This window comes from Limanda limanda, chromosome 18 (genome assembly GCF_963576545.1).
Source record: "Limanda limanda chromosome 18, fLimLim1.1, whole genome shotgun sequence".
Lineage (NCBI taxonomy): Eukaryota > Metazoa > Chordata > Actinopteri > Pleuronectiformes > Pleuronectidae > Limanda > Limanda limanda.
In genome coordinates, this window is record NC_083653.1 from 13,890,410 (window position 1) to 13,962,498 (window position 72,089).

A 72,089-nucleotide genomic window follows, 5' to 3' on the forward strand; every position below is an offset into this window, starting at 1 on the left:
TTCATTTCTGCAGAAGTCTGTCAGTTCCCATAACATGCCCCCTATGGTTCCTTCGAAATGCCAAGTAATTGCAAAGGTACACTGCAATTACAACGCCTCCTTTGTCTTAATCACACACTTGTCAGACGGAGGAAATTAAAATTAAACTTTAAAGGCTCTCTCGGTTATCGTGTGTCCAGCTGGACTGCACAGGACATAACAAGAAAATCAGTTATACCTGATGACGTTTGTGCACAGGAATCTATAATGATCTCCTGCGGACGACTGATTTCCTGAATCATATTCATAAGCATCTGTTTAAGAGAACAATAAAAGCTGTATTAAAATGAATGGTGCTGCCTATGAGGTGGCAGATAATATGCACCCAGAATCAATTTTGCTGTCTATTGGCAGCTGTAAAGTATCTGCAGTTTTATTTCCTGCAATTACCCTTGATTTATCGCTTAAATTACAATACATGAATACCTCCCCTGATTATTTTTTGCATTCATCTGTGAGCACTAGTTTCATGCCGACAAACATGTAACGTTCAATATTGAATACATGCTATTAGCGTTGTAATGTGCTGAACTGTGCTCGAGCACAAACAAGCGAAGGCGTCAATCACTCTAAAGCTATTTCAAGTTATCGATTCCATTATTCATTAACTTGCCCTGCGTAACATCACAATGGGAATTCAGAGAATGAACAGGAGGATGCAGATTATTGTGAGGAACAAAGGGAGAGGGAGACATGTGACACCTCTGTCAGGTGAGTGACTCGCGTCAGGAGCAGCTCCTGTGAGAAATGTGTGTTTGTAATGAAAAGGCATGTCTTAAAGGCAGCGAAGACACAAAGACGACCCAGACAAGAAAACAAAACACATCAAACCCCTGACGACACAAACGCTCCCCCTCATATAACAACTTATTCTAAACAGATTCTAATAGACACTGTCAATCTCCCCATCTGTCACTCAGAGACTCCAGCATGAAATGTGTCTTCCACTGGAGGGAGGCTGCATTAGAGACAAAGGCAGAGGTGTGCTGACGTTCCCATGCGCCTTTGCGGTCTTTATAAACGCTGCTAAGGAGACAACAAGCTGATTCAAACAGTCAATTTGGTTGACAATGTTGTTCTATTTTAAAACTGACTCACATGTAAAGCCATATAAATGGATCGGCCTGTTCCGGGCTTGTTCATTTAGCCTGCTCGGCTTTGCACAGCATAATGGAGCCAAAATTGCCTCTGCCTGCTCAGGGATGAGGATTTTTTTTTTTTTTTTGGAAGGCAGCAGGAGAGTGGGATGGTGTTAACGAAAACAAACAAATAGACAAACATTGTGTTATTTTTGGCCCTGGGGTTTTTCAATACCAATATTGTGCTGATTTGGGAGAATAACTGAAAAATATAATGCAGACCCATAAATAGCCTCAGCCCAAAGTGTTTTCCGCAAGCATGGCACAAGAACCGCAGAGTGGTAGAAAAGGTTTATCCAAAAACGTTTATTCAAAAAGAAGAATGTAAGAGTCTATGACCTATACAGCAGACAACCACCAGGGCTCCATCAAGGCACCTTGGCTTCACTACACTGAATAGAGACTATGCGTAATGCTAACGTCAACATGCTAACCTCCTCACAGTGACAATGCTAACGAGTTGATGCTTAGCTGTGTAAAGGTTAACATGTTCAGATCTCAGTTAAACGTGTCAGCTATTCGATCCTCATGGCGACAGTAGATAAAGAGTCAGGAGATCATTAGGACTTATTGTCCGAACACAAACATCTTAAGAGACACATACATGCTGAAACTCTTCCTAGTTGCCTTAGTTTCAGCCATTGGATGAGGAATAACTACCTGAATTATAATTTTATCTCAGTGCAATTCCACAGAAGGCTGTTTGTCTGTTGTACAACACTGCTGCTGGCTATATTAGCATGAGATGTGTTAGTAATAGTAAGAAAAGGATGACTCTTAATGTTTTCAGTTAACCCCATGACCTATAGTGTCTAGAGAAAATACTATTTCCACTGATGACTGATGATTCCACTAATGTATTTCTATAGCTACTGGTTAGATTGCCATGAAACCTTATAATTACCTAGAATATAAATTCTCATGTTCTTATATCCTGACTGAGGCTCTTTTAAACGCAGAAGAAAAAAATGTCCAGTTATACACAAGAAAATCTGAAAATCTATTGGAAACTTACAGCATTTTTTCTTGCTTCCTAGAGGATATACCATTTTTGTTTTGGATTCCCCTATTATTACATTTGTATATGTGTGCATCAGATTCGTACAGGACACCAAAGTCCCAAGAGGCAGCAATGGATGGAACTTTAATTATTTTTTGTGCGTACAGTGGAAACTACTTTGGACACATTTGGAAAAGTGGTCTCAAACCTTCTACGTCAATCCAGCTCCCGTACACCAAATTAGTCGGGGGGTGTGAAGTTGCAGCACTCAACTTCATTTCAGTGATTATCTTTGACATACCTGCAGTGGAGTGGTGAAGGAATACTGATAACCTCTGACTGTTATTGCACAAGAAAAAAAAACAACACGCATGAATAAATCTCCGGTGACAGGACTAATGGTACAGCTGTATTAATCAATCTCCATCTGTTAAAACAGAAACGGCAGATTTATAATTTTCACACAGAGCGGCGGCCTGTCTCTGTCTGTCTGCTGAGGCAAAGGTGATATGAAAATAACTGCAATTGATGTGGTTTCGTACACAATGTGCAGACTTTCTAATTACCCTGTGCTCAGTCTGATGTGTTTTCTATTAAACAATTAAACAAAGTGTTCAGTATTGTCTTTTTGTCTCTCTGCCCATTTCTCTTTTTGTACAGCAGAGGAACACAACTGCATTTCAAATGGAATAACCTGCAACACTGATTCGATCCAAATACCTGTGTTGTGCAATAGGAGTAGACTTGACGTTGGCTAATTATTAATAATCATGAAATAGGATTATTAAAGTAATAAAAATTATCTATCAAAAATAATTAAATTATTAATTGAAGATGATCAGTAATCAAATAACAATAAAACCACTAATGAGAAAATAGGAATTATCAATTAGAAAGTACAAGCTGTCAATTAACAATGATAAGGTTATCAACCAAGAATAATGAAAATAATTAGTCTAAAACAATAAAATTATCAATTTAAGAATAATACTATCTATATTAATAATTGAGAAAGGGGGGCACCACCCTGGTTACCAGGGACCAACGATGTCAAGCTATAATTATCAGTCTCATAATGATAAATGTCAAATTAATAATGTCAATATTTTAATATTAACGATTACTTAATAAACAGTGAAGGCTTCTAAGTTCGAGCACAGGCGATCATAATCCAGCTGCAATCACATACATATGCACAAATAATCACAGACTACAGATACTTTAATTACAAAAGTATTTATTAAAAAGGGGAAATAAAGTTATAATGTTATTCAATGATTTATCATTTTAACAAGCTCCAATATTTCAAAGGTAAACACAGCAGCAGCACTTATCACAATTCAGAAAATACATGGACAACCTGCGGTCTACCTATGTATGTCTGTCTCTATGTGTGTGTGTGTCTGTGTCAAAGTGTCTCTCTGTGTGTGTGTGTCTATGTGTGTGTGTGTGAAATAAAGTTAGTGTTATTTAATGATTCATCATCTTAACAAACTCCCATATTTCAAAGATAACAACAGCAGCTTATCACAATTTAGAACACGCATGTAACCTCTGGTCCATCTATGTGTCTCTGTGTGTGTGTGTGTCTGTCTGTGTCTATCAATGTGTGTGTGTGTGTGTGTGTGTGTGTGTGTGTGTGTGTGTGTGTGTGTGTGTGTGTGTGTGTGTGTGTGTGTGTGTGTGTGTGTGTGCGAGAGAGAGAAAAAGAAGGGGGGTGGCGATGACGCGTAGTGACATCACATCTAAGATGGAGGCCGATCATGATTCGTGGAATCAAGGCCTAAAAACTCTCAAAATGGCGGATTGACTACAAAACAAGATGGCGGAGCCGTTATGAATTTAGAGCCAGGATGGGAGGAGAGAGAGAGCGGAGGCGTGGCAATAATAGACTCAAAATGGTGGGTTTAACTTAACGTTATCCAAAATGGAGAATATGTTAATGACACCATGTGGCCGGAGCGCACACTGGTGGTCGTCACATGAATTACACAAAGGAAATTTTAGACAAAGAGAATTCTTATCTCTGCTTGGCTTTGGGGCCGAATGGTTTCCAGATGTGTTCAGCCTCTCTAAGCATAGATTTAACTATGTGACATGACCTGTATTATAAATACAGGTCAGGAGTGTGTATAGGTCGGTTTAGAAGGAGAGAGAGAGAGAGAGAGAGAGAGAGAGAGAGAGAGAGAGAGAGAACATGAGAAAACATGTAAGGAGAGTCCAAAGAAGCTCTTAAAAATACGTCTGAGATGAGTTAACAGTGATTCACCCCTCAGCCCTCAAGCGAGCGTTGTGGGCCGAGGTTCTGATCGGTGAAATCACTGCAGACTCACACAGACGTTAACAGTGCGGGCGGAGGCGCTTCTCGCGGCCCTATTTACTGCAACACAAAACATTGCGATCCAACCGGAAACCGGAAGTAGCGGCTCGGAGTAGTGGCCGGCTAAAACAATGGAACACGGAAGTTCCATCAACAAAATACACTCAAGTATTAAATCAACACGCTACATATTAAAACTAACATCTGCCCAGACAACATAAGCCTCTTACTGTGACCGTGATTTTGTGGGTTGCATGCGACTTGGCGCGAATCCCCGGAGGTTCAGTGAATCGCTTGAAGTTTCTCAGACGGGCTCTCGTGAGCACCGCAGCTGGGCCGGAGCCGATCCGTTGTGCTCCGTGGCGAGATGAGGTTTCGTCTTCTTCTGCAGCAGCGGAGATCGTGCTGCCTCACAGGGACGTTCGGCTGCTTGTAGCCGTTGTAGATCGTGTGGAGAAAGAATAAAGTAAAGTCCGTGTGGATAAGGAAGCAGTCTGAGATCGTCCAGCGAGCAATTTCCTGTTTTGGTCTTTTCAAAATAAAAACGTCAACTAAGGTAAAAGAAGAAATGAATGAAATGAATTGAAATGAACAAAACAAATGTCTTATCGCCTCCATTAGTTACTGAGTCGTGTGGTTAGACCTCTTGAGGTCAGAAAACAACTTGAGCAGCGTGGAAGAGAGGAGGACAAAGGGAGTCTCTTAAAAATACCGAGTTAACTAGTAGAACCCCGGAGGGGTTCTGTTGTCGCTTGGGCATCTGAGTGAAGAGAGGAAGAAGTCTGTGAGTTCAGCCCTTTTAAGTCATGTCTCAGGTGACTCCCCCCTGGGAGGAGGGGTCAGGGGTCAGTGTGGCCCTCCAGCCAATTGAGTTGTCAGGATTTGGCCCCCAGGGGCGGGCTTACCGTGGGGGACCAGGACGTGATCTTTTGCCACATGGAGATAAGGGCCCATTCTGGATTTTTAAATGTAAGGGGTTACCCGAGCCTGGCCTAAGGTTTTACGACCCTTTGTTCTAAGTCGGATCACTGGGCCTTGCCCAACAGTCCCCCTTTGACCTGGGAAGTGGGTCGTTACCCAGTTTCCAGGGCACGCTAGGGTCGAGAGTCCAGTGATAATCCATGAGAGGTAATCCTTGAGTGGAGTTGAAGCATTGAAAGTTAGTTCATCATGAGGCATAAATGTCTTTGAGGCATGAGTCTAAACAGAGAGAGGTAATTGTCTGGGCAGACAAAGCTAAACAACATATATTCTAAAACACGGCGCACATTTCAATTTCACATAATGCTTATCGGCAGTTATTGTTAACATACTGATGAATTTCGGTGAAGAGTGAAATGAAAGAAAAGTGGAAAAAGGAACAGAAGAAAATGTTTGAGTAGGTGCTGGTGTTTTGAGGTAATCATGTGTGTTATTCTGTCAAACCAAAACATTTAGAACGGCGAGTCACGTTCTGTTGTTCGCTAACCTGTGAATATATGGTAAATCCTATTTCTAGGTTTGCAAATCTACAGATATTGAAATTTTTCTGCCAAGACTGAATTGCCAACTGTACCCGTGAGGGCTGCACAACCGTAGTGGTAACGACTTCAAAATCCTCAACGAGGTCTAAGGAGTTCACTACCTGAACATACGTTATACAATTTACTGACAGAGGGTCTAAAGCATGCAGCTATTGATGGAGTGAGTGGTTTGAGCGGTCTTTGTTTTAAAATTGGGATTTCTTCCCCCCCCCTTTCAGGTGTGGAGGTGAGAGGGGTTTCTGGCAGCGCCTCGGTCCTTCCCAGTCATTGAAGTCATCTTTAGGAGTGGAGAAGGAGGGCAACTGCTTCTAGTTTCGCCAACGGGGTTCAGTGTCTGGTCTCTTAGGGGAGCCTGGAGGAACACGTGGCACAATGTCTCTCATTGCTTCATCCACACATCTCCGTATTAATTCCTCTGTGCCAGGATGCATCCCATGTGTTGGATTTCGGTCACCATCACTATACTCCTGGTATTGATGAGGTTTCCTTTGGTTACAGCCCCTACTTCTCTGTGGAGAGGGATTCAGGTGCTGAGGTCGAAACTGTTTGTGGGGCTGGTTGAAATCCTCACCCCCTTGGTTTTGAGGGGCACCCTGTTGGAAGGGTCGTTGTTTCTGGTTCTCTTTGCTGGGGTTCATCTGGGCGTGGGGAAAGTTGTCATCTTCCAGCGCCGGGTCCACATGTGTTTGGACTTGAACTGCCAGAACCACGGTGTCGTCTTCGTTACACCCTCGGTTGTCTGGGTCGAAGCGATAAATGTCTTTTTCAAGGGGCTCTTGCCGCCGGTTGCGGATTTCCTCTCTTTGAGGGGGTGCTGAGTCATCAGTGTCTTTTGACTCGAATGTGCCACGGTACTCATCTTCGTGGCCACCATCTCTTGCACCGGGGTTGGAGGACCATCCAGGACGCGACCGTGAGTCATGGTGCGCCTCTGCCTGAGTGGCAGACTGGGAATCTCCTTCAGCCCTCCAGGACGGAGTCCTTCCGTCGTTGTGATGTGGATCAGCATGGCTCCGTGCAGGATGTGTTCCTTCTGGCTGGAGTGGATGCTGTGTGTCCGCTGGACAGGCATTTGATGTTGCCTCATAGCGGTCCCAGGTCACTGCACGTCTAGGGGTTGAGTCCTGCTCCCCCTTTGGTGTTGAGTGGGTCGGAGCGGTTGACTGCTGGGTGTGTCTGGCCCGCCAGATCAAAGCTTCCTCTGCATGAGGGTTGCGTAGCTGTGCTCGCAGCTTTTCTCCCAGTGTCTCTGTTCCGCTGGCTCCACCGGGAATGACGTCAGCTCCTGGCCCTGTCATCAGGGATCTCAGCTTGAGGGGGGGGGGCAGCTCTGTTTGACTGTGCCCCCCTTTCTGCTGACCTTTGACCTGCGCATGCTCCTGCCCCGCCTGGTCCTGTTCTTTGCGGGTCTCGATGATATGCCGCAGGTGGGAGTTTTTCTCCTGCTCCGCTCGACATGCTGCTTTGCATGGCTCTGAGCGCCTTCGCATGTTCTTGGGTCTGCAGCTCGGCTCTCTGCTGGTAGAGGAGTGTCAGTTGACCCAGAGCATGGGGTAGTTTCGGATGCGGGCCAGTGGGGTTGATGAGTGCATGGACAGTTCTTGATCTTACGATCGCAGGTACTTATTTCATACTCACTCAACTCACTCACCGCATCATTAGAAAAAAAATTAATCAGACTGGCTACAGTCTCTAATAGGACCTCTGGTCCTGTGGGAGCACTTGCCCCACGGTGTTACATGCTACTCATCTTCTGAGTGCGAAAAGGCACCTGGTGGACTGCTCAAGCTTGCTTGGATAAAGTGGGTAAAACACTTAATTAAAAACTACACAACAAGATACACAGGTGAGCTTCACCCTGTGTCTATAAAGTAGCAATGAAGGATAGCTCGGTGGCTCAATCCTTAAGACCTAGTTGGTCAACAACTAGTCTTCTCAAAACTAGTCTCTCAAATCTAGTTTGTCTCCTTAAGATCAAAAGCATGCAGAAAATCTCCTATAAAAATTACCAACTACTGAAACGCAGTCAGCAACCAACCATAGTTACACAAAAGTCTGCTTAGCAAAGGGAATTAAGAATAAAGAAAATTCAAAGAGAAATTAGTTTCGAACCTATGTCTCTCTTCAAAAATTAATCATAATTATTGTGCATTGAAATACACAACCACTGACATGCTATAAGCAACCAACCACGGATACACAAGGCACTAGTATACCTGCTTGGGACAGGTACAAAGGGATAAAAATAAAAATTTTCAAAGAGAAATAAATTCCTAGAATTATTTTTCTCTTTTCTTAAATTATTTATGATTCTTGTGCTTCGAGAACACAACCACCGATTGCACTCTGCAGCCAATTACGGATACACCAGGCACTGGTATACCGGTTTGGTAAAAGTTCAAATGAATTAAAAATAAAACTTTGCAAAGAAGAATACATTTCCAAAATAATTTTCTTCTTCAACAACGAATCATGATCAATACCAAATGAGAGAAAGGAAAAGTTTTGAAAAAAAATTAAAAAATTTCAAAAAATTTAAATTTTTCAAAAAAAATCAAATTTCTGGAAAAAAAAGAATCTGGATTATTGTACACAGTATTATGATACAGCTGGAGTTAGATCGCCTCACAGGGGGCACCATTTATGTTGTGCAATAGGAGTAGACTTGACGTTGGCTAATTATTAATAATCATGAAATAGGATTATTAAAGTAATAAAAATTATCTATCAAAAATAATTAAATTATTAATTGAAGATGATCAGTAATCAAATAACAATAAAACCACTAATGAGAAAATAGGAATTATCAATTAGAAAGTACAAGCTGTCAATTAACAATGATAAGGTTATCAACCAAGAATAATGAAAATAATTAGTCTAAAACAATAAAATTATCAATTTAAGAATAATACTATCTATATTAATAATTGAGAAAGGGGGGCACCACCCTGGTTACCAGGGACCAACGATGTCAAGCTATAATTATCAGTCTCATAATGATAAATGTCAAATTAATAATGTCAATATTTTAATATTAACGATTACTTAATAAACAGTGAAGGCTTCTAAGTTCGAGCACAGGCGATCATAATCCAGCTGCAATCACATACATATGCACAAATAATCACAGACTACAGATACTTTAATTACAAAAGTATTTATTAAAAAGGGGAAATAAAGTTATAATGTTATTCAATGATTTATCATTTTAACAAGCTCCAATATTTCAAAGGTAAACACAGCAGCAGCACTTATCACAATTCAGAAAATACATGGACAACCTGCGGTCTACCTATGTATGTCTGTCTCTATGTGTGTGTGTGTCTGTGTCAAAGTGTCTCTCTGTGTGTGTGTGTCTATGTGTGTGTGTGTGAAATAAAGTTAGTGTTATTTAATGATTCATCATCTTAACAAACTCCCATATTTCAAAGATAACAACAGCAGCTTATCACAATTTAGAACACGCATGTAACCTCTGGTCCATCTATGTGTCTCTGTGTGTGTGTGTGTCTGTCTGTGTCTATCAATGTGTGTGTGTGTGTGTGTGTGTGTGTGTGTGTGTGTGTGTGTGTGTGTGTGTGTGTGTGTGTGTGTGTGTGTGTGTGTGTGTGTGCGAGAGAGAGAAAAAGAAGGGGGGTGGCGATGACGCGTAGTGACATCACATCTAAGATGGAGGCCGATCATGATTCGTGGAATCAAGGCCTAAAAACTCTCAAAATGGCGGATTGACTACAAAACAAGATGGCGGAGCCGTTATGAATTTAGAGCCAGGATGGGAGGAGAGAGAGAGCGGAGGCGTGGCAATAATAGACTCAAAATGGTGGGTTTAACTTAACGTTATCCAAAATGGAGAATATGTTAATGACACCATGTGGCCGGAGCGCACACTGGTGGTCGTCACATGAATTACACAAAGGAAATTTTAGACAAAGAGAATTCTTATCTCTGCTTGGCTTTGGGGCCGAATGGTTTCCAGATGTGTTCAGCCTCTCTAAGCATAGATTTAACTATGTGACATGACCTGTATTATAAATACAGGTCAGGAGTGTGTATAGGTCGGTTTAGAAGGAGAGAGAGAGAGAGAGAGAGAGAGAGAGAGAGAGAGAGAACATGAGAAAACATGTAAGGAGAGTCCAAAGAAGCTCTTAAAAATACGTCTGAGATGAGTTAACAGTGATTCACCCCTCAGCCCTCAAGCGAGCGTTGTGGGCCGAGGTTCTGATCGGTGAAATCACTGCAGACTCACACAGACGTTAACAGTGCGGGCGGAGGCGCTTCTCGCGGCCCTATTTACTGCAACACAAAACATTGCGATCCAACCGGAAACCGGAAGTAGCGGCTCGGAGTAGTGGCCGGCTAAAACAATGGAACACGGAAGTTCCATCAACAAAATACACTCAAGTATTAAATCAACACGCTACATATTAAAACTAACATCTGCCCAGACAACATAAGCCTCTTACTGTGACCGTGATTTTGTGGGTTGCATGCGACTTGGCGCGAATCCCCGGAGGTTCAGTGAATCGCTTGAAGTTTCTCAGACGGGCTCTCGTGAGCACCGCAGCTGGGCCGGAGCCGATCCGTTGTGCTCCGTGGCGAGATGAGGTTTCGTCTTCTTCTGCAGCAGCGGAGATCGTGCTGCCTCACAGGGACGTTCGGCTGCTTGTAGCCGTTGTAGATCGTGTGGAGAAAGAATAAAGTAAAGTCCGTGTGGATAAGGAAGCAGTCTGAGATCGTCCAGCGAGCAATTTCCTGTTTTGGTCTTTTCAAAATAAAAACGTCAACTAAGGTAAAAGAAGAAATGAATGAAATGAATTGAAATGAACAAAACAAATGTCTTATCGCCTCCATTAGTTACTGAGTCGTGTGGTTAGACCTCTTGAGGTCAGAAAACAACTTGAGCAGCGTGGAAGAGAGGAGGACAAAGGGAGTCTCTTAAAAATACCGAGTTAACTAGTAGAACCCCGGAGGGGTTCTGTTGTCGCTTGGGCATCTGAGTGAAGAGAGGAAGAAGTCTGTGAGTTCAGCCCTTTTAAGTCATGTCTCAGGTGACTCCCCCCTGGGAGGAGGGGTCAGGGGTCAGTGTGGCCCTCCAGCCAATTGAGTTGTCAGGATTTGGCCCCCAGGGGCGGGCTTACCGTGGGGGACCAGGACGTGATCTTTTGCCACATGGAGATAAGGGCCCATTCTGGATTTTTAAATGTAAGGGGTTACCCGAGCCTGGCCTAAGGTTTTACGACCCTTTGTTCTAAGTCGGATCACTGGGCCTTGCCCAACACCTGTAAGGGCAGATGCACACTAGGGGATTTTCAAGTTTTGAACACACACACTGGACGATTTGGCCAGAACGTCAGAACACACACTTTGTAGGAAACAATTTCACATTGTCAATTCCAGGGACTTAAAATCTCATGGAGACTGGCAATATCTTTTTCTTCTACTTCAGGTTTTTATTGCAGTTATCATAACTGAGCGTTACCGCCAACTTCAGAGCTGGAGCGCGGCTCACTCGCATGATTAAAAGTGACTTCGGAAGATAATAACAAACATGGAGGAGGACAGACGCCGTGTGTTCTGTTTTTCAAATTATGGATGTTGTCATGGCTGAGAATGCGTATACATTTTGCAGCATGAGCTTGAGGGGAGCTGGAAATGTACAGTATTGTTGTTTTTAGTCACAGCTGTACAAGGTCAGCTCGCTCTCTCGCTCTGTCTCACTATTCTGTCTCACTCTGACAGAGCCCATTATCTATATAAATATATAAATACATATATGGAATGCAGTTACTGACACTGAAAAGAAAGAAATGTTCCATGGTAAATTATTATGAGCTCTTTTTATATATAAAAAGATTTTCCTGCAGAGCAACCACATGACTCTTCAACCTTCCACCCGCTTGTGCTTCCCCCGCCTTAACAGAAAACGTATAATACATTCTGGCGCTATGCATGGACAAACACCAAGTCTGACATTTTAATTGAATTTATATAGGAAAGGCCCTGACAGCCAGATTCTCTGATCATGGAATAGCAGATCCAAGTTAATGATTTTTTCCAATATCCACTACCAGCTGAGTCAGGCATTGACCGTCTCTGTGGCGAAAGGGTGTCATCATCCTGCAAAATGGGAGGAAATTCATTCCTCCGTATAACCACCTGTACTCGTCCATATCTTTTACAAAAACGATTGGGTTATGTGAGACGTGCTAAATGAGATTTAAATTGAATAGGGAAATTAACAAGAAGCATATGTCCTCAAACCTATTTGTTCCTATCAACCCCATATTTGATTTCATTCAGCTGTTAAGTACGTGCTGTGATAACTGTGAAGACTCTGTGGAGCAGAAAATCACAGTGCAGTGAGGAGATGTAAATGTGGCATAGTAGTGTAGTGTAGGTCGCCACATTTGGATGAAGTTCATAGTGATAACTCTGCACGACCTATTGAAAAGGTTTCCACTGGAACAACCTGAAGAAACCAACTCAGGCAAGGAACAAGTCATTCCTCAGTTCTATCACCTACTTTTACTTTTTATTGTTGACATGCTGGATGTTGTGTGCAGAGCGTCTCTGGTGCAGAGTGAAGGCAGAAAACTTTGTGTTCATCCTACCTGGTTTATCTGCAATGAATTATTTTATATTCAAAGTTTTCATTAAACTGAAACTGAATTTGCTTTATTATCAATTGTAGTTTTCAATGATTTTATGAACTGGTCCTATTTATTATGTCGGCTATGTCAGACGTTTGTTAAGTTCAAAACCTTTTTAAATAAAAGCTCTACTATTGAATGTATCGTGGTTCTAAATCTCACCAAATTTGAAACTGCACTTCCTCAGACCATTAAGAAAACACACACCAGTGTGAAGCTGATAAGATGAAGGGTTTCGCAAGATAGCCTTTTCACATAGAGACAGACAGAGACGTTTGTGGAGTTAGTCAGTAGATTTATACAGAGAAAGACAGTGTGTGACATTGTCGTTGCTATCTCAGCTGACACATCTGCAAATTTTTTGCTGAGATAAGTGAAATGTTAAAGTTAAAGAGAAAACTCCCTGCAAGTAAAACTCACATGAATTTTTTATTAATGTCAAAATGACTTCCGAGCTAGAAACCGCCAGAGATAGAAACCGGTGAAGCATGGTCCTCATTCTCTGCCTTGTTTTGTAGTATTTCTGGTCGATCCAGGAGTGTGCGTCAGTTTGTGTGTTTCGGGCCTCGGTCTTGGCTGCTGATTAGACTCCCTTGCCTCCTTCAGCACTGAGCTGTGAATAATTCTCCTGCAGCTCCTCATTGTGCATTCTGAATCATTTCTTCAGATGTCTGTCCACGCTGAAGGTGATTCCACCTTTACTGCTCTGTTCACAATGCCTGTTAGAAAGCTTCTTCTTCTGCTTTTCATTTACCGAGGCTGATGAGTCGGACAAGTTTTAAACCTCTGGAATTTCTCTTTTTTAATAGTCATGTTGTTTCTATTCTGGAAACAAAGCATATGCAGTAATATAAAGGGAAGAGCACAATGGGGAACGATATGCAAACTAGTCAATAATTATGCACTGGACTCTTTTAATACCAGGCAAATAATGAAAAGCATTTAACACCAGTATCAACAACTACTAAAACAACAGAAACAATCCTGATTCTCTTCCCTACGGCAACTGGTCATCACCCAGCTCAGACGACTGTAACATATAACTCCTGCTATAGGAATTATTTGTGCCAGAGCTGCTCTTAATTTTTTCCAACACAAGATGAAAAAACATCTCTGTCTTCATAGAGAATAAAACAACTAAAGAATTGAAAATGCCCCAATGGTCAATGAGGCTGTTGCAATATGTGATAAATGTTAGGAAGGCATCAATCAATACAACCATGCTATCTCACCGTGCTTTGAAATGTGTTCCGGCCCCTAACTCAGGGAGAAGATGATGGCACCCCGGAGAAATATTATCTGAAAGTTGAAAGAGATGATTAGAATTTTCCGCAGGGAGCTGCATTAAATATCAATTGTGCCCTTTGACTGTCATTTGGACACACTGCACCACTGATTACCCGGGGCATCCAGGTCTATATCCTCTGCTAATGGGGAAAAACTGATGTGATGTTCATTAGCTGGGCCGAGAAATCAAAGGTACACAGGCTCTCATTAAACAGTTGGCAATCACGTATCCAGGTCAGAGACATCCACAGGAGGCCTGGCTCAGCAGTAAGGACAGTCCCTCAGTCTGAGGCTTGTTATTCCGACAGAAACCCTCTTTATTTGATTAAATGCAAATATGCTCTGTGGTTTTGATTTTACTTGCTGACCTTGCCGATTCTTAAACCCAGGTAAAACACGTTTTCCTGATCTTTAAACAAGCTACAAGACTGATCATCTCCTCTTGATGGAAGAGATTAAACCACATTTAACATTTTTTGATTCGAAAAATAATATTAAAAAAAAATAAAGGCATTTTCTAACCACAGGAGTTAATTTTATAAACTAGTCATTTAGTAACAATAATCCCAATAAATATAACAATCTGTTTAATTTTCTGAGCTTTTTTGAAGAGCACAATGTGTTTGAACAAGGAACACAATCTTTGCTGCATATTTACAGTTAAATCACTCAAAATACATGGTAAAGTTACCATAAACCATCTTTCCAGGTAGTTGCTGCAATTTGCATGGTTTTGTGGGTATTTAAAATTTAAGACATTTGCGTGTGTGCTACTACATGAAATCAGTGAGTATTCAATGATGTGTGGCTTTTCCCAAAGCTACAAAGCCAACAGTAAACAGTGAACGACTTCAATGTGCACCTTACTGAATGAGGAATTGTACATGGATGTTAGACAGACAATTGGCCCCTCCGTGTAAATTGTGGCCCCTTTATGGCCCCTGATTTAGAAAAACCCTAGATCCACCACTGACATAATTCCATAAAACAATTTGCGGCTGAAGTCATCATAACGCAGAGCAGAGAACTTGCGGGGGAGAATCCTTCCACTCTACTTTTCACTCAATGTTCACTGGTGGCTTGGTCATGTGATCCTAGAACACACACTAGGGGTTATCTGGGGTCATGCTAGGCGTTGACTGGTTGGTCGTAAGCAGGCGCAGCACAAGCACAGGCAGGTGGTGGAATCAAAGGAGCCGAGAGAAATACTTAATAGGACACCCAAAGGCTGGCAGTGATGCAACAGAGATGGAGAGGGTCCTGATCAAAGAGGGGGATGAACTGAGAGTGGCCATCAATGGAATATCGTCCCAAAGAGCTGCTTCAGTATTTTGCACTGTATCTGGTGTATTGCTAAATATTAATGTGGAATGTGTGCACAATAACAAACTGATATATCCCAGGGTTCTGCAGTTTTAACACTCAGGAGAAGAATTAAGGCTTAATGCTCAGCAAAGTGTATACTTGCATGTATGCGTGCACATACGCACATGCACACATATACAAACCCACTTCCTACGAGGGGAAGACTGGAGTCATGCCGAGAGATTCACAGGTTCACTGACAGGCCAGAGCCACGTACTCCTCTCCTCTTCTATCATTGAAACAAATCTCCTTCATACCAACACTTTCTTGTATGGCCATAATTTCAAGTGACCGGCTGCTTTACCCTTATCAGACATGAGATTATGAACATATGCATCAGGCTACACACAGGAGAGGCGTATTACACTTTTGATTAAACAAATCCGCGATTAGTTAATTCTCTTATCTTGAAACGTATTCAATAGAGCAGCTGACAGTGAAGATTTATTATGCACAGTTGAACTGAGCGAACCATGTTCACTTTGCTCCGACAAGTGACTTTGTGGTTTGAGGATTAATCTTTCTGAGAAGGTACATGCCTGAATAAACTTGACTAGATTTTTAAAGTTTTTTTTTGGACCTCCTTTATGTCTACTTCCACTTTTACTCACCAGAATTCATTCATCTGAACACATTTTAAAAATACATCAAAATATGAATAACTTATACTCTATGTGTAGAGATAGCTCCATTTCCTCTACAGCGAATGATTTTAAAAGTAAAGTTGAAGATTTGATTTGATGAATAAGTCAAGAATTAATTACAATTTCTATTAAATGTGTCGCACTTTCGATCAAGGATAGTATTGCAGGGCAGCTCCAATGAAAGCCTACTTTCGTGAACTTCTCTTTATTGAAGTAACAGATGCGGGCTTGCTTTTTTAAATCCACTATGTATGCTTGGTGTAGTTTTACTCTGAGTACAGTGTAGTGAACAACAGTGATGATTTTTAGCATTTGCATATCAATAAAGAACAAATGCATTTCTGGTGGAAAATTCAATAAGGGGTTTTCTCCAGGTACAGCGGCTTCCTCCCACAGTCCAAAGACATTCAGATTGGGGTTTGGTTAAATGGAGACTCTAAATGGAATGAAGTGAATGGTTAACCCTGCGATATGCTGGTGACCTGTCCAGGTTGTATGCCGCCTCTTGCCCAACGCCACCTGGGGTTGGCTCCCTCCAACCGTCCAAGGATAAGCAGTATAGATGAAAGGAAGGAAGGAAGGAAGGAAGGAAGGAAGGAAGGAAGGAAGGAAGGAAGGAAGGAAGGAAGGAAGGAAGGAAGGAAGGAAGGAAAAAAGAAAAATTATACACCGCTGCGTGATTTTACGAGACACGAAGGGGTCAAAATGTAAATCCACACAAGGACCTGAGAAACTATTCAAATGAGAGGACTGATGGATTTCCTATGGCAGTGGGAGGGTGGCAATCAAGCGTCATTGAAGACTCCTCTAAAGCAAACTGTAGTCATGAATGTACTTTAAAGATGTAGCTGGAGTTGAGAGATACTGTACAGTCTCCGTCTTTCTTGACAGGCTCAAAGCTTTCTCCAATAATCTGCTGTGACTGCTCTCTTATTGAAACGAGAATAAAATTCGCGACACATTTCAAAGTCGATTTAGAGCAGTGTGTGTTCAGCACAAAGGAAACGTGCGCTCTCGGTGCGCTTATTTTTAGAATTTTATTTTATGAAATTTTCTTTTGTTCTGTGTTTCGTTTGGTGGGGAGAACAGGAAGCTCTGTTTGAAACAGACGCTCTGATCTTTTCTCAATGTGATTGTGAAATCCAATTAATGCATAAACAAAGTTAAAGTTATCGCTAAAAGTGAGTGGGATTTCATTTAAATTACTGAAACGAGTGCTGTGCATTTAAATGCCCTTGAAGTCCCTGGATGAAACGCTCAGTTGAAAAATGCTCAACACTTTCTGCTGGTTGTCTTTGTCTGCTGAGTTCAGAAAGATGACGGTGGTTAGTTGATGGAACGCGGGCGGAAATTCTGTCTCTGCAGCGCCAGTGGCTCTCTGCTGCAGCTGAGCATATGTGACTGATGTTGTTACCTACTGATCTTACCTTCAGTGGAAGGCTTAGAGGGATATGGAGACCACAAAAACATATTTTTTTCTGAGCCACGAGGTGGTTCTGCTTAGTATGCCAGATGCGATCCTTCAGTGCTTCTGCATTCGCCACATTAAACCTACAAAACAATAATTAGACTCTATTCGGCTTTCAGCTAATACAAAGACACACCACTTCTGCCTCAAAGTCATAAATATAATTTAGCATATGTAGTTCAAACTAGCTACGTATTAGTAAATATGTACAGTTAGCTTAGAAAACTGGAAACGATGTGAAACAGCTAATATCACTCGAGTAAAAATATCACTTGTAAATATTTATTGCTTGTTAAATCCATAGACTATAGATAAAGATTCATGATATGAGGGCTCCCCAAAAGGGAAGCCAAAGCATCGTGATCAACCACCTACTGCAGACGAGGAAAGACAACATTCTAAACTTGTCACAAGTATGTAGCCCAAGTCAAATAAAGCAAGGCAGGAAGGTAAGGTGCTTGAACTGTTGAAGCTAAAAGTAGATATGAGATATACAATGTATATTCTTTAATATGATCTCAGAATGTGTTTGACTCGTTGCACACATTATCATACAACACGTGCGTATGCCTGTTGAACCCGTTACTCCAGCAGTCTTTCCTTGCTAAGCTTTTAGAGGCAGCAGTAGGAGGTGCACAAAAATTACACTGTAATTTATCATCTCTGCAAGATCTATAGTAAATCTAAGAAGTGAGAGACAATTTACAATTACACAAGAAGTGCAGCTGGAAGTTCAGTGTGTGTAAGCAGTGAGTGGGCGAGAGAGAGAGAGAGAGAGAGGGTGTAACGGAGAGTTGGAAGTTAGCAGTATTGCTGTGAACAGTAAATAATTTTACACCTACTTGGGTTCCGTCTGTTCTTGACATTGATTGGTCTTTAGACGGGCGTACATATGACATGTTGAAAACTCGGCTAATGTATTTGTATAAAGTGCATCAATAAAAACCTGAACTGGTCTACTTCCTTGATTTCGTTGCCAGTGTTTAATCATTATAGTCTTGCTATCGGCAAAATTAAAGTCCATGTGGTTGCCTCCATTTCTTTAATAGTTTACTGGCGTCTCAACTTCCAGCAATTGGTGTTTTCAAACTGCAAGCAATCCAAACCAATGTTCAATTTGATCTGGCCTGAGACCACATCTTTCGGTCGGATACAATTTTGGTAATTTGCTCCGGATCATCGTCTGATGCATCTTCCACAGCTGTTATTTTAGTTGTAAACTGAAAAGTCCAAAGGTCCGGACCAAACCAGACAGGTGTGAAATGACCCTTGGAGTTCTTACCCTATAAATGAGCTATTAATCTATAGTGTGAGTCAAATTTATTTGTGTAGCACATTCAAAACCAGCAGGAGTTGTAGCAGAGAGCTTGAGACATAAAGTTGGACGGGCTACAGTCAGCCACAACGACCAGGGTAAACATTTCCGTCTACTGTCATCTGGATCCACTTTGTAGAAGTTATGGCTTCTCCAAACTTTATTCTCACATTGCCGCTCATTTGTATTCCCCCTGTTCCTCCGCTGAGAGGTAAGAGTGACTGCAGCCGTTGTAACTCTGAGCACGACACTGTCGATGAGTCTTCTACCTTCTAAACTCATTTGGGAGCGGGTCTCTGAAGGTGACAGATGAAACCATGAGGGGGAAGGAAGACGTTAGGAGCTGAGTACAAGGCACCTCAGGTGTTAAAGAATTCTCTCCGTGCAGATGCCATTATCCCAGTGTGCCTGCCTCCTCTCTGAAAACCGACTGTAAGCCGCAGAGCCCAGGGATATTAAATTACTGCCCTAATGTTCTGTGGCATAGGCATTGGAGTCATCTCAACACAACAAATTGGATCTCGCAGCTCATCTACAATGCAAGGCATGCCCATAGGTGTGGCGTCAAGCTGAAAGACCGCCTCTAACAAGCAGAGGAGGATTTGTTTGAAATCTGCGGCGTGACAAGCGGTTCAGTAGTCAGGCCGGATTCGGAACAGGATGAGTGGCGGGAGGAAGAAAAGCTCTGTATGATATCTGTGATTGATGGGTTTCTGATGAGGTCCTGAGTGCAGCTGGCCAGTGGATCTGAATCTATTTGTCAGATATGATTGTGGTGATATTGAGTTTGAGAGAGAGATAGGGGGGGGAAAAGGAAAAAGGAGACAGTGGATGACAATACGGGGGGAAAAAATCATGAAGACTGAGAGAGAGTGATGAAGAGGAAATAACAGGCGAGAGTGCAGGGTGAGAGCAGAGAGTGGTTTGGAGGAAATGTTGAAATGGAGGTGCGATCCGTGTTCCAGAGCACTCAGGCTATTACAGCACCTGTCAGAGCCCTCGCCCTCCTTCCTCTCCCCTGTTGTCCACCCCTCGGCCATCCTCAACAATGATCAGTGCCGCTACTTTTTCGATCCTCTCACTTCCTGACTATTTGTTGACCTTCTTTTTCCTCCCCTCCTTGTTTGCAGCGCGGTGCACAAGGTTCAAACGCCAAAAGCACAATATATCGTACATGAAAGGAAAGGAGGCGTCGGGAGCGCAGATCCCTCGGTGGAAGCTTGGGGGATTTATCTTTAAAGATCAAAATGACAAGATTGTGGTCAGGACACCACTTATGTGCTGTTTAAGAAGATTTAGATCCCAGATAATGATACGTGATTTCAGACGTGGTGCCAGGACTACGTTTGAAGTCCATTCACTTAAATGAGCTTCTTCATCTGCACATTAACCCTGTGGAAGCTGCCTTGAACTTTAAATGACGACCTTCTTTTTAGGAGTTGGAACATTAACCGTGCCTTTTAAAGAGTTGTCGCCTATAAGTCACAAACCATAAAGTATATTTTTACACAGATATTTACATTCAGCATGGTCATTATAGTAGGACACAGGTTTTCATCTACGTTTACCGTTTATGTCTGAGCACGCCTTTTTAATCATGTCTGGTTTCTAAATATAAAATACATCAGTAAAATAACTCTACATTTATGGAGTAGAGCCCTTCAGCAGACTGCTGGAGCCGGAAACTGCTGCACTCCTCACTTTTCATTTCCACACAGCGTCAAAAGAATTTGTCCAGAAACTATTACAGATATTTGTGGAACTTCATTCCCTTCAATTGCACTCTTGTACAATAACAGCTTGTCATATCCAAACTCCAGATTATAGTTAAGAGCATTTCAAAGTGCATTGGAAAGGCAGCATGTGTGCAGACTAATCATGACAGTCCGACAGAACTTTCTCCTCACATCCTATGGTGTGTGTTTTTGTGTGTATTACCTTTTTGTACTATACAGACAACAACACAATGACATCCAAGAAAAGAAGAGAGCAACCTAAAAATTAAAATGCTGATGTGCACGTTTGCATTATATCTAATAAAATAATAATTTCCTTGATAAGTGTTAGAAAAGGCAAATGATTTCTAGTAGCTTCACCTACAGGACGACTGGAAAATGCAATACTTGGTTTGTCCCGAACCTCTCAGGGGTCCCACGGGTGCAGCTCCCAAAATAAAGCCCCTACGGCGACAAGTGTAATGAGCCGTCCGTGTCCTGGTCACAGTAAACTTGGTCGGGTTTGGGGAAAGATTGTGGTTTGGGTTAAAATGGGAATTTCATCAATCGTCACCATGGTTACAATAATAATCACTCAGAAAAGCAATATTTTACTGTAAATGCTGAGAGGGAATAAACGCACTGTTCTGAGTTGTGTCAGCTTTTATAAGTCTGCAATTATTGTCATCGCGTCATTGAGATTTTATTTATGGCGTTCATGTTTAGAACCAAATAAACAACATTCAACATTATAGTCCCATGATAATAATTCTGACTGTGTTTATGTGGTTTGATTGGGTTTGGGCCAAGCAACCCACTGATGTTGCCAACATCTGATTGGTGGTCTGTGACATCACCACAGACACACACCCACACACACACACACACAAACACACACACATCGCAGCCCATTCAAGCTCTATAGTGAGATTGAAGGAAGTTAGAGTGACTAATTTGAGCTCCACAGACCTGTCAGAGTGCCTTCTCTTCCACTTGAACTAATCAAATCAGTTGGCTCGTGCAGACATTACCGGTCCATTGGTTCCCAGAGCAGCCAACTCTCCTCCATGAGAGGGGACAGCAAAGTCGAATCCCATAACTGCCCAGTGTGATGACAACTGGGTGGTACTTATTTACACTTGTTGTTTCTTTACACTTATTAGTTATGCTTATTGAAGCAGAAACTGGTTTTGTTTAGTCTTGTATTCAATGAAAGGATATTTTTGGACAAACATATACATTTGATGGTGCTTCCACATTTCACACATAGCTACCATATATCAACAAATTACCAACTACCCCCCTTATAAAGGTTATTGAGATTTAAATAAAAATATTTACACTTCATTGTATATATATATACACAAGACGTTTACGTATTTTGTATATTTTAGACTTTATAATGAGACTTGACTATGAAGAATGAAATCTGAATATATGAATTGAATGTTTAAATATACTGAATGAAATCAAGAATTACTGTTTGAATATATGGATGGACTCAATGTTTGAATATTATGGAATGGAACTTGAATATATAGAAATAAATCTGAATATATTGATTGGATTGTCAGATTTTATTCTATATTTTCAAGTTTCATTCCATATATTCATATATATTCCAACTCTCGTCACACACACACACACACACACACAGACACACAGACACACACACACACGCACGCACGCACACACACACACACACACACACACACACACACACACACACACACACACACACACACACACACACACACACACACACACACACACACACACACACACACGCCAGACACACACACTCAAATATAAGTGTTCAGTGAAAAGTGCACGCATGTATTCAGGGAGGCTGGACTCTCCTCCTCCTCCTTCTCCTCCTCCTCCTCCTTCTCTTCCTCATCTCTCCATCAGCGCCTCTGAACACAATGAACGTCCTCGCAGCAGGACACGCTCCTTCTCTCTCTCACGCACAAACACACACGCACGCATAGGAGGTGGTGGGTTTAACTTTCAGGAGGCGCAGACGTGTCGGTCGACTCTCAAGGCAAGCGCGGTTCCACTGGTGCGGGGAGAGAGACCTTGGTATTTATAGCGGATAGAGAGAGAGAGGGCTTGGGAGGCAGTGACGGCGGGTGTCTCTCTCTCTCTCTCGGAGCGGAGAGACCTGTTCGTCACTAAGTATTCGGCTGTTTCTTCAAATGAGAAAGTCTGAGAAATGTAATGTCTTGTTCTGCGGACGACGCAGCCCCGACGCACAGGCGGGGACGCACCGGTGTTTGCAGCCGTCACATCATGTTTGGATTGTGGAGAAGTCAAAGGTAGGTAACTATCAGTAAAGATTCGCCGATTTAGTATTTAGATTGTTTGTTTTGTTCACAGTTTGCGCTCTGCTCCTTTTCTAAGATGAAAAATGCGAAATAAATGTATATTTTTTAATTCTGGGGAGTTTTTACGCACGACCACCACCTATTTGTATGTGTTTTACGCACGTGTCCATCGTGATGAATAGAATAGAAAGAAGTGTGAGCATGTGTCGCAATGTGTCCACTGTGATGGAGGAGCTGGAGGAATGTGGTTGATGATAATGAACTCCGCACAGTTTCCACCTGAGACTGCCGGAGCATCAATCCCACATCCCCCCCTGTGTGTGTGTGTGTGTGTGTGTGTGTGTGTGTGTGTGTGTGTGTGTGTGTGTGTGTGTGTGTGTGTGTGTGTGTGTGCTTCAGGCATGAACTCATCAAGTCTCTGTGTGGGCTCTCTGCTTTAACACTGTACACAGATCACAGATTACATGGTGCATTCGCGGGTTATTTGTCATCCTGTAAACAAAGAAAGCTGTATGAGATGAACAAAATAACAAAGATCCGTGGAGGAGTGGTTCTGCACTCAGTGTTTGTCTTAATCGTATCTTTAATCAAAAGTCATTTTTTGAGGTTAATACATATTTTTGTAAGGATGAGAAAAACACGATAAATGAAAAGATACATGGAGAACTCAGTTTATATGGCCTCTGTGCACACACACACACACACACACACACACACACACACACACACAAACACACACACACACACGCACACACACACACACTTACACACACTTACACACACACACACACACACACAGAGCTATCAACCCCCACTTATTCGCTCCGATCTATCCCTGGTGCCTGCAACAACTGGGACAGCACAAGCGATAGTGATGTCAGGTCTGATCGCTGCGTGAACTGCAGCCCTAATAGATGGAGCTGAGTCGAGAATGTGACTGGTCCTCAACACACAACCATTATCTATACCCCTAGAGATTAAAGGGTCACGAGGGGCTGGAACAAAAATGTATAGGCTATATAAATGGTTATTATTTGTTATTATTATATTATATTAATTTGAGACTGAATCCATGACATGATCTATTTATCCATCCATCTATCCCTTTGTCTATCTTTTTATCAATCTATCAATCTATCCCTCTATCTATCCCTCTATTTATCTATCTATCTATCTATCTATCTATCTATCTATCTATCTATCTATCTATCTATCTATCTATCTATCTATCTATCTATCTATCTATCTATCTATCTATCTATCTATCTATCTATCTATCTATCTATCTATCTATCTATCTATCTATCTATCTATCTATCTATCTATCTATCTATCCCTCCATCTATCTATCTATCGATCCATCTTTCTAATCGAATCAAAATTCCGGTGTTTTGCCATCAGATCATCCTGGAGAGCACGTTCAGTATAGACACTGAAGCCAACTTAGCGTGAGTCCGCCTGTCACTAACAACAAACCACTCTAGCAACAGTGTACATGGCTGCTATTGACAGGAGCCCTGCGCTGAATTATTCAAACATGTGGCTGAGATTTTCAATGGTGGATTTACACATCAAGGAACACTTTAAAAAATATGACAGAGATGTGGAAAACACAGTGGCAGGTGCTCCGATTGTGGGGAGGGCACGAGCAGCCTGAGGAGTCCTGACTCCTGGGTCCTCGCTGAGGGTTGAATGTTCCATCAGCTCTTGAGACGGATGTGTAGACAGACCGTTCGGAGTATCAGCAGTGGCTGCTGACACAGGAATAGGATTGGGGATCATGACATTTTGACACAGAGGATAAAGGATCAGAGGACTTTAATGTGTTTGTTCCGCTGGGGGGGAACGGGGGACGGGTTAACTGACAAATCTGCTGTAGGATGTGTTTGCATTTTAGTTAATGAGCTCTCATGCATTGTCCCATTGTGTGGTCATCAATAACTACCTGCCATCGCCTCATTATGCGTATTATATGCCAGCTCCTGCTTCCACAATCAGATTAGTGGAAGATGAAGTTGTTGTTGTCGAGCAGAGCGAGCTGATCTCCTCGTGACGTATCCAGAAAAAAGCTGCAAGAGACATGGCCTGGATGAAGTGGGCTGGTAAACATGGCCGACAGCTGAGACACATTGGTATTCCGCTGCATCCTGCCACGCTGGCCTCGAGGCCTGGCTGATAATACCCGCTCTGGGCGTCAGGGTCAGAGGTCTGGGCTTGATTGGCAACCGGCTGACACAGGGAAACAGAGTGTGCTGACTGTAGTCTAATGGGGTTGGAGTGCACAGACGTATCAGCGGGGCCGGCATGTTAGCAATGCCGCAGCCAAATTCCCACCCACCCTCCGCACCTGGATTGGTTGTCCGCCAATCTATTAGCCCCCTTGTCAGACACCTCTGGGCTCTGGTACACGGGTCTGCGCTCGTGCCATCTCTGTCGTGCTGGATTGTTTTCCTCGCAGCAGCCTTTTGCTCTGCCTCATTCGCTTTCAGCGACACCTCCCAGCTCTTTATTCCTCCCAGCCGGTGCAGTCTACCAACATGCCCGAATGCACTCAACCAGAGAATCACATACAAGTGTGATCTCTCTCTCTCTCTTTCTCTGCCACCCCTTCTGCCTCTCTGTCTTTTTTGTTGCCGTTTCTTTCCTCCAACAAACACATCCGCCCACTCATACACACATATATTTACTCGCAGCCATATAGCACAAAACACAAACGCCCACAAACCAACACGCACGGAACCAGGATTATTTCTATAACATACAGTATATCTGCTGTGATTATGAGATGTACTACATTGCTGAGCTCGCACTCAAATGACTTATTCTCTGTTAAAATTGCAGTTAACCACAAAAAGTCCAGCTCTGTACCGGCAACGCAGCAAACACCCGAAAAGATTTGTCAGAGCATCCCTGAGTAATGACGCCAAGAATAATCCGCTGTCAGCTCGTGGCACTGGTGCAGAGTAGCTCTACAGTGTTTGCAACAGGGAAGTACTTCAAAGAATACTCATTATGGCTTTATGAGAGCCACTGCTTGTGCTTCCTCCGACCCTTTCAAAGAGTTTATTAGCATTGATCCGGTCTCTAATACCTGGTCTTTTTGGGAAAAACCTTAATGTAGAGAAAATAGGAGGGTCATTATTGTCTGAGCCATTTTGAAATCCTGTGTTGTTTCTCCCAGCATCAAATCTAAATCGTGAAATAGAAATAATGCGTTCTGTTCCAGACTGTCTCAAGTGATTTTGTTAATCACAGCAATGCTTCAGTTTTAATGCGGCAGTGATTTATTGATGCTGTGTGCTATTCGTCTGCCCCTTGTAACTTAAGTGCAGCTTTATGAAACGCAAATGCTTTGTGACGTTTTAAAAACTCAGGGACATGCGGGTGTGTAACGTCAAAGTTGTCGTTGACACCTCATTAAAAAAGCCATAAATAGAAAGCAGCACGAATTTTAAAATTTCAAAGAACAGATGGACTCCATGTCCAGAAAATAGGTCTTCGCTTTTCGCCGACCCTACTGGGAATATCGCAGCTAAGATTCAGCAACAAACTATTATCCCGGGAGCAGCAAGGACGGTTAGCTGAAAGAAACCTTGGCAGGGCAGATGCCACAGCTGGGTTTCAACCAGAGTGTGGGTTCGAACTAATTGTTTTAAATCTTTTAGTTCGCCTGTGGGTCTAGTTCGGTCAAGTTGGCCGGGCTATCTACTTGATTTTTTATGCTGCATGTGACTTTATTCGCGGGAAAACATCGGGCCGGGGTCTTTTTCGGACACAAAAAACAGAATGCCTATTAACCGGATAGGACTAGTTAGTTTTCTTTCAGAAAATTGCGGCCCCAGCCACGCTCTAGTTTGATCTCGGGTCAGAGAGCATCCTGCCCCAGAAAAAAAGCAACAGGGCATCACACCTGACAGCAGCATCCACTGTAGATAACAACCTCAAGCACCTGGTCATCTTTCGTCTTCCACACAAATTTGTTCATAACAAGGAAACTCAAACTTTCAAGAACTGCATGGGTGTGCGTTGCCTGGAGCTGTTGTCGGACCAAAGGGCGCGCTGGTGTGGTACAACAACATCAGCACAATTCAGGCGCAGGAGGTCCAGCAGGGAGGAACCATGAAAACTTTGTTGGCTCTCCGGTGCTTACTGAGCTTCAGGAAGCCTGGGAGCATGGCATGTGTTTTATTCATGGGGCAGAAAACATGAAAAGTATAACAGACAAAAAGCCTGCATGACGGAAAATGAGGAAAGTTCAGAGATAAAACATAAAAGTGCACAATGGAAAGAGGAAGAGAATCTAAGAAGCAAGTGATGACACTATAAACAAAATGTTACTGGCTCTGCCTTTCTTGTTTTATCAACATCAATGAGTTGACCTCTGAGAAATCAAGGGAAATGTTGAAAAGCTCCCTATCTCGCTCAGGGAAAGACAGTGACAATAAATTCTCGGATCTGCCCACTGATCCGGATCTGCAACTAAATTTATTGGGATCTTATTTGACCCTTACCACATTCTTCCAATAAAATGGACAGGGAAGAATGTATTACCTCCTTGGCGGAGGTCAATAAGAATTAAAGAAGAAGGTTAAAACTCTATGGGACAGAGCAGAGTTAAATATATATAGTAAAAATGTCAAGACCCTGAACCATGACGTGATTGTCTATTAGTGTTCCCCTCAGACTCTGATGCAATGCAACATCTGTGTAGTCGATGTCCTATTGGCGACCATTCTTATTCCTGTTCCATGAAAGAAAATAACAATTTTAAAGAGACAGTCTAAATATTTCCTGATGTCATGTACCTTACGCTGGATGTTTAAAGGAATGAGTGACGTTGAAGATAAAAGGTTAAGCAAAAATTAAACTTAATTAAAAATTTGATTGAAATTGTTGTTTGCTGAATACGAATCAGCAGAGGTTTCTGACCACGATTACACAAAGGATGAAGAAAATATCAAATCATCTGCGAGATGATGAGTGTGCAAGTTATTAACCTGTGAGCCAGACAGATATTATCCACATCCCATTGCCATAAGGCCATTTTACATTATGTTTAATCTTGTTGCCTTCAGTTGGCAATAACGTATTCTTTTATTGGGTTTGGTAATATTGCAGAAAGCCAGCCAAACACGATTGGGGTCAGGACCCTGACAAATAATCTGCTTTTGGCATTTCTATTTTAAATGGAGATTAATCCGACAGGGGTGAAGGGTGCCAAGTGAGAACCAGGGAACTCAGGGTTGTTTCTGCAGAGTGTAGAAATAGCTGGGAGGGGATTTTTGTATCATGTTGATGGTTACAAGTAAAGTGTGTGACAGTTGGTCTGTCCTCTGTGGGAGCAGAAATTCTTAGTATTCCACTGTATGATGGGATTCAAATGATATTTTACAGGATACTGATCGATATTCAACTTACTTAATAAGCAAGTTCCAAAGATTAACCATGTTAATGATAGCAAAATGTCAACAACAACAAAAAATCAATCAAACCTGAATGGAATTGATCCACACACTAAATCATTATTTTGAATTAATTTTTCTCATGATATTCAAATTTAATCCCTCCCATTCCATAGAAAGGAGGCCGACTGGGTCGCCTCGGTCAACTCATCATCTTCACTGTGCATGGCTGCCCACTGCTCTGTGTGTCCTGCACCAGATGGGTCAAAAGCAGAGGACTCATTTCCCCATTGCATGAGTGTGTCTGTGCATGTTAGCGAATGTGTGTGGGATAAATAAAGTGTATCTTCTTCTTCTTCTTCTTCTTCTTCTTCTTCTTCTTCTTCTTCTTCTTCTTCTTCTTCTTCTTCTTCTTCTTCTTCTTCTTCTTCTTCTTCTTCTTCTTCTTCTTCTTCTTCTTCTTCTTCTATCTGGGGTTTTCTGCTCATCTTCAACCTATTTTAAATCATTTCTTCACATAGTAATGAAAATTTAAGAATAAAGCCATATTCTCACACGGATGTGGAGGATTAAAGCCCTCTAAGCTGTATATGTGTGTACGACAGCGAGGCTTGTGACACCAGATAACAATTCTACTATAACAACCTCATTAGCTGCACAGAAAACACGTGTGCATCGAGACAGCGAGAGGGTAATATGCAGAACTTTTTGAAGTGGCTGGCAGTATCGCTTTGATATGTTGTTGTGCACGGGGATATGTGTGTGAGTGTGTGTTAGCTCATGTATCCAGCGTGTGGAAGGAAATTGAACTTAATTGAATCATCTGCGGGGCGCAGCTCTTGACAAGCGAGACGCTGTTACAGTTGTTGCTGCTGAGGGAGCGACAGCTAAACTTTGATCTTGCCTGAGCCACTGTTTGGTAAATTGTCACCAAACTGTTACCTGCTGGTAGATGACAAATGAAATTCTCCCTCCGAGTTCTAAACCCCCTCTCCTTGTTGCTGCTGTGTCCTCTGCAGGTCCCACAGTGCTGAATTCTGAATGACATCAGCGCCTTAACCGACATCAGCGCACGTCACCGAGGAGCCTACTTCACCCGTCGTCCTTCCATATCCTCCTTAAAATCGCTGAGAAGCTCCTCCTGCTGAACCTTTTGACCGCCGCTGCTATGGAGAACCTCAGTGAGCTCCAGAACCCGTTGTTGGACAAGAACAGTAAGCACATGGTCAACGGCTACGGGGGAGACTTCCCTAATAACCAGTACCAGGAAAACATTATCAATTATTTCACTGGAGGTGGCGAGGGAGGAGGAGGAGGAGGAGGAGGAGGCGGAGGAAAAGTGAACAACAGCAACGTAGTTAGCGGAGGAGGTTTCAACACCAACGGGAAGGTGAAATCTCAGCAACTTTTGGACGCCACCTCGCTGCATCTGGCAGTAGAGGCCTTCTACAGGCCCAACTTCATCCTGTACAAGGAGGACAGCGGCAGCATCAAGGCTAAGGAATACAAAAGTGAGTGCTGCGAGACCACCTTCACAGAGAAGAAGGCGAAGGAGGCATCCAACACCGCAGGGGCGGAAACACCCGGCACAGAGGATCCTCAGGCAAAGCTGCTGGAGGAGGGCGAGCATGTCAAGATTCAAACAGTTTCCTACGAGGTGGAGGAAGAGGAGTATGTGGAGTACGAGGTAAGAGAGAAACCAAGGAAACTTGAATTTGTTCTGAATACATTTTTGTGACATTCAATGTAAACTTTGAGCAATGTAATATCAAGGATCTTAACCCAGAGTTTTCCCTTTCGGCATCATCCAAAACAGTGCAGACCATCAAGGTTGCTTATACTCTCCAAAGAGAAACATGCAAATGGATTTTAAAAAAGAGGGGTGATGTAATTTATTTAGAGGTCAGGGAGAAACTCGTGTGCTTTTGGTGTTTTTCAATGTAGGGCCCAGTCGAGGTTGAGAAGTCACCCAAGTTCGGATACCTGTAGTGCTCTCCAGTTATCAGAGAGAAAGGAGCAAGCCGGCTTGTATTCCTGTGGTGTTCGCACACTTGTATCGCCACACCAAAGGATTGGGCTCGATGCCTGGATCACTCTGACATTTTACCAGCCACAAATCCCATTTGATCCACTGACCTTGGCTTCAATTCCCGACTGTAGTAAAATTCATCGTTAGATAATAATAAGTCACCCGTGTCTGTCCCACAAACACACACAGAGATATTGGGTGCTACAGCATTAGCAAGAGCAATTTTCCTCTCAGCTGGCACGAAGCACAAGGATTTCAGGGATTGGACGGATGGAATTGGATGTCGAGTCTGACCAGTTCCTGCAAGACCGAAGGGACTGAGCACACACCTGCGGATTCGCTAGGACTAACCTGGGTCGGTGTGATAAACATGTAGATGCTGAAATGCAAGTGACATGGATATATATGCAGCTACAGCAGTTTTAGAATTATAGAATTACAAATAATTATGGAGGGTATAAAAAAACCCTAATTAAAACCATATTCATTTCAAACCTCAAAGAGATGTTCAAGAGAAAAAATGTGCAGATGCCAAAGAGCAATTCAACCGTTAATGTGATGAGGTTTTCTCCACATGTAAACGTAGTGCTTTCTGTATGCACACAAATGAAGAGTTAGACGTGATGTTATGCACCAACTGGAGGCTCCTCTTAGCCGTTCAAAGGTCAAGTGAACACATTTCCATATTGTTTTATTATTATATTTCCCTTTCACGAATGAGCATTAATAAAAAAGAAGCATCATCAGGCCCCACTGCCAGCACTGCCACGCAAAGAGGAGAGGACACAGGGGGACTCATTATGCAGCCTCCATGCAGTCGACCACTGACACCACAAAGTGTGGGTCGCTCCGCCACCGTCTGACACACGATGCAAGACCTCACACAAGAAAGCACTTCTGCTGACACACACATCGTGCATGTTGGCGTTCTACTAAGAAGCACAAAGACGTATGTGTTATGTAACCTGAGCCTAGAATGCTTGTTAGAAAACACATAACAGTTTATTTATTATTGAGCATTATGTATTTACTCATCTTGCATTTTGCACGCTGGGCCTTTGGGGACTTACAAATTGAGGGCAAAATATAGTTTTGTGGGTTTGTTTAACATAATAGCGAAGTTTAATTGTACCAAGGGAATTTTACTTGCAAACAAAGAAAGGTTAGGTTTACATTCATTGTCACTTACCGGACAAAATCTAAGAATTGACAGCTACATCAATTCATGGACAATTTAGGTTTTCAAGCCTCTAAATGCTGAAATGGATTCTAACCTCTCGTTGTGATATAAATATTTATGAATCAAAGGGAGAGATTGTAATAGCTGGGTAACGCTTCACTGTTACTCCCCTCCATTAGCATTTGTATGCCGCATGTTAACACTTACATACATCATTTCCATGTTCAATTGTGTTTGTGTATTTCAGTGTTTATTAAGCTACTACATACATTCACCACATTAGTTAGAGTGCATCTGTTGCCTGAAAACCTTTGTTTTTAAAAACGCTGTTCTAGTGCAACTGAGCTGAAATAAAATAAAATCTTGTTTTTCCCTTTATGACGGGGGTGCCTAGATGATGAAACTCAGGGAAGTGAAGGCTTCTTTTGAGGAGGTTAGACTCGGAAGTGTGACAAAAGGATAAAACATGATGCCCCTATATCAAGGCAATTCTTAGAATCTAAAATGCTCATATATTCATAGTTACAGTGTGTGTGTGTGCGTGTTTGTTCCGGTACTTATATCTTTGTGTGGACCATTTTAAGCATAGACCCTACGGAGTGAGGACATTTTGACCGGTCCTCACGTTTTGGTTTTAGAATTATGGTTAGAATTAGGTTAGGGTTGGGCATTTAGTTTGGAAGGTTAAGTACAAATGTCTGTGCGCGTGTGTTTGTGTCTAAATTGCTGTGTGTAAGCACTTCATAGGAAGCGCTGTCTTTGAGGAAAAACTGTAACTTTTGCACAGAAGTGATGTCTCATGTTTTTGCTTTGATTACGGGTAGAGTGTGTGACAGTTGCGCTGCTTTGTGCGACATCATGAGGAACTGTCAGCTCTACAGCAGTGATGTCTGAGAAGGCAGCATTTTCTGCTCTGAAGAGCATGGTGGGGATGTTTCACAAAATATTCATTATTTATTAATACTGCATGTGCACTGCTTTTCTTTTTTCACAGCGACAAATTATTATTAAGGCTTGTTCAAACCAACAAATCACAAGGTTAGCAGATTTAGTCGATCGACTTGATTGAATTAATTGAAATATTGGCTACACCACACACACACACACACACAAACACACACGCACACACACACACACACACACACACACAAACACACACACACACACACACAAACACACACACACACAGTGTATTTCAGTTTGGCCAGGATATCTTTCAGGGATAGAGCTGCTTTCAATCTCTACAGCTCAATTTTGAGTTTTAAAATTCCTAATCCCTCCCTGTCAAGTCAGTTTATCATTATATTCAGCTTCTCATTCAATGCTTGTATCGATATTTCATAAAGGAATCTATAAGGTGTAATGGCCTTCGACAGTCTGCAGCAAGACAAGAGTCTTTGTTTTTGACCAATCATGTTGCTTAGTTGAATCGACTGTCTAATCCCTAATCATCGTAATCCGGCGACACAGGATGATTGAGTCATTACGAATTCCTTCTATACGTGTTATCTGAAAAGTTTGCATTTGCGCTTTGAAACTGTAGAGAAAACTTGTGGCGATGCCAGAAAGCTCTCTAAAGGATAAGGACACTGTCCTTAAAATTAAGCTTGGCTAACAGAGCAGCAAATATGCCAAAACAGTACAATATTACCAATATCAGACAACTTGACCTATACCTGCTATATAAAGATTACTACTGATTGAAAAAGGTCAGAGTTATTATCGGCCAAGAACTGGCAGAGGACTTGGCCTGGAGAAGTGACAGAGGAACCTTTAGAGGTACAGAGTGTTTCCGCTCATCCAGTTACATACAATATGAGAAACTCTGCGAAATAATGAGCTTTAAACCATCACCAATTCATAAAAAGGTCATTAACTCCAGGCGGTACGCGATGTGCTCGTCTCGCTTTCCCTTTAACTCGCAGATATTAAAAGCCTGTTGTTTTTAGAACTTGTCACAAAAAGTTAAAAGGAAGAATAAAGTGTTCTGTAAAATTCAAATTCAAAGAGTTATTAAATAAAGCAGAGATTATCCAATTATCAAAGCGCATGAGTAAATTACAGATAGCCTCCGAGGAAATTCAGTAGAGTAGAGGAGAAATTTCATAGAGGAAATTTAAATAAAATGTTCCTATGCTGGTATACCTGCCAAATCAGTTAATGATATTACTTATTTTTTTACAATTTGTTTTGCAATCTCTGTACGATTCAACATCAAGCTGTCATTTAGAGCTCAGTAATCGCTGCAGAGGACAAACCTCTTTAATCAAGACACCAAAACATTCAATTATCATGTCCTGTTTAGATTAACTCAAGTTCTTTATACTAAAATAAGTTTTTTCCTTTAAAATACATTTTCTTGTGATGTTATAAAGTATATTTATTATTGGTCAAATCCTTACTTTTAAACAATTAGAGACTAAAGTTTGTGTCCTCAAGTAACACCGCTTTCGGTCTTTCTCCTCGTCTTTTTCATCAAATGTTTTTTTGCGGTGCAGTTGGTAAGCAAGGACATTGAATAAGTAGAGCACTTTCGCTGCAGAAGTGCCCTTGAGCAACGCACTGAGTCTCTCCGAGTTGCAAGTTCACAGCTCTGCATTCTGAGCTCCAAGCAGGAGATGAAAGCGAAGGGAGTTTTTGCCTCAACTGGCCGACGAGCCCTGGACACACCGTCCTCTGTGTCGGTTAACCAAGAAAATCTGTCTTTTCTTATCAGCTCCAGTCTTAACAAGTTTATGGTACAACAACACTTGAGGTCCCCCAACTGGACCCACTCCCCTTTTTCTCTGCTGTCCTCCTATAGTGTCTCATCTGCCATTGGAGACATGTTCACACATCGTCATCTATCCCCCTAAAAATCGCTCCTTTCCTCTGACTATCAGATTTACTGAGCCTGTCCACAATGCTGCCGTATGCACTAATGTCTAGTGCAGACAAAAGATGGAAAACTGTATCTATAATCACTGGTGCAGTGTAGGTTATCCGAGGACGTAGAAGAAGACATGTCAAATCGGTGTGCAGGCTGACTCTTAAGTCCCTGTTATGCAAGGCAATGTTCCCATGTTTCTTCAAATTGCATTAGTATTGATCCTATCACATGTCCAGATCGCACCTTCAATTTCAAACTGCCCTTCCTTGGGCCCTCAACAATACGCATGCCGAGAGCCAAGCAAGATGTGTGTTCCACATAAGCCGTTTTCAGACCTGCCTGAGAATTGGCTACAGAGTTTACCCAGGGTCTTTCTTTCACACCTGCACAACACAGCGTGAGGTTCTCTGCACAAATACCTCACAACAGCATCAAATCCTCCGTATTATTCGTGGAGTAGCAGGCAGAGACAGGAACTGATGAATTAACTCTGCTGCGAAAGAACTGCGGAGACCAGTGCATGTCTGAAAGCAGCTACACAGAGAAACAGATGATACCACGGAGAACCTTAGAGAACTAGCACCATTTACTAAGTCCTCAGTCATAAAACCTGGGTGTGGTCTTTAACCTAAACCTGAGCTTCGATCAACACATTAGGGAGGTTTTGCAATTGTGTTTTTATTATTTAAAATACATAGCCACGGTTCAATCTTTTATCTCACATACAGACCTCGATATAAATAATTCATGCCCTTATTTCCTCTTACCTTGACAACTAAAACCCCCGCTGTATAGTCGCCTTACTCAGAAATCAATCACCTGTCTACAGTTAATCTATAATGCTCGGCTTTTAACAAAATCACCCAAATTTTCTGTGAAGTGCTATACAAATTCAGTTATTGTTATTATAAGACAGGCAGAGATTTCTGGAATTATTAGAAAGATGTCAGAGGATCTCACAAGCGTCAAGTTCCCTGATGGTTAACAGGCAGCATTTATGAGACAAATTACCAATTTACCTTACTTCCTTGTTCATTCAGTTGTGTGACAGGAGAATCTGAATAATGTCAACAACAACAAAAAATGTCACCCTCTGCTGCACTGACACACAATGGAAGTGATCATGAAAAATAGGCAGTGACAGAACTGGGGGTTTGTTTGCAGGAACTAACAGAGGAGGAGGAGGAGGAGGAGGAATGTAGTCATTTTTCTGATTTGTGTGTCAGTTATGACAGAGAACGTGTTACAAATGACCTTAAGATGCCAGTGTGGACATTCATCACATTATGCAGTTATCTGCTAAATGGACGGTGATAGATGCAGTGACACAGTCCGGGCTGAGGGGGGCCGTGGAGCTCCCTGCTGAATCATAATAAACTGGGAGGCTCGACATGTGGCGTCTGTCTGGTAGATCTTATATCTTCTATACGTGGACCCGCCTGGCAGTGATGGAGGAATAAAGTCACAGTACATGACAGGCCTGGGTCTGGTCATTAGTCTACAAACTACTCACATCCGCTGGTTATTTGTGGTGGGTTAACTGTGGTAAATGAACCAGCAGGAAGTGATTTACCGTGATTTTAACCAGATCCCATTGCTGCCTTTTGTCATTGTTTTATTCACCCAAGAATGAGCCCTTTATATTTAAATACCTTTTATTTACATCGGAGGGCGCCATGTTTTTTACAGTAGCCCAAACTGGGGGAAACTAAACACCTTTTGAGTTTTTTATGACAACTGAAGTCCACCACAGGTTCTCTGTCTTGTTTGGAAAGGGTGGGTGATCTGAGGGGTATTCAGCTGCAACATACAACTTCACCTCTAGATGTCACTGAATTCTACACACTGAACCTTTAAAGGTAGTGTTGGTCCCTGAGCGCTTCACCCATCTACACCGGACAAACTACATTACCAACGCTGGATGGTTCATATTCTGCTCTACTGCAAAAAGCTTAGTTTTAAATCAAAGCAAAACAATCATACTACTCACAGTACATTAATTGAATCGATTACATTATGAGAAATGACTGAAACACTAATGTGATATCACCAAATATGGATATTACCTTTTGGGAAAAAAAGCATCAAGCTGAGACTTGGTCATAAACACGATTTCACTTTTACTGTTTAACTCAGTGAGACTCAAATATACCTCAGAATGTTGATCTTAACTGGTAACTAATGAGAAGAAACTGCATTTAACAGCTGGAGTGGAATAATGATTGCCATAACTAGCATCCAAAATGGGACTGATATTATATGATAGTGACTTGACTCTGCTTATCTTTGATCTGGCAGTGATTCACTCTGTGTAAATTTCCAATTATTTTCCCCTGCATAAACAAGGGTTAGTACTGGGGATAAGATCCGCCAATTCTATTTGTCTGCCATCTGTTGCACCTTCTCCGGTGCATGAAATTAGCCTTTATCATCAAATTCCATATTGATGTAATACTTTGAACTTGTAGTACTCCTGCTCATGAATAGTATTCAAATTAAAGTGGCCTCCTCATGGCTTTTCTGATTGTACAATTCTTTAGTTTTTTTAAGTGCAGGTATCCGACTGCTACAATTAAGGGGGTGTGGATGTAAAATAATAGACTTTTAAAATAAATATACCTCTAATTGCCCTCTGCCTCCTCTCTGCAGGGTTTGAGTTCAGGGTTGATTGAAGAAGGCTTGTCCATTCCCACTGAATCCGAGTGCATATGAGCGCTTATGCCTTCATTAAATCTAAAATGTAGTCATGCTCCGGTTCAGCGCACACATATTGTTCATCCTCTGAAAGGTCCAGCACTCAGTATGAGCCTGTGTAATATACTCTTGTGAAATCTTTCGGAGATATCCAGTTTCTAATTTAGCGGCAAATGAAATACCGAACTCTTGAATCATTTCCATTCAGCACTATAAGTGGGTCTGTCCAGTGGATTCTACAGTGTTGTCTCCTCAGCTAACGGCTGATACTCATCCCTTGGTTTGATGCGTCTCCCTCTGAGCTTATTGAAAGTGTTGCTCTGTGGTGCAGGTAGAAAATAAATTGTGACACGTCAAAAGATAGAAAATGATTGCTGAATAAATGCTGTAAAATTTAACAGGAGAAAAATTCTTTACTCTGGTTTCTGGATTTCAAAGATCGCACTCACATGAGTCTATTAAACAAGCAAAAAATACAAGAAAAAATAAAATATTCACTGATAATTTGAATCATAGACAATATATGAAGATGAACAACATGGCAGCTTCCCAAAATGAAAGCCAAAGTATCTCAATCGCCCCCTGGTGGCTGGCTGTAATGTAGCTCATAAATACCGTTATTGCATGAGACATGGGCCAAACTGAAACATCAAATACTCGTCAAATAATTATTCATATTAGAGAGTTCTTATCACACCAATGTATGTGAATGTTCATTTTCCACTAATTGGTAATTTGATGCTATGAAAACAGAGTGAAACATCATGATTGACACCTGAGACCGACTCATAATTGGTTGTGGCAACGTATCACATGACCTTGCCACCGAGGCTCCATCCCCCAATCGCTACTGCGCAGATTCTGGCACCAAAAACACAAGATGGCGACGTTGTCTCGATAGTAGGAAGAAAGCTGCGATGACTTTCTTTATGTTAAGTCTATGATTTCAATCAATTCTGTCAACTACTTAAAATTTAAAAATAAAGGATGATAATAATACTAAGCGGATGTTTTCGCTGTCATTGTATTTACAACATTTCACTTGTACTTTGTCTCAAACTGTGATGTCACCATCATCTGAATAAAGGACCATGCTCTCAGGCATTTCAAACATCCTTTCCGCCTGTTGTTTAAGAAATTACATTTCTGAAATGTCAAGGATTTTTTCATGAGTAGCCCTGCTGAGAATTCCAGCCCAACAAAGAGACACATTATTCTCTAACTATTCATTTCAGTGTTGTGCGGCGTGAGGGACAAATGTTTTTATTTCAATTATAAAGCTGCTAAAAAAAATGCCTTCTGAAATGGTGTCGGAATAATAAATCTAAAGGACCTTGAAATTTCTTTCTATGAAGCGCCTCCGAAAACGCCACAAATATTCAATCATAGCCTGATGATGTTCACGTGCAAATTGAATTTCACATTTCAGAAGGTGCTGAAATTCATCTCAATGTCAACGCTTCTGTAGCTGTTACAGTAATACCAGTGTCAGGTGAGTAGCACGTCATTATAATGGCACATCTGTAATGTGCTGCCCGGTGTGAAATGAAGCCATGGCAACCTGTCTCCGTCGGCACTTGGATGTTCTGTGCTCACTGGGATGGAGTGGAAGAGAAATGGCCAATCAGTCTGATTCAGTACTTTTCAATAATCATTTGACGTGGTCTCCTTCACTTCCCCTTGGCACGTGTTTCACACATAGCGCCGTACGTCACATTAATGGCCACTTGTAGAGTGAAGGAGGCCGGGTCCAAGGGAAGCAGAAAATGAAGCAGACTTGTCCTTGAAGAACTCTGATAATTGAGAATAATAAAAGATGATTAAAGGGAGGTTATATTCATAAATAAGCCCTTGAACTTTCAACACTGATTGCTTTGTTTACTTATACTTGATATTCCATGTGCTGAGGAAATGATAAAAGCTTAGAAAGTATTTTGCTCGTCCGTTTAAAGTCTATCATTGAGGTCGGATCCCGAGGAGCTCAGATTGATATTGAACATTTGATCATCTTTAAAGGCACGACAGCTGAAAGTGCAGATTTGTAGAAATTCAATCAGAGATACAGTCTCCAAAGTCAGACAGGGAAGCAGGCAGCGGGACGAGTCTGTATCTACAAAATGCAAGGTCTCAACCTTACGATAGCTGTAAACATGAACTCCAGAGTCCTGACATTTTCAACAGATTGCATTTTGAACGGGGATTCTCCAGGATGGACACTATGCTTATTATTCTGATTCTCCTGTCAGACACTATAGGAGAATATCTGCATCGCTCAGAGGAGGGCCGGCACCTGGGTAGAGAGCATATGAGAATCGTTATAATTCCACAGCAGAAATCACATGTTTTTGTTTACAGCACATGGACACAGGCGTTTCCCCTCGTTGCCCAAAGCTCTTGAATCTCTTTCCAAGTTGACATCTTTGTCCTCAACATCTACGGCACCTTTATCCATCCAGAGATCTTTGCATTATTTTGTTATCTGCTATGCATCCGCCCCATGTTTGAAACATCAAAATGCACAACACACATGGCGACACGCCCACTCGCTCGCAATGAATTCTTACTTTCCTTTCTAAATTCTAACACAGGCTCACTCGGACATTCTCTGGACATCTTACTAAGTGAATGGATTGTGTGTTTTTTTCCCCCTCTAATTTTGATAAAGTGTCTTCAGATAATGTGTGTTGTGATTTTGGCTCTGTACAAATTTAAATGAAACGATATTAAATTGTAAAGAAGGAAAACTCTCTGAGCCACCAGAGACCTTGGCTTAAACACCAGCAGCGATTCTTTAAGTGCGGACCACAGCTGCCAGTGTTTCCAGGTGGGACCCTGGTGAGGGATTTGTGTCTCAGATGTAATAAGTGCTCTCCTTCTGTGTGCATTATCCCTCCCCAGAATGAGACAGGGAGCCAGCAGCAAAGATGCTATTAAAGTTGGTCATCCCTAAGAGGGTAACACATGGACAAATTCCACTTAGAAGTCACAGAGCCTCTGGTGAAGTGATGGTGATGTGACGAAGTTCCTCTCTGTTGTTAACTGCGCTATGAAAATAAAATCCCCCTCAAAATAATTTAAACAACAAAGACACTTAATTATGTTAATTAAACCTACATGGTTATACTTCCTCAAATGATAGAAAATTATGTAGAAAAAGTCAGAACTGTAATACACCAGTTTATTTTTCTCTGCACGAGCGAGCATATTTTGTGTCTGTTTCTCACTCGTCATGCTTCGCCAGCCATTGTATCACTTCTCAGTGATCACTGAAATCGTTTTCAGAGCAGTTGAGAGTTTCACCTGAATGCACCATCAGCTCGGGTCTTTAGGGTTTGACAGTGCAGGTCCATCCCGGCTTCCAGGTGCTTTACAGGATGCACCTTCCTGAGCTGCACCCCTCACAGGATACAGCCCCTGATTAGGGATATAGGTCACTGGATATGCTGCAATACATAATGCAACACAACACAGCTAGAATATTTTCATATTGTTGATGTTTTAATGCAGGAATGAAAATATACTCATACATTTATTAATGCGTTTCACTTTTTATCAGAATATAAACGTCAATATCAAATTTGGAATGGCTGCCCTGTAGCAGTTATCATATGATATGAGACATAAGAGTCAATTCTAAAATAAAATACTTGCCTCAGCATTGCTTTTGAATGAAGTTCTTGAAAGTAGAAGAAAGTAGCACAGTGTTGTGCCGCTGCCAAAATTCCCTGAAGCCATTATAATCCTCTCCTCAGAGTATTAGGAGGTAAATAATGAGAGCGATGCCTCGGTAATGCAGCGAGGTTTGAGTAACAGCCGCCCTTTGGGGATGATTGCATGTTACAAATCTGATTGACAGACTTTGTGATTTGTGGACTTACATAGATTTGCATGGTTTAACAACAAGCTCTTTTTGTGATTGTGTAATTGGGACAATACCCCGGGGATGTGGAATCTAAAAACAACTCCTGTCCCTCCTTCTCCATTAGTCTGGCAGGTCCAGTCACACACCTTCTCATCGGCTGTGAATAATGTAATAACATCCCCGTAATATACGAAACAGATCCAGACAAAAATCTGGATCGGGTGAATTTAAACATTTTATTATTTAATTATATACTAAGTATGTTATTAATGATATGATTGCTTTATTTCTAGTTGAGATATTTCCACTTGAGTCCTTTTTGTAACAGTTTTTACCCTTTAAAAAAGGCATTTAATGCTTTAAAGGAGATGTGTGTGGGAAGGGTTAGGGTTCGAGTGGAATAATCCTGACTCAAAGTGGGGTTCTTGTACGTCAGGTCTGTTCATGTTTTCCTACCACTAAGGCCACAAGGGCACCAAAAACTGCTTTTCCAATAACATGGAGTTTACAAAAGGTCTTCTGGCTTCACAGAGCAAGAATTTCTTCAGGTGAAATTGCCGTTTTCTTACACATGCACCCCCACTTCTTCTCGTGCATTCCAAACCTGTTTGCGGCGCTCAGCATGAATACCAAGCACAACGTGTGGCGGGTCTCTGTTGTAGCCTCATTACGGCATCCTAAATAGTGCACCTGTCGACAAGAGGCCACGAGGCAACGGGAAGAATGATAACAAATATTTAGTTGTAATTAATTCACCTCAGGAAGCACATGCCCCCGCAGACTGCAAAGCATGTTTGAGGGGAGTGCATCGTCACAAGGCTTTTATCATTGTGATCACACGCTCTGTGACTTAGTGTCCCTCGGAGGTTCCTGAGGGCAGTGGACCTGATGTGGCTGCCACAGACACAATGTAGATCACAGGTTCTTGTTTACCAGCATGGGAACCTTTTTTTTTTTTTGTATACCGTCCCCTTTTGTGGCCCTCCGTCCTACTGGCGCATAAATCAGAGAACAGGGTCTCCTACACCAGCGTAACTTAATATGGCCGAGCGTAGATACAGAGCGAGTGTATGTTCCACTGATGCCACATTAAGATGCCGAGCATGTGACTTGCGCCTCGTGACGCACAGACATGGAGACCATGTGACCTGCAGATGACTCCTGACGGACGACCAAGGGAAACGTGCTGCGCGCCTTTTGTCGAAATGTAATTAAATGGCCGAGGACTATTAAGAGCGCACAGATTTTAATGACTCCTCCCCGCTCTCTCTTCTAATGGCATGTTTTCTAATGGACAGTTTAGGTACCAGAGATAACTAGATAACATTGTGACATGATTTACCATGACTAGCTGTCGCGTAGCTGAGCGGAAAATGTCAAAACTTGCAGTTCGTGCCAAGCAGGTGCGGAATTTTAAATTCAAAGTATTGAGTTTTTCAGACACAGCTACCAAAAGTAAAAACAGCACCATGTTTTTCCATAATCTTTCATAATATCCCCTTATTGAGATAGTTTTAACAAAAATATTTTATACAGTAAACTACAGCAAAAAGGGATCAATACATTGACTCATGGGTGAAAAAGTGCTATTTAAAATCCCTGTGGAGAGGGCCGATGCATCAGTCCACTATTAGGAATGATAATGTACAGTAGTGCCCTGGTCCTCCCTTCACTTCAAAGAAATTCAAATATCAAAATATGCATTTATTATAAAACTGGAGCCCAGAGGAAAGCAAGCAGCAAATAAAAGACAAGGCGCTCGGTTCCCTGCATAATTAACATTAGTGATTTGGGGATTAATGTGTTGAGTTAAGCAGCGATGGATTTACTGTGCTGGTTCCAAATAACATTTAAAAAATAATTTGCATTTCAGAAATGTAGTCTCAGGTGGTCGACCGGAAGACAACGTAATAGGATTATTTCAACATGATCTCACTGTAGATATCACCAACATTACCTATAACGTATGAGGAAAAAATTTCCTCTCCTCCGTCTTCTGTAATTTTGGTAGTTTCTTCATCCACTGCCATCTGAAAGAGTTCAGGGGACATGTCTCCTTGGTCCCCCCCCCCCGCCCCCCTTAAGTTATGATCCTGCAGCCCAGTAATTGAATTCCCTGTTGTCGTGAAGTGGTTTGTTCCTGCATCCAGACCTTTCTCCAGACCTTTGTGTAGCCGCACAGTGAAGCAATTAACTTGCGGGACCTCAGCTGCTGGCTTCTACCTCATAAAACAGTTGAAGAGGACACAACACTAATTTCTGTGGGTGTTTTAATTCGTCTCGGTGAGGTTAGTGTCTCGTAATTTGCGATGTGTTCATGGTGTGGACTTTCAATTTTCCTCTGACTGAGCTGCTGCGTTGCTATCATCTAAAAGCTGTTTTTTTTCATGGTCTAACGCTGTTGGGTATATTGTATAACATGACAAAGAGAAATCATCCTTCCCCTACATAGGCTAGAGAGAACCTTAATAGCATGATTTGCATCAGCATCAAAGACAAGTGTATAAAAGAGATTGTGATTGATTTTGATACATCCCCAAGGAAGATGAGCCATAAGCACATTTCACTGTTGTTTAATTTTGAAAGGAATAACAATAATGACAGAAGTCCAGGCTGATTTCATTCAAAGGTAGCCAAGATACACAGTTAAGATGTAGCAAATATACACTTAAAGTTTACCTCTTTTACACCATCAGCGGGTATATTCGGGTAAACAGGTGATTGTCTCCTTCCCCTTTGCCAGGATTTTTTTTGTTTCTTCCCCAGTGAGTCATGTTCGACGTCACAAAAGAAGCCCTCTCACCTTGCGCTCTTGCATTTTGAACCATATGAAGAAAAAAGTATCTGAAAAAAACATGAAGTTCAATGCTAATGAGGTGCCGGAAAAGGCCGGGTGTCATGATCTAGAGCTAGACTACCAAATTAATGAAGAAGACGAAATTAACACGTCATCCACTGCCCATCAGAGCTGGAGCCGATAAAAACCTGTGTCTACCTGAGTCGTTTGACTGGGGAGTGAATGCTGATTGTATCCATTCACATTTTAGACATGAGCAAGATGTTAGTGGGATCCTGCCACGTGTGTAAATAATGAACAGGAATCATCTCCATGCATGTCTACAGAAATCCAATTCGTGGACGTGCTTTGAAGTATGGATTTGCGCATCACAAATGAAAGGAACATCTAATAATGTGAGACACTTTGTAAACAGCAGGGCAGCTCAAACCAAACATACATTAAAATTCATGTCCACCCACATCTTCAGATGATTACCAGCATTCCAAGTCCCGCTATGAGACCTCCCCTCCACATGAAAGCAGGTAGAAAGAACACTCGGGTTGGGAGAATGGAGGACAGGGCGTAAAAAACTGGGCCGGGGGCACAATCCTGTACGATGTGGAGGCAATTTGGCAACTGATAAATTACATCAGCCCCCCTCTTGGTTATTCTGTCATGTCAGAGTGTTGAAACCATCCATTAGCTGTTCGTTACCTGTCAGCCTTTTGCCTCGTGTTGACGGGATTTACGCCCCACAAGACATATCTGAGCATGGCTAGCAGCAGCAGCAGCAGCAGCAGCAGCAGCAGCATGCATAGTCATTAGCTTGCAAGTACCGGGGAGGTGGTTAATGAATGACAATGCATGTGAGCGTGCATGCACACACAAACACACACAGACCTCCACCGCCTGCAGCGTGCTCATTAAAAGAGGGCTAGAAAACCTGGAAAACAAAATTCTGTTTACTTTGAATGAAAGGCAGAAGTCACAGAGTGATGGAGTAGTTATTTTAACCTTTAACTTATAAAAACAGGTTCCTGAGAACTGTATTCAATTACACAGATTTCAGGAAAAATAAGAGAGAACGGTAATCCCACTGCAAATGGATTTGCGGCCTCTTTTCCACCAGATCTCCTTCAACCATTCCAAAGGTTCATGATTAACGACCTCCGCTGCACATGCCAGGGCCGCATGCAGCTTCCCACTACACGCCGGCCTGTCCGCAGGTGTGCGCCGCCTTCACCCGACCTAATTGTTCTCCCGCTTGACTGACTTCCTCTGCCTCTCTCGACTCCTCTTCCTCCCTTCCCTGGTAACTGAGGCCTACCGAACGGCTGGGATCCCCGGATGATGTGTGTTTTCGTTCTCCAAACAGCCAGGAGGCTGTGCAGATATTGTCAGTGGGCTCAAAGGCACGGAGCCGAGCAGGGTTGGCTCTGCAGAGATTGCAGCGCGGCTCTTGCTTCAGGCGATGACGGCAGAATGACATTATGCAGAACGCAGGCTGCATTATATGCTCGGGTGCTATGACCTTTTTCTCGCCTCGGTGCTGCATTATGAAGAGAATGAAGATATATCGATCATCTTGACGAGGGGGCTTGTGCTCGCAGAAGAAACAACAGAGGGGCCTTGTCTCTGAGTGCACAGACAAATTGGACAGGTTTTGCTTGCACGGTCTCATTTGGACTTGTAATTTACTTGTTTTATCTTCCAGAGGTCTTCTTTTAGAGAAAATTAATCCAGTGTTTCCATTGCCATTAGCGGGCAGAGCCCCCAACACATTTCAACCACACAGCCGCTAATCCCCATCATCAATCAACATGGCTTTAAGGGTGTGTGTGTTATTAGAATTAATTGAAAACTGTTTCACACCTCCGAGCAAATGCATTCCCAGCACCCTCACCTGGCTCCATTAATTTCACTTTTAATTCAAAGCTAAAACAACAGAGGTGCACTCTGTCTTTACTGAACCAAAACAAAAGGTTTTTGAAAAGAGTCCTTAATACCCTTGTTTATTCAAATTACTCATGCACGACATGCTTTTGTTTTAAGATGTTACTAATTTAAATGATTCCAGTTATCCTTCTTTGCTTATAGGAAACTTGTAGTGAGATAAAACTCAGTAAGCTCAGGATCCCCCGGTGGCCTCGGAGGTTTCAGCGCAGACCATTAGCTGCAGCGTTCCTGGCTTGATCCTCATTTTTCTTCTTCATTTCCTGTCATCTCACTATTTTTCATACAGGTTAACTATGACCCCACTAGTAGTTTTAAAAATTATAAAAGGAAAAACAATTTGTCGAGATGTTTTAGTGCAGAGAAAGGGTTAGGGTCAGTCACAAGCTCCGCTGCAAGACTAAAACAAATAGTGTAAAGAATGTCCCTGTATCTGTTTAGATAAGAAATGCATCTGGTCAAGGATAAGAACTGTTATCTGTGTTTATGAAATAAAAAGTCCAATTTGAGTAGGTAAACCACAGCGATAGGAGCACATGCACATATCTTATGTTACAGTATGTGATATTATGTTATTGTATGTGATAGTGTCCTGTCCGTATACTCATCCATCACAGCCGTCTATGTTAATCTTCGGGTGGAGATGAGCTTTTTCAATGCTGCGCCGATTGTGTGGTCTTTAATAAATGATTCTGATTCTGTAAGGATTATTGTAAATATAAATCCCATTAGTAATACCTAAAAATTGAAGGATTACTTAAGATGCTGTCCGACATGCAGTGACATTTTCCGAGCACTATTCCAGAGCCGGGATCTGGCAGCTGCTGCTAGCAAATATCTCGGGATGAAAAAAAGAAAGGTGCCATACGTGTGTAAGACGCCAACTGAGATGTCAATTTAAGCCGGCGAGATCTGAGCGCCGCTGGTGACGAGGGCAGACGCCGATGCTTCAAACTTGAAAACTTGATTTCCCCGGAGGAGTTTATTAATTTCCTTTCTCCTGCGTGCTCCACCCAGACGCCAGCCCTCGCCCGAGCATCCTGTAAATGTCTGCGGTGTTGTGGACACGTCTCAGTCGGACAACCTCCTGCTGAGTTCTTCATATGTGAGATGTCTGACAATGGCCACGGTGACAAGATGCCACATCTTTCAGGAAGACAAGGGTGGTCGAGACATTTCCTTCACCAGATTGCATCGCTGTCTAAATGTGATGCTGCTTAATATACTGTGTGTTCCAGTTTCATTCCATGTCCCCATCGTTCGATTCCTCCCCCCATCCCATCTCTGATGAAATATTCAATTTAATATTGAATTCCTTTTCTTTGACACAACACTATATTATTAGCCTTGATTATTTTTTTTTTGCATTCATTTTTCATGTTCCGCCCTCACGCCGGATCATCCTTCAAACAGGATGATGTCTGAAGGATGCGGCTTAATTGCTCGTGTAGAAAGGCGTGACCTCAATCTGCAGCTTCTTCTTTTCATCACAGACACAGAGGAAAAATAAATCACTATTCCTGATCCTTCCTTTGTCGTCGGGAAAAAGATCAACTTTAAACAAATGTTTTTAGGAGTTGAAGTGGCCAAAATTGTTTATAAAAGCTGAAATGCTCAGCTGTATCTCCTTCGAGTGAATACAGACGTACAAGCGTCTTCTCTTTTTCACTGGAGGCGTCGCAGATCCATGTGAGGAATGTTGCGTGGAGCGTGAAATGGTTTCATAAAGCTTGAGGGAGGAGGTGTGTTTGATTCATAACTATTTCACGTCTGAAATGAAGTGCACTTTCAACCGTGGCGTCTTCCTAATGCCTTTTGTTGTTTAGATGCCAAACTGTAGGAATCTGCATATCTCAAAACTAATGAGAAACAAATGGTCCATCACAAAAAAGTCCATGAATACGAGCTGTGACATTACACGAAATCAAATGATCCTTCATGCAGCCGACTCCTCTCTGTTTTGTTTCCCATTACACAAATGCCTTTTTCTCTTTCAGTGAATACAAATTCTCTCCACCACCCACTCGCCTTGGAAATCACATCAACCTGAACAAAGCTTGTCATTCTCGGAAAAAACTTTTTCTTTTCGTTTTCCATCTGCTCCAATCCACCTGTTTGTCTGCAGATCACAATGAGGTGTTGCGATACCATTTTTTCGGTAATACCACGCACCAATCTGATACCAGTGTATTTAAAAAACAAAACTATTATATATTACATAATATAACTATTTTAACAGTTGTAGGCCACTAACGCTGTATGGATGTAATGTTTGCCGTCATTGTTGTAGGGCCTCGGGTTCATTTTGTAAAACAAATACATTGAGTGAATGAATTCAGAAGCACTTCTTTTATCGAGTTTCACAGTCATAACTGAAAAATAAACTACTAATAAATATATCTAATAAAACCCTATTACTTCCTTTAAATAGCTTGAAACTGAAGTCCTGAGTACTGAACATAATCAGGGTTTTACTTGAGGGACTTTCCAGCGTGACTGTCTTGCTCTGGCTAACGCTACACTGGCATCGCTTTTTGTTCTCCGCTCTAAAAGCAGCCCCACCCAGTGGCGGCACAGTGCAACTGCTGATCTGGATTGGCGACGAAGAAGCCACTTCCCGGGAAGGTAATTACAGTTTTATCAGGGTGAATATAATATACGTTAAAGACGTGCTATCAGATCGGTACATGGATTTTGGACTTACCAATGCCCGACCTGCCGTTATTCTGCAGAATTAGAAGCATTTCCGATGCTGGTATCAGTATTAGTACATCGCTAAATCAAATTTTTCTAAATATACAAGCCTCACTGAAAAAACAGGGTTTACCTCTGACTATAATTGGTCCAAAGGAGGGGCTGTGGGATATGACAAGATGATGGAAGGAGGAAATACAACAGTCAACTGCACAGTATGAACAATGTAGGTGTTTGTATAATGGATCAGGGTGTTTTCTGAAGTTGTAATTGATTTGAATGAGGGATGTGCACGTCTTTCACACACATCTCGATGCATCAACAATGATCCAATGCATAGGAAGCATCTCCTGTTCCAATATGATTCGCCACTGTTACAATGCAACGCAATTTGACATGATTAGATTCGACGCAATGCCGTTGATACAGGAGAACATGATGCAATGCAATTCCCTGTGGTACATATACCTGTCTCCAGCTACACCTACACACCTTTAGCATCCGAGCAATCTAATGATGCTCAGGAATAACAATGAAGCGTAATGCAATATGCTGTAACCAGTGTCAGCAGCAGGATGTGCTCCACACTGTCAGCAGGGAGGCTAACGCAGCCGTGAGCAGGCCGGAACCGTCTATTCTGCAATCTCGTCAAATTGTCCGTTTCTGACAAAAAAAAGTGTTATTTGATTTATCGCAGTTCATTGGAACGTGTAGCTCTTCCTCCTCTGTAATAATCCCTGAATCTCCTTTACTCTTTCGAGGAAAGGTTCAGAGGACGATTCAAACTGAATATATAAAATGTTGGTCACATTTCTAAATAATCACGAGAGGCCTGTAACCTTTGATTTGATTTAAAAATTAAATTTTACCAACGCAAAAGCTGTTAGAAGTGATACATCCCAAAGTGAATGCAGTTACCACTAGTTTGAATTGGGGGATTGCATCGCGAACACGTCCCTAAAATTAATAATTTGACAATTATGAAAATAAGGCTATTCACCTTGATACCACTCTCGTTTCTGTATAATAAATGTGAAAATATGAAAATGCGTAGATACTAAATGATATGAATATTAAAACTAATGATACACTAGATTTTTGTATGAGCAAACAAAAAATGATATAACGCTTAAGTATTGAAGGTGCTGGTAGATGGATTTGGATACGCTGTACATATGTTTTTGCAGGTACTGGGGAATAACCTGTGAAGTGATGGAAAAAAGGGGTTAACAATTCAGGTTCTTACAAAGAACTGATACTGTAGTTATTTTTTACCTACCGGATACTATATTTACTTGTGCACTGTTGTACTACATTATTAAAAGGGTATTTCACATTTCGGAAGGACGGTGTACGGCTCGATCAGACTCAAACTGCAGAGTTTTGAGTGATGTTTTTGTTGATTTGATGTTGTCTGCTGCAGCATCACCTCACATGAACTGCAATTGCTTTCGTGTACAGGGCCACAACACGAGTTGTGTGTTGTGTGTTTTGTGTTGTGTGTTGTGTCCTGACTCTGTGTTCTCTTTGCAGACGGACTGCTCCAGCGACAGCGAGAGCGAGGACAACTTCATTGTCGTCCCTCCACGAGATCATCTCGGCCTGGTTATCTTCTCCATGCTCTGTTGTTTCTGGCCTCTGGGGATTGCAGCATTTTACTTCTCGCAGGGGGTAAAGACACACACACACACACACACACACACACACACACACACACACACACACACACACACACACACACACACACACAAAGTATGTATAATATATATATAGCCTCCAATGATGTCGTCTAACACCCACACACATGAATCATGCAGCATCGGTTTTTCGACGTCTAAGATGAAGCAGGTGCAACTGCCCTCGTGCACGTGGACACGTTTCCATGAATCTGTCGACATACAGGCACACAAACACACATACACAACCACATCCAGCTCCTGGAATGAATCATCACCCTCAAGATAAAGGACTATTACACATTTAAAAAATCTAAAAATAAGAGCCTGACAGCTGACTGGCTTTCCACCGACACAAGGACACTTTTTACCGAAGTGCCCATCAATAACTCAAGGCCAATCTATAATGGCTGCTTGATGTTCTGTAAACAGGCTGAGAAGCGGCTTTGGGGAGAGTACATAAATCAGTCTCAAGGCTCGATCTGTAAATTCCAGCAAAGGAGGTGTGTGAAATACTCAGATGAGAGAAGCCCCTTTGCACTCCTGGGGATTTCAAGGGGATTGGAGATGAACCCTATCACAGGTGTGGCGAGGTATTAAAAGCCGATGAGCTCTCAGACACATGAAACTGACCTGGTTGAGCTGCAGTTTACACGGTACAATGTGTTTCAGACGTGAACTCTGGAGAATATCTGCACAATGGCGTCTGGACTTTATGTTCACTTTCTCATATGCAGCAGGAGATCGTTCGCTCGAACATTTTCAAAAACCATGCGGATATCTTGGGAGGGTGCAAATGATGGTTGGACATAACGTATAAAGAGATTTGTGGAGCCAACATGACAGCACTGTTAATTCTGAAGCTTTTGCCGATATGTTCTCAACAAATAACATTGGCAAACTGCACATAATGGTCTTCTAATGGATTCCTATCACGGCTTTCTTTCCCTTTTCAATTCTTGAGGAAACAAAAAAGCGCAGGGATCCGCCCTTTTCTTGCTGCTAATCAATTCTGACTCAAAGCAACAAGAAAAGGCAAAATCCTTTAAAAGGCCTTAACACCCACACACACACATACACATGTATAGTGTATGTTTAAAGGGACACACACATGTTACAGGCGGATGAGCTTTTCAGTAAATTAAACTGCCTTTGGCTATCTCTTCAAAAGCTTGAGCATTTAGCTGTCTTATCTGTGGGCACGAGCAGTCCAAGGCAGATGAAGCCAGTCAGTGAATTATCTTGTCAGAAGCTAATTTGATTCTTCCTGGGTAATTATGGGGAAGTGATGGCTGTGTTTAGGGAAAGTGCCGTCAGAAGGCTCCGTCCAGTGGAGCTGTCAGGAGAGGATATGGAGGGAGTCTGGGATCGCTTCATTTTATAGCTCAATAAACCACTTCAGTGGTCTTCGTTTCATTCGATTGTTCAGGAAACCCCTCCGACTAAATGAATTTATTCTGTAGGAGCGAACACGCGATTTGGTACAGCCATTATCATGAGCTGGAATTATCTGAACTTCGTTTTTTCCTGAGAGAACAATATACAGTATGTATGTCTTTGGACAAGATGCAGCTAAAATGTGGATAAGTGTGAGATTTGATTTGTCACTTGTTTTACCTTATTTAAAGAATATTTCAATATTGCAGGCACATATTCTAAGATATTTTCGCAAATGATTGACTGGAATGATGATTGGCTTTTTGTATTGATCAGTAATGTATCCCTCATCGTATCATGTCACATGATAACCAGGAATAAATCACAAAGAAGTCCGAAAATGTCAGGCATAGTTCAAAGATGGATTTTCTCCCACTGTCTCGGCTTCCTATATTACTGTGGACATGTCATTAGGTATACTAAGATCCAAAATATATTCTTGGCACATAAGATTGAAATGACAACATCATGACATCATTATGAATTCAGAAAATGACGCCATATAGTCTTCAGGTTTTGCAAACTATAGTATTAGAGACACAATATAAAGCTTATTTGTATTACCCAATTATAAAGTATGAAAGATGTCATGTTGCAGAGTCAGTTACACAGCTTAAAGTTCATTTAAGGTACGAAACATTTTCTTTGTTCAGTAATGTGTTTGTAGAGTGATAGGATATGCTAATGGTAATATGCTAGCGGGCTTTACACATCATGAAGGTGAAAGCCTATCTATATTTTAGTTTAATAGCTACTATTCTTTCTAAATGTTTTATGTGGGTTTTGTGATTTTTATATTGTACCAGAGACATTTTGTATTTATAAAACAAATGCTCGTAACCAAAAGGAACGTCTTGCGTGGGGAGTCACTCATCATGATGACAACATTATGAAAGGGCATGTTAATAATTTAAAAAGATGGAACACCCTAAAAAGGATATACACCACACATTTAGGCCTCTTCTCTCTAATGTTTTTTCATTTTGGTTTCATAGCAGCTCATTAACTGGTGAAGGCAGAAACAAACAACGTGTACAGCTCATTTTAAATTACCTGAACTGATTTGTTTAGTGTGAACACTGATACATATTTAGATGTAATTGCCAGAAACGATGGCTCAGAATTGCACCTCGGACTCTAAGGTGCAGTTTGTTTCTTCTCAGCTACTTGATATCAGGTCGTAAACTACAGGATGTGAAACCAGGACGACACGGTTCACTCCCCATTTGAAACTGATAGTAATTTTATCCATGACCGGGCCACAACAGGGGCACTGCAACGGATATTTAGGACTTGTTGCTTCAAACCCTTTTCTTATGAACTTCGCATTTTTTTGTAGTTACTGCTCTCTGCCTGCGTGGGGCAGTGTAAGCAGATGGATTATTGGATTTGACAAGGGCAGCTTGACGAGCCAAGAAGAACATTTTTGGAAATGATTGCACATCAGCTTCACCACTCACTCCGAGGGCATTTACAAACAAACAGGTTAGCAAGTGTCATAGAGTCTGTAGACAGCAGATCGATAGTGTCTTTATCCCGTTGGAAGGTCAAGCTTAGTCAAACAGAGAGAGAGTGGAATGGCTTCCCAAGCAGAGAAATTCGGTGAGAACGTTCACACAAGGACGCACACTTGCAATCATTCGCTTTTAAATGGTTCGTATCCTATTTGCCAAAGACTATAACTTTAACACTGCGCAACGTCTTTGTGGAAACCAGTGCTGCACAGTTAAGGATCCAGCATTAACCGCCCACACACACACACAGCTGCCAACGATAATGACTAGAAAACCATGAATATCTGGGGGAAATTAGCTTTGAGCATTTGATTGGGAAACGGAATCGAGTTTCAATTACTGCGACTAATAGGGTGAGTGTTTTGTTTGGAGATGCTGATAAATGTTTCTCTCAGCTCTGAGACATCTGCGCTGGAGAGTGCAGAGAGGAGAAGCAGCAACGATTTCTGTCACGATTATGCAAATCCGACTCCTCCGAAGTTATCTTATGGCGCACAAGTCATCGTAATGGAGGAAAATGAATGAGGAGTTGTGAAACCGTTATGTTTTTGCATTTGTGTGTGTGTGCACAATACAGACACAGAGAGGGGGAGGGAGGGAAAGAGAGTGGTTCCGGGCTGTGGGCGTTGTGTATTTGGAAGAAAAACCTGTTAACGATGCTGAATTGACTTCACAGAGCAAATCTCAGTATGAGTCTCCATGCAGCTAAGTAGGAGATGTTATCTGGATTTTCTATGACACCAAATTTCAGTCATTCTGTCAAGGTTGTGGAGATAAGAATAATCTTTCCATTTTCCTCTCAAGGGGATTCAGGGAAACATACTCACATTGATAAATATATATAAATATACAGTACATTAAAGAAAGCTGGTACTTCGAAGAGAGCATGAATGCACCAATCAATTTTATTTAAAGTGCCTTGCAGCATCATGACTATTCACCATTACCCCATTTCATTTCAAGACAATTTACTGTGTATTTGTGGCTTGTTTTGAAGACTTTATTCTAAGATGAGAATAAGATGAAAACATGCTGTGTTCCAATGAGCCTTGACACATGACTGGAATGTCTTAGAAGAATAAAACCACCCTCAATGCCATCAATGTAAGTGTTAGATTCTTTCAAATGAATGGCCGTATATGGCTGGCCTAACATCTTTACTATATGCTTCTAAATGTAGTTGGAAAGGTCATTTGGCTTTACAAGAGGGTCACATGCTGCTTTGTATCATCTTGAGGACTGTATATAAAAATGCAATTCTATAGATCAGAATGAATGATACCATGAACAATGAACTTCTGATAAGGTTTCGCCCTTGGAGTTAGAGAGTTTATCATTTGAAATATGTTAGACTGGTTGTTGTTGTAGTGAAAATAATAATGATGGTCTCCAATTGCACCTCGGCATCCTCAGGTGTTTCAGCCTTGAAATCGCAATAGCATTAAAAGCCGAACCTGAGGCTTTGCTGAGGCTGAATGTTAATCTGTCTACTGGCTTGTATGGCAGTGCTATATAAAAGCCATGTGGTCTACTCAGTAGATCAGACATCATTACCTCTATGCCTAATTTTAAAATGAATACTTACTCTCATAGGCAGCACAGTCAAAATCTGTCATATCTAAGAAACAGAGCTTAGCACTCTTCTGTGATGAGTGAGGTCAGGCATCCTGCAAAAGAAAAACCTCTATTGAGCTACTTTCATCCATTTTTCCTGCGAGTTTGTTAGCAAAGGTGAAGGTCAAAACAGGGATTTCTTTCTCCGGTGCTTGGTTTTCTATTCACCACCATTGACGGATACAGACTCAGTGCAGACGCTGCATCTACCTTACAGTCACAATCCCTCTCCACCTCAGTTGTGAATAAATAAATGAAGAGGGTTTTTATTAGACAAACAAAGTTTCAGAGTTGGAGGAAGTGACCCTGATGCCAGCTTTATCTTACGCACACAAATCAGCTCCATCATTATGAGAATGGCTCCGGGATAACAATCAATGTAATTTCACGCAAACGCACAGCCCTTGCTTTTTCAAATCACACTGCCACACATTCAGCACAATAGTCTGATGGATGCATTGTGTTAAAGGCACAACAAATTATGACTGGGATTTAGCAACATGCTGAACTGTTGACCACTGAATCTCATCGAGTGGAAAAGAAGATAAATCAAAAGATTAATATGTGACGACTTCTGGAATAAAACAGAGCAGAAATTAGTTTAGGGGAAGGATGATGGAAAATGGAAAAGCCAATACAAAGCCCAGACAATGCCACGGTTAGACTTTCTGCCGTCATGTGTAATTTCTGCGTTCTGACCTCTGATGTAAATGAAGGCAGGAAATCAAAAGAGGCCTTTCTCTTCTCTTCCCTCTGTGTGTTTTTCCCTGGAAAGCAAGTCCATTCAAATAGTAAGATAGCAAGAGCTTTGTAAACACAGCGACAATGGACCGGATGAACACAACAAACCACTATTTACCATCACATTTTTCAAGATAACAGTTACCCAGGTTGTGTGGATTTATATAAAGAGCAAGGACAAGAAGCCAGGACTCATTTCAGCGTCACTGAAATGCTCCATACTGTTGTTTTTTCAGTTTAATATATCTTAAATGTATTTCTGTGGTTTTGTTTATTGACAAGAAAAGGTCCACAAGGCACCTCTGAGATTTCACTGAAGCGGCAAATGATTTGAAAGTGCTCTAATGAATGTTTATACCCCAGCAACTGACTACCTGTCATATAAACTCTATATATTATCCCATTATACCAATTTCAGCTCAGTGTTTTGGTTATATAGCTTGTGACTTAGCTATTTTGGTTCACTAATCTGTCTGTTGTTCAGCGTCAACTGGCAGCTGTTTTCAGCAAAGTCATCTTTTAAATTAGGCTCTAGCAATATCCTCACAGAGCTGACGGGTACGACTGAAGCAACACACATTGTGAGAAGAGTCAAACGTCCACATTAGACAATGAAAATTGTCGCAAAAATAGTCCACACAACGTCAGTTATTTGGAAACGTACCATCACAGAATACACTGCAACGATACGTGCCGAGGAAGACAGGAAACACAGCAAAACTTTTCCGCCGTTTGAAAAGGTGTCAACCCACTGAGAATACACAAAGCCAAAGTCTCCACTCCACTACTAGCTCTAGCAGGCAAGCTCATTAGTTCAAATCCCAGCGGCAGTCACTCCTACCTGCCTTTTCAGTCTTTACTGAGTTTGTATTGTACGATATGTTTGGCACTTTTATTTTTAGTTAAAAGCCTTGTTGCTGTTGCCTTATGGCACAAACAATGTTTTTTGAGGGGAGCAACAAGCTATTGATTAAAAAACCTAATTACATCTGTGAGCTCTGTTTACATTCGCTGTTATTATTGTGTGTATTCGTGATGTTTAACAAACACGTTGAATCCCTCATCAATAGTATTAACCGGACACACCAATAATTTGTCAAATTACCAAACACAAAAGTCCAATTGGAAGCTAATGTCTTCAACTTCAAATCAGCTGGATATTAAAAAAAGCTCTTTATGAAGCTATTAATAATTTGCTAACTTAAGTAAAAAAATACATTACTCATTTAATTGTCATCAATAAGTCATTCAAGTCCTCAGTACTCAGTATTTATAATTAATACTAAATGATTTGAATCCAGTTATCACTATTAATGATCTGTTAAACGCACAACAGCCAAATTATCTGTGTTGAAATCTAAAAACATGATAAGACCTAATTCAATATTTTGTTGAATGTACTTTTATATTTCCGAAATGTTCCCACCAACAAAAGTTAGTGCTTGAGTCTTATGGACCCTTTAAAACCACAGAAGAGACACAGGGTTTTAATGTGGAAGTGCTTCCCTCTGTTTTCTTACTGGTTTTAATCACCTGCACTGTTTCTCTTGGCGAGGAGGAATTCTCCGCTGATAATGACCCTCACTAAAAGAATCATTACCGAAGGCAAACGGCTGCAATGACGGCACAGGTGCTACAAACAACTCCATGATCCCACGCTACTTCACAATGTCACACAACTCGGTCTCTCGTAATTGTTTTGAAAACGACACATTACGGGTTTAATGAATTACTTATGAATTAACTCGGAATAAAACGAAATACTGAATAATGCATTCCAGTATTTATTCTTGTTTTTCTTGTCACGTATTGATTGTCTCTGCTCTTGTGCGCGCTGGTGCAGCTGTGGCTCTCGGGGCCTTTTTGAAGCACCGGCCACTCGAGAGTCATCAGAGGAGAGAGAGATGTCAAAGGGCCGTGAGCATGAAGAGGAGAGCACGGTGACTGTGGTGCTGGTGATGAGCTTCATGCGATGGTTGTTTCGATGTGATGCTCCGTTCAGAAGATGACTAAAAACTACAGAACGTGTTTTGTTTTGAAGATTCAAAATTCTATACAGCCCAAATAATTGTAAACACCAGTCAATTTCATGCACACGGTAGAATGAATTATTTAAATAAGTCTTTATTGAGGGAAATTGTCTTATATTAACTGTTTTCAATGAGCTGCTGTTTAACAATTAAGATGTCAATTGTTATACACTGTGGTCATATTCTGGTAGTGGAGGACTTTTTATTTGAGGAGATAACACAACACCACAGAGAGGACCTAAATGTGCCTATAGTACACTGTAAAGCTGCACTATAACATTAAATACATGGTAACTGATTCATGGCAATAGTAATGATGCCCGGAAAAAACAAGTGTGGAAATCCTGCGTCCAATAAAGCAAAGTGGATTTATAAAGAACCTGCTTCTTTTGCCTGTTTTTACTTGAAATACACAAAGCGAAGCAAACAACAGACCTCGTGTCAATACTCTAAATTGTTGCTTTCTTTTTTTGCCTCTCTTTGTGGAGTTTGTTTTTTTCAATGGCAAATTATGAAGAATGAGCTCTTCTCGTGTGTCGTTCATGATTCCGTGCGCTTGGCTGAGATGATCATAACACACAGTTCTTGACATTTTCACACTAATTGCCATTTTTCGGTCCTGCCAGGCATGGTGAGCTCTTTCCGGAGCTACGCTGAGCCACTCGGTCAATGGGGCCCATCGTCCTGCTCAATTTCCCTTTTTTCCCAACCACAGAAATAACAGCTTCTGTTATTGTGGCACTCTTGAAAGGTGATGTTGTCTGTTCTCTCGGTGTCCGTCCAAACTGTGTCTGACTCTTCTTCTCTCTCCCCCCCTTCCTCTCCTCCAGACCACTAAGGCGGTGAACAAAGGTGACTTCCCCATGGCCAACATCGCCTCCCGGCGCGCTCTGTTCCTCGCCGCCCTCTCCATCACTATAGGCACTGGTGTGTACGTGGGGGTGGTGGTAGCTCTCATCGCCTACCTTTCGAAACCAGGACACATATAGCAGCAGACGCGGCTGCTCTCCACGCACCTCCGGGGAGCCCAGGAAGAGAACAACGCCCTCTGGGGAACTGCATTGCTCCTGCGGACTTACAAGGAAAGTTTTTGGAGGATGTACGTTTTTTTTTCTTCCTTTCCGTTCTTTCCAGCCCTTCTCTCCCTACATGCTCTCTGTCAGCCATTATTAGCCACAGTGACTGGGGAGAGGTCAAGATGGAGGGTAAGAAGAGGGGGAATTGGGGATAGTCAAAGTTTTTCTCTGTTAAAACGGGTGTTTTAGAGTAATGGAAGTGTTGGAGCCCAGTTTGCATCCCATTGACTTCAACCTCTTTCGGCTTCATCCACTTTCTGGCTGGTTGCGAACTTCTAAGTCGCCCAACAGATACGTTTCCGTGACAAGACTGAGACAATAAGTCCTTCGACTGAGGCAATTATTAAAGACACCAAAATCCGTCAACTCGATGTTATTGTTATTGAGCTGCTGTTAAAACTGGAGTCCTGTCCTTATCTCACTTTGCCAACCAGGACTGTCTTTAATAGACCATTGTCGGCCCCCATCTACTTCTATGGCTCCATTAGTCTGACTGTCACAAAGTGGAAGAAAAAAAAAAAGTGGCAACATGCATCATGACAAAGGAGGGCTTTCATCCCTAAAGAGAAAAAAAAAACAGAACTACTGATAATACTTTCCATCGATAAGGAATAAAAGTCTGGGAGGGTAAAAAAAAAAGAAGACAGATCACATTCAGCCAAGAACAGAGGCTGTTTTCCTACTGAACCATATGCACTGGCATGAATCACAAGAATCTCAACGGAGCCGCAGACCCGTGTTTTACCTTGAAGACGACGACGTCAACATGTGCCCTGAAGTCCAACAAAAGCTGTTTGTGCCCGATATAGTTTGCCTACATACATGCAACTGTGCTTTGTTTTGGTTTTACGTTTGTCGTTTTAATGTCGCCTGATGTCCAAAGTCACCTTGATTAGTCTAATTTGAAAGGAATCTTCATTTACGGCCTCGGAAGTAAATCACCGATGTGAGGTTGGCCGGTGTCACTCACAGAAAAAAAAAAATGCTGCCTCTGGTAACATGGTATGAATCGAAGCATCAGCCAGTCACAGTGGGCGTGGAAGGCCTAATGTAAATCAGGTAGATGGTGTCATTAAAAGGCGGCCTCACATATCCTTGGGGGCCAGGCGTATAAACAAAGTGTCGGCAGTCTGACAGCTTTGAATGTAGCTGTAATAAATTATTCTTTGCATGACTCTACTTATGCCGGCGGTACCCTGCTACGCATGACTGAAAGGATTTAGAGCTTTTTCGTCAGATCATATAAAAAGCTTGAATTCAAATTGATCAGCCTGTGAAAGGGCCTCATATTTCGCGCCAATACTTTATCCCCTATTCCTCACGTCAGCTGTTAAATAGAGTAATTCATGTTGATGAAGCATTGGGACGTTTGATGAGTTGTGAAAACAGTTTTAAGGATTCTTATTCAAGTTGAAACCCACTGATTATGCTTGTATGAAGGGCTTATTAATGACCAAGCACTTGATTTGCTTTTTCCGACACTGTAGACTCTACACCTGGCAGATGCTAGTTCATACAGTAAAGCCTCATGAGGTGACATTACGCACTTAGTTTTCCCTGCACACTTCCTGCATTAGTCATACCTGACATTTATGGTGCACAATTAGTTCCCCTGTAATGGCTTTTTCTGAAGGAACGTGTACACTCTGGAGCATTGCCCTTAAAATAGCACAAGCACATTAATTTCTCTAATAAGCCACTTTTGCCGTCACCGGTTTCTGTCAGAGGCTGCGAGTAAATAATCCATTTATACATCCTCGGCTCTGTGAACATTTAAAAATAAACATGCAAGTCAGTTCCCTGCTAATGAAGATTGAATATTTGCTACATTCGCCACAAGGGGAAGTTCCCGCTGTGCTTTGCTTTTAAATAAACCTGCAGCTAATACTTGGAAAAACATTTTTTTGCTGGCCTGAATTAGCAAACATCCAATTGGAGCAGTCAGATAAAAACCATAGCTAGAATGGTTTCCAGTAAGGAGCACACCTCCACAAAGGCCCAACAGTCCCCTCATGAAACCACATTTAAATTCACCAGTTCCCTAAACTTGCCCGATTTCTTTCCCTAAAGATCCAAGAATGTTCCTCTTAGAAATGAAAGAAATTGAAAATCTTGCAATGTCCGTGATCTTCCCTTTGATCCAGATCGGCACCAAAATTGTAAGTCTTTGTGCTTGAGTCAAACCACATCCTTCCAACGAGTTTCATTATAATCCCTCCAGTAGTTTTTACTTAATCCTGCTAAGTATCTAACAAACTGATGAAAAGGATATTTAGTTGGAGCCCTGAGATTCATCTCATTGAGTTTCTGGTCACCTGAAGACCCCCCCCTCCCCCCGGTCATTTCACTGAATGTATCTGAACACATGTCCCAGCGGTAACTCACAAGCGACTGATTCCAGTTCAGTGTATGCACACATCATGACCATCACTGTAACTATAAAGAAATGTTTGCTTTCATATCTTGGAGAAACCTTTATTGCGGATGACGAGGATGATGAACATGCTTTGTGTTATGTAGCGTGTCATTAAAAATGATGTGTTTCTATCTGGCTTCTTTGGCAACCTGGTGTTGTTCAGTGTGTTACAGCAGTATGTTGGTTTCAATGCAGTTGTTATTTCCTTCTCATTGTGATGAGCTGGTGTGCAAATCCACACGCAAAAAAATCCATTTGTTTCATGCATTCCTCAATGCCAGGGTGATAGTGCTTTATTTGTGTTGTGCATTTTAGCCAAATTTAACTTTCTTTTTAATTAACTATATGTCTTGGGATTTTTATTTTTCAATCTTGTGTGAAGGCAACATGTACATAGTGCAAATAAAGACATGTTCAAATGTAATGACAAATAAATCAGAAAGGAAGGATAGCCTTTCTAAAACGCAAAACTGTTTTCCTCTGTGAGTTTATAACATAAAGCTCAATATTCAGATTCATATCTCCTGAAAAACACAAATCCTCCGCAATCCGAGAGAACTGTCTGAGTAATTGAGATGCTCGAGTTGTCCTCAAAAACAAAAAGCAAACACAGACTGAGTCATGGAGTGTAGGTGTTTTTTTTGCCAGAAACAGACAGAGGAGGAGCTCTGCTTCTAGTTGCAGTGTTCTTGTGCAGGGAAACTACACTTCTCTCTTAGTGGTTATTGAGCTTGTAAATGCGGAGCTGCACTCAACTAAACATTTCACGCTGACGAACAAGAACAGGGCTTACTGACATTACAGTGCCTTTGATATTCGCAGTCTAACAGCAGCAATTATGGTTCAGTGTGTTGTGATTGTCTGGTAATATATATCTGTAATTCCAAACCTTTGTTGTCTAACAAACCAACAGCTTCAACACAACTGCTCAAGTGCCATCTGACGGACAAAGTGCTGTGTACTGGATGAACTAGCCTATTTTAAAGGTATACATTACTTTTCGCTAATTATTTTAACCGTCTAAACATGTAGCAAAACCAATCAACAATTTATATACTGCTTTTTGCTAACTATTTCAACTGTCTATACAATATACTTTATAAAGGCCTAAATTGACTGTGTATAGAGATGGACGTCACATCTCCACTTCCTCCCTCCATCCAGAAATGAAACCACAATATTCTAGATACTAACGCTACTAGTACACGACCAATCGCGAGTCAGAATCAATCAACTATCGTGATGTTTTAACCAGTTTCTGTAGGATAAAATAACTGATTCAAACCAAATATACCAGAAAATTAACATGAAGGAGGCAGGGTTTTTGACCTATACTGCAGCCAGCCACCAGGTGGTGATGGAGACACTCTGGCTTCATTTTTTGGATACTGTCATGTCATCCATCTTTGCAAACAGACTATGGTGTAAATTTAGCGAACTTATCACTTTAATTTCAATGGGTTAACCATTTCTTTTAGCTCTTTCAACTGTTGCTAACTTTTTACAAATTTCTTCTGCTCACACGTTTCAACAGTTTTTCTTTCTTCCTTTTAGTTTACTACTATTACTGTCACACTATCGTTTTTAATAAATTTAGCTAGATTTCAAAGTTTTTAAGCTTTACTTGTTGCTGTTTCTTTATCCATTTTGATAACTATTTAACTTCTTTGTCCATACTTTCAGCCGACTACTCGTTGAACTGTTTTAGTAACTTAAACTATACGTTGGCCATTTATTCATTACTAAAAGTCACAATATTTATTAATACAAACTAATGAATGGTTCAACAATCTATTTGACCCACCCACTAGTTAATTTCCCTGCTTGTTTGCAACAGGCTAGGTGGTGTTTCAGTTGACTAGTTATAAGCAGTTTAGGCTATTGCTTGTTTCTATAATATTTCCCTTAATACCATTATACAATGGTGGATATATTTTCAATCCCATCACAATGTGTTTTTCTTTAGTTGAATTGGTTAAAGTTAAACAAAAAAACAAAGAAGTCAGCTCAGCCCATGAAGGATCTACACCCGTGCACATGAATCCTGCTGCGTCAGAGCTCACTCTGAGTGGGTGCGACTGCAGCAGCAGCAGCTGGGGAAGAGTCCTCATTACTGACGTGAGTAAGAAGTGAGTCACACGCTGATGTATTTGTCAGAGAACACGCTGCAGCACAATAAATAATGGGATGCTTGCCTAGTCATCAGGGGTGAAAATGCTCCTACAAGACAAAACAAAGAGCATGCTCCACTTTTCCTTCACGCCAGGATATGCTAAACAAGTGCTGCTCAACAAACACCCAAACACACCTAACACACAGACATGCACACACACAGGCAGATCGAATTCATTAGCACTATAGATCAAAAGAAGACTTGTGTTCTTTCCAGCGTTCATTCTGTGTGTTAGCCTGAGCAAACAAGACAGTGAGCAGGAAAATATTTTGCCTGTCCTCTAGTGATGTCTGATTTGTGCGAGCAGGATTTTATATGTGCTCCCTTTAAAGGTAATTTGTAAAGTTGTAAATGCTTGAGGAAAAAATATTAAATTGTCAATATAATCGCAAGCTTTCAACGGTTTGAGATTGGAGTTGTTTCCTTTTTAGATGTGACTCGAAAAAGCAGTGCTGAGTGTCTGACTCTCTCAATTACCTGTCGATGAGTCAGCTTTTTATGATTTCAACAACCATTTCTCGCCTGTGCTAGCGGATCATGCCAAAAATGATCTCAGGAGAGAAATTAGTCTGGTTTTCTCTGCTCGCTTTCGAGTTTCTAACTGGAAGCTGCAACCCTCTTCAGTGCAGTCTTCCTCTGCAAGTGCAGTTCCTGAGAATGGGTATTGTATTTCACTCAGGTATGGTGCAATACCCTGGAAACGTCCACTTTATGAGCTCTCACACTTGCCAACACATGACGACAGTGCAAGTCAGGGGAGTTGCAGCTTTCAGTTACGTGGTTCACGCATGGATTAGGCAAAAAAATAGGTACCACACTGTGCTACAGTTTGTGGTTCATTTGCAGATATGTGGCGTCGCTTAGTCCAATTATTTTCTTAGCCACCACTATTATGAATGCCGTAAACAATCGACACATTTTCTTTCCAATGGATGTGAGGTTAGCCAGAGGAAAAAGGCACAGGGCTGTAATACAGGGTAATCCAGAGGTTTTCCACTCCTTTCAAATGTTTTTGATGTTTTGTTTCGTGAGATAAATCACTTCCGAGGCATCCTTAGAGGATTTCAAAGCGGCGAGAAAGCCGAGGAAAATAAAAAGTTGCAATGCAAGCGAGCAGCTTCCTCCCACCGAGGTCGACCCCTGTGATATTTCCATACAGCTATAGTTACAATGCAGATTGTTTTTCAAAATAGTCATACTATTTGATGTGGGGAGGTTTATGATGAGGTTTGAAAATAATAATAAGAAAAATTATTTTCCTTTGGACATTAAAAAGATTTCTGGACAGACTGTAACCTCAGATAGACAGGCTTTGTAAAAGCAGGTGCTGATTTTGAGCATCCTCACATGAACTATACCTCTTATTCTCTGAGGGTTGCAGCAGGAGCTGGATCCAATCATAGCTGACATTTGGTGAGAGGCGGCAGTACACCCTGGACAGGCCAACACACAAAGGCAAATAATTCACATTCCCACTCCCACCTGCGGGCAATCCAGATCTGTTTATGTAGATCTCCAACTAACCTCACCCAGAGGAAGCCGCGGGAAGCCGGAGTACACGGAGAAGACCTACGCAGACTAGACACAGAAACACCCCCGGCAGAACTGAGATATCAATTCGTAATACCTCTTTCACACCAAAATAAGCAAGGGTACGTGATTGACTCACCTGTTTTTCCCCCCAGTGCGTCATGTTTAACGTCACAATCTCTTACCTCGCTCTCATGCCAAATTAACACATTCACATTTATATTGCACACAGAATCCAGATGTCCGTGGGTGTAAGTCAGTTTTTGACCAGTGGAAAAAGGGCTTAAAAGGCAACTGGAAAATTGAGCTGAGGGAAGTGGACACACATGCTGATGTTAAATTATCTCAAGGTTCTCACTGGCTCCGTTTCCATAGCAGTCGCCGAGGCTACAACTATAGATAACAAATCATTCACGGTCATGAAAACTTTCGAGTTTAAAACTTTTCCATCTCCAAACTGAGCGCTGCTATAGACCTATTCACCTCCTCCTCCCTATCCAGTGTCTGTATTTAAACGGGATATTCTTTGTGGATACGTGGGCTTTCGCTTATCTCTTTCAATTAGCAAACCTCGATGGAGAGAAGGAAATAGTGTCCCTGCTGAATAATACTGATGAGAAGACTGTGCTGTGTTTGTCATCTATTCATGAGACATATAGCTGGAAATATCCAGACTGAGTGATGAGCATCAGTCCTCAGTTGTTTTTTTTGCAGCACATGAGTGAATATAGAACCTGTGTGGAGCTGGTGATGCTTTTTTTTACCTGTAAGTTCGATTTTTAGGCATTAGAAGAAGTAAACGGAGCTTGTATATTACGAGAGCAGTTTGGTTTGCAAAAGCATCAGGATCAATGTTTACCTTGCAGCAGCAGTTTCTTTATGTGGGCTGTTGAAGAGCCAGTGAATAATGCGGCTCCGGATGAGACCCTCTCATATGGAGAAAAACCGGGCTTTATATAAAAGTACAGCTGAATCCTACAGCTGCCGCACCGCACGGCTCCACCCATGACTCGGCACACCTCTATAGGCTCTGCATTTCCACAAAAGCACTTTTAAACGGAATGAAAGCCGGGTATTTCATGTTTTCACATAACTCCGGCTTTTATCTCGCTCCTGCTCTTGTCTGTGTAAGCGAGGGGAAGAAGGGGCTGGGATGGAACTAAATTCATGGGTTTTGAAGCCCTCAGGAGAGAGACAGATGTAAAGATTTATTTATCAGCTCAAAAGCAAGCAAAGGAAAGTGGAGTCAGAGTTGGGCAAACACGAGACTGTACAGATGAATCTATGCATGTATAGCTATTCAGAGCCGGTCAAAGCAAGCTGCTGCTCCGCCGGCGGGAATATCTTCTGTTGGAAGACGATATAAAGTAAAAAATGCAGAGAAAGCAGTTCTCAGCGTGGATAGCAGAATCATATTACGAGTTTCCAGCTTAAGTTTTGAAGTGAGCGTTTGTGATGCCTTTGTATATTTAAAGGTTGGAAATTATTCGTATTTTGCTTTTTTTGATTGAAGAAGATCGAGACCACAATCACATCTGTAAATATGAAAGCACTGCTAGCTGCCAATTTCTTCAGCTTGGCAAGTCTGGAAAAATGGGGAACGCATTTTTGTCCAATTTTTCAAGCAACGTAAAACTCACTGACTCTTTTTATCTCATACGTTTTAAAAGCTCCAGTTCTGCTTTGTAAAGTTTTCGAACCAGGCAGGCTATAACAAGTTAATTAGACCGTTTTAGAGGTGATAACATCTTTTTTTTATTTGGATACTAATACAACTTATATTCCCTTATGTGTCCAATTTTCTATGCTAAGTTAGGTCAACTAGCAGCTGCCTGCAGCTTCATTTTTTACTGTCTTTCTCTATAACAGTAACAATGAGTCTAAAGATACCACAAGATGTGAGTACAGACTTAAACATTGTGGGATGATTCATGTCTAAAATACAACTGATTAATATTCTGACACTGCTGTTCAAACAAACACACACTGACACAAACACACACACACGAACACGGCCAAGAACAAACACACAGCCATTTAAATCTGTTGCCTGTGGCCAAGCCACATCACTTCATGTTTTAGCAGAAGTGAAAACTAATCTCTTTTTTCCCTCTATATTGGATGTGTGTGTGTGTGTGTGTGTGTGTGTGTGTGTGTGTGTGTGTGTGTGTGTGTGTGTGTGTGTGTGTATGTGTGTGTGTGCATGAGCCTAATAAACATTTATGCTCCAAGCAGAGTCACGACTGTCTGTGAAATTCAAAAGCCATCCTCCTGAGGCCAAAGAGGAGCAGGGTGTGGATGAAATGTAACAAAATGGACGTCTCGAAGCGACGTGCTCAGAGTGGTACTGTGGGTGTCCGCTGACAGATGCTGGTCCCGAGGAGCTGCCTTCAAAAGCTTCCCACACTGGTGATGAAAAGGACTTAATTTAGACTAAATTAATGCTTTTAATGACGTGAGCATGGGCGACAGACGCACAGGACTCAATGTGTGACCAGTCAGATTAAGACGCTTTTTCATTAAAGGAAACATTAAAAGAGAATCAGCGCAGCAGTTAAAGGGGCTTAGACCTCGTAGGTATGGAAAAGCTGCTGCTACTCGCAAACAGCCATTTGCCTCAAGCAGTGATACGCTGCAGGGGAAGTCTGTGTATCCATTGCTTATGACTGTATAGCACCAATTTGCACATGTAAATCGAGAGCAATTCAATGTCTCCAAGGCAAAACTGACTTTCCAATGCGAAGGTTGCAGGAATATGACCCCCTACTGAGTGAAGACAAGTCAATTATTTAGTTCCCTCTTCTTTTTTCCTGTATGACTTTTGCAGATCTTCACACACATGTATATATATACAGTCATTAACTCCCACAGTGGTGTGGGAGTTAATGACTTGAGAGGCTGTGCTGGATATTCTCATCTCTCTGTAAAATGACGTTGAAAAGATGATACGCAAAATGCTCAAGTGATAAACCTGTCCACTTCCTGCAGCTCCACACAGTCGACTCGCACATTAATGATTCGTAAAACATTGCAGTGTTTCAGATGAATGACATCTGGACCTCCCTGTCTTTAGTGGGCTCACGCTTGAGTTAACTGCAGCTCGGCGGGAGTCTTGGATGAGGCTTTTAGCAGTGTGCGGCTATATTCACCGTGAAACATAGGAACACTACGATTTTGAGTAATGCTTCTGACTCTGCACAATTCTAGAATCATAATTTTCTTACTTAGAATAAAGATCATTTTGCAAACTTGTCCTTAAAGGGACTCTTACCTTTGTTGCATTTGAGAATTACAGCACATTCAAATCATCCCGCCTTCCTCCAATGCCCCACCCCCTCGTTCCCATCCGCGGTGTTTTTTTGAAGAAACTTTATTTACAAGCAGACTTTCAACCTACTGCCTCCGCGCACGCACGTGAGTTTTTGTTTACCAAAGCAATGGATTCGGATTCAGAAGCACCGGTAAGTTATATACATTGATGACGCGGGCCCGAATGCGCCACAAGAAGCAGACGGAAAACCTGCATGTCCATGCAGAAAACAGACAGGTCTGTCGGCCAATAAGGTCCTTCGGTCCGAAGAATTTTATTGGTTGAAGTTTTCACTAAATATTATGAGAGTGAAATAATTGTTTGTTTTTACTCCTTGTGGGTCTATCTTGCATTTTAGAGTGTCATTACCTTATTAATACCAATTTAACCTTATCCAAAAAAAGTGTAAAAATGCAACAAAGGTAAGAGTCCCTTTAAGACAAACTTTTCTCCACTTTTCTCTCTTTCCCTCATGATTTTCTGTTACTCTGCATTATTCGTCGTCGTGCTGCGTACTCATTAGTGTGATGGAAGTTTTCTGGAAGCTGGTGAAAGGAGAACGCAGGCAGCAGCTGACATCTCACACCGAAAGGTTCACTGCAAGCTTGATGTACATCAGAGAGCCGGGATGAAACAATGGCAACAAAACAGAGTAACATGAGCAATTGTCAACCCCTGAGTCTGAAGATGTCTCCCACAGCATCCCAAATTATCTCCCTCATCTCGCGTCACCCATCTCAACAGCACATCCACGAAAGCAAGCACACCTAACCTTTACGTCTAGCCATTGATGTAATATGCAAAAGAATTGGAGCTGTTGCCTATCTGTCTGGGCATCTGAATTAGATATGAAAGTCCATGAGCGTAGACACTACAATGTACTGCTAGTTGGCCCTTTATCTAGAACCTGACCTTGAGCACTGCCTGGAGGGAGAAGGGAGTATCTGCGGAATGGGTCGGGCTGTACTCTTTATTATCTCACAATTAGCTGAGGGAGAAAGCAAAGATAATGCAACATTTTAGAGGTGATTCATTCTCCATCCACACAACTATGTTATGATTTGAAAAAGACAACTCTGGTACAGATACGCCCGGCATCCACGCTACTCTGCAGTTTGCACGGAGCTAAAAGTGAGAAGTTTGGAAATGCTACTTGTCCCATTTAAGCTTGAAAACTATTTGATACACCTGCCACATGCATAGGAGAGGAGCTACTATTCTAGCATTCTGCGTCAATGTCCGTGTCCAGCAGGACATGCATGCCCAGTTTCCAAGAGTGGTCACATGATATGCATTGATTGACTGATACAGATCGGAAACACTTCTGTGAACAAATAGTTTTACAGTTTGAAAACTCAAGTAGTAGTATGGATGAAGCCTGAGATTATGTGGGAGAAAGTAAGAGCGCTTTTTTGGATGCAGCGTATGTCCCCAATTAAAGTGCATCAGAATCAATTGGATATGAGATTGCATGTAGGTGTGAATCAAGATCACTTTCGATGAAGTGTGCGGCCCTACCAACCACCCACACTGTCTTTATCTGTGACAATACACATCGGCCCGATTGTAACGTCCCCTGCAGCCAATGCTCCCACGGTCTCCTGTTGCTCTGCACTTCAGTCACAGTTTCCTTTTTCAAATACGAGTTTCCCTCTAAATGTTGGCAAGATTCAGGAGGCCAACTCTATTATTGCAGCCTCAGCTGGCAAGGCAGCACACTGAGTTTCCTTGGATTACATTCAGGCCTGAGATTTATCACTTTTTATTAACGTAGAGTTACCCCAGTTTATAACTCAAGACATTGTTTGCAGGAGACTGCACTTAAGGCTCTCCACTTTTCATTTTTTTTGATTAGCAGCAGCGCAGCAATCGAGAGGAAATGTGATTCACGCAACACACACATTTGAGGAATTTGCTGCCTTGTGTGCAACACCGAACGTTGTTTCTACTGTGACTTAATTTCAAGGAGACATACTGTACTGTAGGCTGGTGAGTGGTTTGTCACAGTTGAATCTGTTTTTTATTTAAATAGCTCTTAAAGCTATTGACTGTGTCACCGCATTGTGTTTGTGCTTGTAAGCGCCGACAAAGGCCAGCAACTCAATAGAGCTCACCAGGATAAACGCTGCTTCACTGGCACGAGCACGCTCAGATCTCACAATGACGAGATAAAAGGGGGTTAGCTACCTACACGAGTTGATAAGTGTGTGACCGAGGAGATGTTTAGCCTTTGAGCAGAGCCGGACGTGAGTGCCAACATCTGGCAGGTGGCAGGCGGGGGGGGGACCTTTAAAGCAGGGACCGCTCACTCAGACGTCTCGACCCAGTGAATGGCGCGATCATTCCCCTGAAAGGAAGAACACAGTAGAGCTGTATGTGGAGTAAATAGTGACAGCAGGAGGAGAAAATACGTGAGGAAGTGAAAGAAAGAGAGATTCGTCCGGACAAAGGAACTGTATGTTACTGGGAAATAAAGAGTGAGGGGAAAGAAGAAGACCAGGGCGGCCTACCAGTCTGCCTGACAGGCAGGTAGTGATTTACTGCCAGCCTGCTCACTCTCCTTGTTGTCTTTGTCTCTAATTGACAGTCAATTATCTCTCTACGACAGCCCCCCCTCCCATGGTGAGCCAGTCTGTGTGAAGGCTTCGTCGACATCCCCAGGACAGGGATGAGTTTACGAGGCTTGACTTTGGTGGCAAATTGGTTTTGTCGACATCTCTCCTTCTCCTCCTGAGAATCAAGAAAAAGGCCCATTGTGACATGTGTGAGTGACGTCCAGGGGAAGATACACACCTACACTGCAGGAGGAAGAAAGAATTCAAAGCTCTGAAATGAATGAAAGAGGCGGGATGGAGGTTGGGCGATTGCACTTGAGTATTGTGTTTTTCAAGAATGGATAATTATGCTCATATTGAGGTTCGTAATTATACCTCTGTCTGTTTAAGGCACCTTTGACAATAAAGGCCAATCTGCTTTTATTGGCCAACTGACCTCGGCCATTGTGATTGCTTAACCGCCTCAAACAACCTACTTGAGGAAAGAAAAACTGTAAAATCACAATACGTCTCCTTCAACATATAATTGGAGGGTTTTTCGAAATGGACATATACACATTGTTGGATCCTGTTGTCACTGAGGAACCTTACGCAATCAGAACATACGGAGATCTGCAGAAAGCTGCTGTGGTGTCGACCATAATGCATTAGCAGACCAGTCAGCAGCGAATCAATTCTTAATTATGCTGTGGGCAAAGAAATCCAGCTGTTTGGCCTATTGTAGAAAAACTCTTATCCCAGGTCAAAGGGTGTCTGTGAAGAATGGTGGCAGCGGAATCAATATGTATTGATGAAGTTGCAGCAGCAGGAACCCGGCAATGTAAAGCATGAAGGAGCACAGCGACCCGACTCTGCACTAAAGAGACACAGAGGTGTTAGATACGTGTGTATGAAGTTGTTTTTCTTATCTCCTCTGGACCTTTTCCAGCACTAACTTTGACCTTATCAGGACCGGTAGACCTCATGGGGACCAAAGCCTGATCCTCATGAGGCAAAACATCATGTGCTGGTTGATGGGTAAGGGTTTGTTTAGGCTGTGCGCAATGAATGGAGATCAATTTAAGTTCCTACGGCTAGCTGTGCAAACCCCTGTGTGTGTGTGTGCATTTCTGTGTGTGTGTTCTAGGTATTACTTGTGTTGTGGGGACCTAAATCTGTTCCCAGAGTCTTTTCTTCCTTATGAGGACAAAAAGCAAATCCCCATAGCGAAAATAATATAATTTAGAGGGGGGGACATTTTATGAAGTTTAGGTATAGGTTATGTCAAGGTTTAGGTTATGGTTAGGGAAGTAGTGACTAGGTTAAAGTAAGGCTCCAGGAAATCAATGTCAAGGTCTTCGTAATGTGTGTGTAGTTGCACATGTTGTTCTTCTTTTTTGACGTCCTTGAGGCAAAGCTCAGAATCTACGATTTAACCTTTTCTTTACGTGAGGTGTCATCTCCCGTTGGTCGGTGGGAACAGCTCGGTGAGGCCCTGTGCCTGGCTCGGTAATGAAAAGACGTGCTCCGTGCTGCCAGGCAAAGAGAGCGGTTGCAAACACCCACCCCCCCCAACACCTGTCCAATCAGCCCGAAGGGCCGGGCCTTAAATGTTTTCCACCGGTGCTGCTGGTGCTCAGGAGCGTCGGCGCTCACAGGGAAAAGGTTGTAATTGGCTTCTGTTTGTTCCTGGCCTTATCAGCGTATTACTTTCATGGATAACTTGGAACTAATTAATCAGGGTATGGAGGGAGGGAAGGAAGGAGGGGGGAGAGGTTGCCTTT

The 72,089-nt window shown here is 41.9% G+C and overlaps 1 protein-coding gene across 1 annotated transcript; it reads left to right on the forward strand.

Annotated features, from left to right (window-relative positions):
* The first annotated feature begins 29,362 nt into the window (after window positions 1–29,362).
* On the forward strand, window positions 29,363–58,255 carry syndig1l (synapse differentiation inducing 1-like). Its single transcript, XM_061092068.1, has 3 exons — window positions 29,363–29,881; window positions 49,788–49,925; window positions 58,097–58,255. The coding sequence occupies exons 1-3, from the start codon at window positions 29,363–29,365 to the stop codon at window positions 58,253–58,255; spliced, it is 816 nt and encodes a 271-aa protein (XP_060948051.1).
* The last annotated feature ends 13,834 nt before the right edge of the window (window positions 58,256–72,089 follow it).

Coding starts and splice junctions, on each gene's coding strand:
- syndig1l (XM_061092068.1), top strand. CDS start 29,363: ATGGAGAACCTCAGTGAGCTCCAGAACCCGTTGTTGGACAAGAACAGT. Junction 29,882..49,787: donor AGGAGTATGTGGAGTACGAG/GTAAGAGAGAAA, acceptor TTCTCTTTGCAG/ACGGACTGCTCCAGCGACAG. Junction 49,926..58,096: donor CATTTTACTTCTCGCAGGGG/GTAAAGACACAC, acceptor CCTCTCCTCCAG/ACCACTAAGGCGGTGAACAA.